This window comes from Diadema antillarum, unplaced genomic scaffold (genome assembly GCF_040938485.1).
Source record: "Diadema antillarum isolate AM-2024a unplaced genomic scaffold, OU_Dant_1.0 seq00002294_RagTag, whole genome shotgun sequence".
In the NCBI taxonomy this organism is placed as follows: Eukaryota; Metazoa; Echinodermata; class Echinoidea; order Diadematoida; family Diadematidae; genus Diadema; species Diadema antillarum.
This window is the reverse complement of record NW_027272916.1, coordinates 61,303-122,696: the sequence shown is the minus strand read 5'-3', so window position 1 is coordinate 122,696 and position 61,394 is coordinate 61,303. Positions and strand designations below refer to the sequence as shown.

Genomic DNA, 61,394 nt, shown 5'->3' with positions numbered 1-61,394 from the left:
CTTTACTGATTGGTTGCATATAAAGAGAAAAAGAGAATCATGGCGTACACAATCAGTCAGGGTGATTGTGAAATAACCGTTATACGGCGGATAAAGGTACCAAATCCGGAGAGATGATTCCTCAGGACCTACTCATAGACATTAGAGTAGAAGCACTTTGGAACTTTTTTATCGTATAAATGCTGAATTTCATATTCAGGAATTTTCTCGTGCATTATTTTTCTCCCAAATTTTGCGAGGAGCCAAGAGTCGCGAAAGTAAAATGCGCGTGATTCTACATTATGCATTGAATGCTAGTGGCAATTCGCGAGAGCTTCATGCCGCGAAAGTAATACTAGATCTATGTATCTTAGGAAGTATAATAACAGGAAAGTGATTCAGATGGAAAACATAAACTCAATCTTGAATTCCATGGTCAACAAAGCATTTTATCTTAAAACATGGAGGTGGTTGAATTAATTACCGAATGTCTGGGTTTAAAAAAAAAATGGCTAGGTTACAAAAAGCAAACGACATCCTGTCCTTTACCCTTGATCAATTTGATTTATATCGCTTCTACAGAAGGCTTTCAAGTACACCGCAATGAATGGGTGTTGTCTGGGGATACGGACATCTTTAATCACACAAAAATAATAATGTTTCAGTACTTATGGTAAACGTATTTCAAATGCTAATACATGTACATAAAACAAAATAACTGACACTAACAAGGGCAAAAGACGAATTAGATAATACATTGAGTAAGATTATTATGGCAAAATACCTTACCTTTAATCGTGGGGCCAATAAAGCCATCATTGTAAAGAAGTCATCATCCAGTCTGGCATCTTCCAAGTACAATGATGTGAGGTTGGAGAGTAAGCTAATGCCTCGACCAGGAGCTTGACTGACAGATTCGAGGCTACCATCCATGCTTGTCACACGAGAGTGATCTGAACGCTGTGCTGCCTTTGAATGGAAGCAAGACAGCAGAATGCATTATAATTCTCCCAGATATATTTGCGTATAATAATGTGTTCAGTATCAAGCTATCAAACATGACGCCAAAAGGTCAAATTTCGAGGTAAAGCAGGAAATCAGAGCATCAGGGTATTAAAAGTTGTACAGTTTTTGTTAACATTACTATAGGTATGCCATTTGAATGCCATAACTATGGATCTCCTGATGATATCCAAATTCACCTAGACACACAGCGACGTAGGGCGGCCTCTTTCTGGAAATGTGCAATATCGTGTAATAATAGAAATTGTGGTCAAAATATGAAGAAGTACTACCTAAATACTGCATACCTAGCGCATCAGCAATGCATCGGTAATGCTCATAGAAAAGAACAAAAATCTATGAAATGACCTGTAGGAGAGGACGGGTAATTACCAGGTAGTCACATGCCTTATACACGAAGATCCATCCACGACCTGTGTGTCCCCTAGCAATACGTAGCTTCGACACTTGATTCAGGATAGGAATCATAGGCTCCAGAGCATCCTTTTCGTGGCATTCAAATGCGACATCAATGAGGAAAGCATTATAATCATCATCATCATCATCATCATCAACATATTGGATAATATCTGGATCATACATCTGGCACAAGGATATGATGACATCCGTTCCGACTTCCTTATTTTGTGCAACGGTGAAGTAAAGCAGATATTCAAACGATAAATAGTCCTTCATCACCACGCTATTTATTCTGTTGAACTCTTCCCTGTTGCTTCCATACAGCCATGCCAGATGCTCCCCTGCCAGAAACTCCAGGAATAACTTGTGGGGAATTTGATATTCGACTACAATCTCCGTCCTTCTCCTGTTGTTTTCTCTTCTGCGAACAAGCCGCTCCTCTCTTGTAAGCACTCCAATTTCACAGACGGTTTTTAGGTCATTTGGGCGTGTCGTTAAGTCCTCCTCCCCAAACACAAGCTTGTTCTTAAGGAGGCAATACAACGCATCTTTGCCGAACTGCTGTAAACTGTCTTTGCCTTGCTTCCACTTTTCTGCCTTCTTCTTCTGGCTTTTCTCCTTCCCAGCATAATGATCATTCAGATGCTGAATTAATTCTTTGAAGAGTTGAGCGAATGTTTCGAGTCCTTGAATTACACTGCGGCTCCCTTCATTCTGCCAAATGAAACAAAGCATGCTACAGAAGATTGGATAAGGAGCCATATTCTCTGCCACAAGACTGTCTTTGTCTGTCATTAACCTGATGAGACCGTCTTTAGCTTCCTTGTTGTCGGGGAAGAATTTAGCAATGTAAGAATTCACATCTTTTTCCTTGAAGCCCTCAATTTCAACAAATTTATATCGCTTTTCCAATTCGGTATTGGATTCAATTTCCTTAGCTCTCCACGGTCGAGTGGTGACAACAACTGGGGAGCATTTGTACTTGTTGCCTCTTAGAACAGCAATAACATCATCTTTTAAGGCATCTTCTTCCATGTCCTTGCTGTATTCGTCAAGACCATCACAGAGAATCAACACTTTTCTTTGGTTCTTTCGAATGTGTTCTTCTACTCTTGGTCCATCAAATTCCACTTCATCAGATATCTTGCCCATGATGATGTCACCAAAGGATGTGTTTTCCTCGATTTCCCTCAGAGGAATTAGGAAAAGGAGATCAATTGCCTCCAGGCATTTCCCCAATGCCCAGTCCAAAGTAAGTTTAGCAAGAAAAGTTGTTTTGCCAACGCCAGCCTCTCCAAACAGTACAATACGGTTTTTCGACTCTTTATTAGCGCAAATGTTCTCCAAGTGTTTCATAAAATCACCGTACTTCATGTCTGTTTTTTCATCCTTCATACCTTTAGAGAACATCGCCAGATTCGTATAAATGTCGTCTAGACTCATTGATGATTCGGAATAAAGTGGAGAAGTGCGCACGGCGCTACACATGCGCTGATAATACCTTAGCAGTTCTTTTTTCAATTGCAGAACTTCGTCAGGTGTAAGGCATGTGGATTTTCCCTCTGAAACACTGGCTAATGCAATATCAGAAACAAACAAACAAACAAACAAACAAACAAATAAATAAACACGAAATTATATAAAATGCGTCCATGGAAACTGACTTGGAAATGCATTTTCCTAATCGATATCATCGCTTTTTAACCACACGAAGGGCTTGATTGTCTTATATTCAATGTTAAACTATCACTGAATGTGATTAATAACCCTTTAAAACTAAGGGAGTTGGCGTAATCCAAAGGAATCATTTTTGCATACTTTAATAGACAAAAATGTTCTCATCACGGAAATATATATTGTTCCCGTTGACGACGGAAAGGTTTTGCTCATTTTGGCCATTTTGGTCACATATGCCATCTTTCAAGTCAAATTCTCAAAACGTAAGAAAGCTTCCGATTCCTAATATCCCTTAATAGTCCGGCAGCCAAAAGCCATTTTTTGGCCGAAGTACTTTTTCTCTGATATAGTTTTTTTCTCTGTTGATTATTTATCTTTGGGGTCTCTACAATGATATTCCGGTGGGTGTGGAGCTCTCACCCTTGGGCAATTTTAATTATTCAAAATGGCGTCCAACATGGCCGCCACGCAGCCCTCAAACTAGGAAATGTATGTAATCATGTGTTTTAAATGCTACTATACCAATGTTTGGATTGGAGTAATTGTCCAAAGGTCCAACAACTTGGATAAGATATTTTTGACAATTGTTTCAAGACAGTTGCTATGGTAACCATTAAATAATTAGCTTAAAATCCCTAAAATGCACAAGATAAGTACAAAATGATATAAATTTTGGTTTGTGTGTGCGATTGTTGCATGAGGGATATGTTGACCTGAATGATTAGAAGAAAATCATAGAAACTATTTTACTTAAAGGACCAGATGGTTGCCACGGATACTTGATCTTTGGCTGGTTGCAGACAAGATATTTAACATATGAATGTATAGTCCTGGGATGTCTTAGAATGTATATGAGTAACCTGTGTATATAGGAATCTTATCAATTTGCAAAAGAAGCTAAGTACATGGTTGCCATGGGAACTTGCCTTTTTCTTGGTTTAATGCATGTTACCATGAGAGTATCATCTGAAGAGATAATTGCCCCTGGATATCTCGAAATATCATAAAATTCTATACGTTTACTGGTAATTAAGAACATAAAGAAAATCCTACGAAATCAAGTAGGGGAGATGCAGGAGATTTGAGCCACTATTTCTACTTTTGGAAATGTTTCCTAATCAACCTTAGCTTACAACAAGCGTTTGTTGCCAAATTGAAGTACAATTATAAACCTGTCTTGTACCAATGAAATTTGATTGTAGGTCATTGCCTAATTTAAAAAAAAAAAGAGATGTTCTTAGAAAAATAAATATCAAGTGGCTCAACACTCCTGCAGTGTATATAAGGAGAGTTGAGTCATGTCTTGAGGAGAGTTGAGCCACCTTTGGAAGACATGTGCCACTTGTTTGAGAGTTAAACCACGATATAAACCCATACAGATTAGACTAAAGGATCGGCGTACAAGTAGCTATAAATAAATCTTAGCTGACAAAATTGGTTTTATCTTAAATTCAAGCATAGAACCATCTGAAAATTTAAGAAGTTCAAACACTCATAACATGCACTTTATTCTTAAATATCCCTTATATTAACCACTCATTCAGGGCTGGCGCTATGTTTTAAAAGTGAGGCGACCCAGTTTATATTTCTGGTGCCACTTCTGGTTTAATTAGCTGACAAGCAAAAAACAAAACAAAAGGGGGTGCTTAACTATAATTTCCTGATGCTACTTTCGGGGTTTACCGGCTGAATGAGCTAGCAAGGAAAAGAAGTAAGTCATATAACAAACACATATTTTCCTTTTCAGAGTGTTTGTACCTTCTACACTTGTATCATATCAACCTCTGTTTGATTAATATGCATGACCCATGAATAAAAATTACAGGCAAGTACTGTAAGATAATTAACAAAAATCATGAACTTTGCAAGGATGAAATGTACTCATTCTGGCTAGTAAAGTAGGACCTATATGTGAACCATTTTCTCATGCCATTTCACCAGTTATGTCAAAGAATAATGAGTGTAGATACACTGTTTATATCCGTATATGTTGAAAGCAAAGATCACCAAAGGTAAAATACATGATGATTCATGCTATCAGGAATTTGCTGATATTTCCTTGGGAGACATTTTTATTTACAACCTCTTAATGGACAGTTCCACAGTCGAAACAAAACGTTCACATCATGCCACTTAAACCTCTAGGCGTGATGCAGCATGTGTTTGTGGATGAAAATTAACTTCTATAAAGTTAGTTGCTCTACTTTTTAATATGTATTTGATCGAAATTGGAATAAGAGTATAATTCCGTATTTTCACAGTCACGTGTCCTACTGCTTTGACTAGGCAAGGTATTGACGTTGAATGGGAGTTTCAATAAAATTACTTTGTGTACATTTATTTACATTTCTGCTTTTATTTGGTTGTTTTTAATGGGGTAGATTATCTGTTAAGCTCCCTTGTAGAGTTTTCGTTCATAGTTTTGTGGCATGGTGCTCTGAAATGGAATATAAAATCGCAAAAATGGTTACCTCAATGCTTATAAACTTGAGCCCTACAGTCAAAGGAGAGTTTTCCTCTGACTGTATGGCTCAACTCTCATCAAGGTGGCTATTCATAAATTTCCCTAAATGTACCATAATCAGCAAATCAAACATCCATCAAATTTATCAAAATGAAAATCTACGATGGGAACTACAACACACATAAATCACTGAATAAAGAATTGCTGGCATGTGATAGTAATAGACAGGGAGATACCTGAAATTCAGAAATTGACTCTTTGCTGTCTTTTGATGTTTTCCATGTCTTGTGTTTTTGTCTTTCTGTACCACCTCTGCTTGCTTGTGCTAAAGTGAGAGAGATGTTAAACACTATACTGTACCAACAGAGGACACAAGTGATTGCACCTGATGTGAACTCTAAATACAAGTTTGAGGGGGTGGCTCAACCCTCCTTATTTCTCAAGTCTCCTGCATCTCCCCTACTCCGAGTTGCCATGGAAATCAATTTTTCATACTTACAATGACTAATATTCAAGATGAAAATGTCAGGGTCATTTGGAAATTTTAAGTTATTATCATGAAAATGTGATTTTTAAACAAATGTAGCAACGTACTTAATTATGAATGTATAAAATTGCACCGTACAGTCCATAATGTAAAGATAACACACAAGAATCGGTATTTGAAAACATCCAAACAATCCAAAAAGCTTCCTCTTTGCTCTTGAGCAACAATAGATAGTGTCAGTTTTGGTCCACAATTCAGCTTTTGCTTTAAAGTGTACCCAGCGCCTGAATCAAGGTAACTTCTTTCACCTAGAAGCAGCAGATAAGTTAGCGTTCATTATGTAGTTCTGATCCCTGAAGGTTCATGTTTGGATAAGGACAATTTTGAATCACATAATTTCTCAAAATGATTATGTTGTTTTATAATCTAGTTATTATGTTTTCTAGCTCTACCAAGTTTTCAAGAACCAAGAACAAAATTTTATTCATTCTTTACCCAGGCTTCGTCAACTAATTTTGGTTGCAGTTACCACTATGTGTTATAAGAAATAGATTATCACTCATTTCATATCAGCAATAGATCAAATTATTCCAGCAGATTTTAGTGATCAAAGTCAACAACAGTAAATGAATATATTTATACTGTCTGCAACCAAATGAATACATTTATACTGTATGCAACCATTTCCACATTAAAGAATAAAAATACCATTCAGAAATAGTAGATGTGGTACATTGTTTTTATATTGATCATCGCAATTAATGTGGTATAATAATCATCTGAATATATAGAAATAAATCCTCAGCATAACGGTCTCTGCAACTGCGAGTAAGACGTTTAGTCACGCATGTTTACCACCAACTGGATTATTTCATTCTCAAGGACTGTAGTTTATTATGAACAATGTATGTATTGATGTCAATGTCATGAATATACCTATATACCACATAGGAAGTTTCATTTTGAAATGTTGTTTCCACATAATACGTAATGAACGATTTTAGGATATTTACGCAGATTGTGATATTGCAATGTATGTTCCCATATTCTGACAAAACCATGACATTATTTCACTTTGTATGATGATATTATTACAACAGTCAGTTTTCTAACAGTCAGATAATCCACCAAAATTATTACACAGAGGTGTTACTCTTGTGCCACCTAAACTTTTTGTCAAACATTTTTTTCAATGTATATGTATGCAAGTTATGGGATTGTCCTTGAAAGTAACATTGAGCAGTTACCATGGCAACCAGGAAATATCAACTTCATACTTGTATATCAGAGGGAGGTACAGGTACATGTGCAACCCATTAGGCATATGTGGAGTACATGTAAAGACCTGAAATATGACACGTCACATTTTCACATCATTGCTATACTACAGTTCAATCCTTAGGCACTTATTCACTGTTTAATTCAAGTCTAGGTTGCTATGGCAACTATAAATAAGATAGGATAGATTATTGGTTATTTTATTAAGACTTTCTTTGTAAGGGGTTTGCAGGTAATTGATATTTTGTGCACGTCGCACAAATAAAGAACATTTTTGTGTATTTTGCACAATTTTCTAACCTGTTAGGAGGTTTGTTCCAATTATTTGATGGTTACCATGGCAACTAGAATCTGCTCATCAACTGAAGATATTATACTAATATTACTGGTCTTTTAGATAAGTGTTCCAATTAAAATACTAGTGTTTCAGTGACAACTTGCAATGAGATATATCAATTTTGCTGGCCTTTAGTCTTCATGGCGGCCATTTTGGACGCCATTTTGAATACTTAAAATTGCCCAAGGGTGAGAGCTCCACACCCACCTGAATATCATTGCAGAGACCCCAAAGATGAATAATCAACAAAGAAAAAAACTATATCAGAGAAAAAGTACTTAGCCCCCTCGGCTGCCAGACTATAATGATGATCAACTAAAACTACTATTTCATGGCGACATTTTATTAGACAGTGACGAAAGATCAAATTTGCATATTAATTAGATTATACTACAGCTGTCACAAGTGCCGAAATTCAAGTCAAATGTTCAAAACTGGGGGAGTTAACTAAATCGGAAAATCGTTTGTATGCTTTTTTTTTTTGAAAAAAAAATGTGACCCTGGACCACAAAACAAACAAAAAATCGTCAGACATGGATTTTTGATCAAGGGCAGATCATAAAAGAGCAGACTCTAAGCTTTAAAATGATGTATTTCAATTCAAATGGACTCCCCTAACCTATCTAAATACTGGAAAGAAAGCACACACTCTGGAAAAGTGTGAACTGAGAAAAGAGGCTCTGAAGTACACGGTCAATTCAAACGCTTAATCTTTATCAAGCCGTGCTAACTGTGCCATGAAAGGGGCAAAACACAGGATGTAAACCACTGCAGCAACAACAATGAGGGGATTATTAGATTAAGTTGAAATTGAGCATATTCTATTAGCACATTCTGCTCATGATTAATGCTAACTTTCAAAGCAGTAGCATTATCCCTTCAAAAGTTATTAGACTTGAAAGTGAAGAGTGTGCAAAGGACTTCAAGACATGAAAAGCGGCTACTAAGTCACACCTGATCATTCTACTCTTCCCCAAAAAAGGGTTGTAGAAAAACTGCTAACAAAAAACTTTCCCATTCATGTTAACATACTAAGCTGAAGAGTAATGTAGAAGAAAGATAGCTCTCTCAAAAAATATGAGAAACTCAAGATTGACTTGGTTGAATCATTTAACTTTTTTTTTTAGTCCTCGCTTAAAATCAAGGGATGCAACTTTTTGTTTGTTTTGTGGTGCACGGTTACAAATGCTTTTTGCCATGAAAAAGTGTTGTTCAACATTGACAAAAGATGTGCTTTTGCACAATTACAGTCATATTACTGAATGTGCTCCATCTCAAGTCAAATGTTTATAAAATGAGAGAGTTAGCTAAATCCATAAAAGTTTTGCATGATTTTCATAATAAAATGCTGCTACCATGGTAACACATTATTCAATGGAATTGAACATTGAATTGCTTTGAAATTGTGAGAGCAGTACTACTCGATTGCAACTGATTGACAAATTGCCCTACATCGAAGTAAATATGCACTGAATTGATCAGTGCTTTAGTAGTAGCCATGATAAAGAATTATGGGCGTACATACTCGAGCAGGATTTGAACCTACGAACCCCTGATCACCGAACAGGCGTCATCTCAACTAGTTCGCCCGACAGCAAGTGTTGGTTCTAATCCTTATAGCGAGCAGTGGGTACTGCGTAATTATTCAAATTCATGAAATTCTTCCGTCGAGATGTTTTCACTAGGCGTTTTCACATCAGCCCGATGTTTCGAAATAGCGCGCTATTTTCTGACTTGGGAAAATAAAAATATCTCGAGCTTGGATTTTTATCGGGCTGATGTGAAAACGCCTTGTGAAAACGACTCGAGATTTGTGTTCACATTATCAAATAGCGCGCTATTTCGTGTTCGGGTTAATTTCCCAAGTCAGAAAATAGCGCGCTATTTGGAAACATCGGGCTGATGTGAAAACGACTATTGCAACTGATTGACATATTGCCCTACATCGACGTAAATAAGCAATGAATTGATCAGTGTTTTAGTAGTAGCTATCATATGATGAAAGATTATGGGCGTACATACTCGACCAGGATTTGAACCTCCGACCTCCTGATGAATCCTAAAACACTGATCAATTCAGTGCTTATTTACGTCGATGTAGGTCAATTTGTCAATCAGTTGCAATGAAAATATCTCGACGGAAGAATTTCATAAATTTGAGTATTATTCGATACTGATAAAAAAGGTGTCTTGCTCAGCCTATTATAATGGTCACACATGCCAAATTCTAGGTCAATCACTCAAACAAAAGGAGAAAAAAATAAACAGGGAGTAAAACTGTTCGATCTACAAATTATGCAACAGAGTGCAAGACCGACCTTCCGACCATCCGACCTCAGAGTGATTCCATGATACCCCCACCCCATAGACACTTTGCGTGTGTGTGGGTGGGGGGGGGGGGAGAGGAATAATAAGAATTTTGGTTATCTATCAAATACCTTGATGTGAATCATTTGTCCATGGTATTCTTTTTGTGCTCCTCAGACGCAAAACAATTAAAGGTCCCAATTATATCGGCAGAGTTCTGATATCTTTGCTATAAGACAATCCGTAGTTAGCTCATGTGCACGTTTGTACAAATGACCTTTCAATTTTCTTAGTTGGTTAGGCACTTCACTCATATAAGCAACATAATGCGTACCGGTAAGATTGCCCGGCGTAACAATTTATGGAATTCGTGTTAAGGGCAATTGCACGATAAAGTGGACATGACCATCACATTCTCAAAATAGTCAAATCTCATTCATTTTGGTATCAAATGAAAGCTTAAGGACTGATTTTTTTCATATTTGACCGTCTTGTTAAGAAATTACATCATTAAATTTGCTAAATATGCGCATAAAATCAGCGTAATCAAATTTGACATAAATATCTAAAAAATATAATGACGTTAAATGAATGTAGCATGGGAAAATGAAAAAGGAAGTAAAAACTTTGCCTTTGTTTTCAGAGTTTAAAGGTTGAACATCATTACCAAATCATCAAAGTGAAAGATCTTCTATGTGTTAAGCTTCAGCGAACATCGCAAATACGATCATCAATAATGTCACAGTGTTACGGTAAAAACGGATGTTTAGTATTGTTTGAAAAGTACAAACACAAAAGGGTGTATTTTGATAGCCCAAATCATGACCACATGTAGCTACCATATACAAGTACTAAAATGATGGTATCTCATTTTGCTAATTAATTAAAGCTGATTAAAATGTGTCACGGTGTTACAGTAACTGTAACACCGTGACTATAACACTGTGACTTGCAGTTTTAACCCTTTCTGTGCAAAAAATCAAGAACTGTACGTGTTTACAATGCAATGGGGTTTGATATGCCAATCAACACTCAGAACACATGGTAGGTTAAAATAGAAGTTGTTATCCACTCCCACTGTGCCACCTACCAGATTCATAACTATCCAGAGCAAACATTTCTGAAGGTTTTGAACTTTTGATTACGGTAAAGGCAACAGTTTCAGTTGAGTTACCCTTTGTTTAATATTCTTATCATAATTGACCATTTTATCACATGGTTTGACTCTTCTTTTGGAGACTCAAATGTGTTCCTAACATGATAAACAGTCTGAAGTCTTGCTGCAGCTTCCCTGGTATCCTAAAGAATTACTTAGGGCATACTGAAGCTAGATCGATGTGTCCACCAAAAGTTAATCTCACTGAAATACTGCTTTCCTGTGCATGGTGCTGTGCACAATCTTACAAGTTTCACCATAGAAAGAGCCAGACTCACTAGGATTTATGTGTATAAATGAGAATTTGCATTGTAATCAGTTTTATGTACATGTTCATTTTCCAGTACATCTTTGAAAAAGAATAATAATTATGGTGCGTATTGTACCACACAAATTGCTTGAATGATTCTTTTTATTGCTACTGAAATTGCTAAGTGGGTTCACCTGGCTTTGTGACCAAAGGTATTAAAATCAAAGTTTCAAATTTGTATGTCATCTTTAAATAAACAAATTGGACTTTTAAAGAGTAGTTGTAAATCCTAAAAGTTCGCTCAGAAATATTTAACACGCTTTCAATGATGACAGAGTGAATTATGTCTCAAAACATAAAGTATATTTTACTGAAAGAACAGTGTTCCTGACTGTAACGTGCGCAAACGTACATGTCACGGCGTTACAGTGCAAAGCTTTTCTTTACTTTTTAATTTTTGTTAATCTGTTATGATTTCAATAATTTTCTGTTTTATCTGGAAGTGTTATACTGTGATGTCAAACATTCATCATGAATCATCATTTCATTCTACCTAATGGAGAAACACTATGAGCTGAAAGTAAGACAACATGATTCTCCATAGGTTTTCTACACACATTTCAGAGACCACGGTGTTACAGTCACGGTGTTACGGTGCACTTATTTAAAATCTATGTCATAGTTTTCCTGTCAATTGATTCTTTAATCAAATTTTGCTTCATTATTATCATTGAGTCTCTAGTACATCCAATGAGCAGATTAACTTATCAAAATGTTCATTAACTTCACAGAGTTTTATCTGTAAACAAAGTGCACAAAAACCCATGTCCATTTTGGGTCACGGTGCCACAGTGCTAATTAATCGTGCACAACTCATTTACCACAGCAGTTTTTCTTCCTTTCTTTTGTTTTCAAAATTGCTTATGACGATATGCATAGATAAACAATAAAAGATTTTTTCTCAAGTGTTACATTTTGATTATTATTTGCATTTGATGAGTGAAATTATACTCACAATTGTCACGGTGTTATCGTGGAATTGCCCTTAAACAAACAAAAAAATGATCCTGCACAGCGAGACCAGATGACCAGAATGGTCCGTCAAACAACCCTCGGGGGAAGCGTCCATTTCTTTGTTTTTGTATTGAATGCATTAAAACATGTTGATATAAGTAATGCCAAATACCAGTTTTGTAGTCAGATGGATGTAATGGCAAGTATCATGTACAAGGATTGCATGAATAATCATTATATGACAGATGCTTATCTCCGTGAATTAAAAAAAAAAAAAAAACATCATGCGCTTTAGTACCAATAACCTTTTCCTACTCATGCGCAAAGTGTAACTACGAACTAGCTTATTCTGACTAGTCTGCTTATAGTGTAAAGAAATTAGGTATTACAGAATATGATTCCTGCATCTCTTCTCATTAGTGGCGAGTTCTTTATTGAAACTGAAACAGATCTGTAGGGAAAGGAAAGCCGAAAGAAATGTACTTTGGCTGCAGAAGGTAGGATATTGGTGAATTTACCCTGTTACCGCATTAAAATGTAATAGTATATATTTAATGACAAATGCCTAAAAGTTCAAGTCCGATACAGAAAATGACATGAATGTTGATACAGTCACACTCTAAAGACTGGCAGAGTGTCATATATCTGAGTAGAGAGCTGATATTTCTTTTATTTTTGTTATTTGACTATCTTCTATAATTTGTCCAATGGATGTGCTGTTCTTGAATTCCACAAACCATGAAGATTTACGCTAAACGCAATATGATACATTTTTATAGGTATTACATAATTTTGTTTTACGTGCTGGAAAGTATTCTAATTCATTAGTGCTGCTGCAATCGGTTTTATCTATGACTACTGTTAAATCGAATATGGTTAATCACACACACATACACACAAAATTCTGACACTTTGTGCCATCAATATTTTACATTTTATGGTCATGTATTTTAAGAAAAAAAATACAGAAAGTAACAGGTGGTAAAATGCAGCATTCACATTACACACAATGCAATCTTTCTTTCATATCTGCAATGAATTGCACATGTAAATATCCTTTTTTATCTTTTGAATTCCTATCATCAATACATTACACTGACAATAATCTGTTTTGTAGCGAGTTTTTTTTTTTAATTTTCGTTTATATTCCTCACTCAACGGGCCATAATACATTATACTAAGTGTTACAAAAAACATTTCCCACTTTTGAGTTAGCTCAAGAAATATACATCAGATAACACTAACCTTGATATGAGCAGGGAGGTGTTAGAAAAGGAGAGTAACTCTTCGTAATTCATGCAAACATATGTTTTGGTTCAAAACGTTACAATGAGATGTCTAGCATTCCACTATACGCTTTGAAGTCATGCTCTGCACCGAAGGCGAAGTTCGGAGACGAAGAACGCATTTCACTTTTCGTTGAATTACAAGCTTTATTTCCCCGTAAAATTTGAAATGAAATGCTAAAATTTATTAAGAGTAGTTTAGGAAAGAATTCAATATTATAAACATGTATTTCTAGTTTCTTCGTAATGCGCAAATTGAAATGAAATGAAAATTAGGCCATCTTAAAAAAATAATATTTTTCTATAATCCGCACATTTTCGCATGTTAGTTTTCTATACTTTAATCTGGGATATTTTGATCTTTCAAATAAAGTACTCCGCTAGAGCGTGCACCAGCGTGCTTTTAAACTATTTGCTGTTAAAATTGTCAGTTTTCACGCATTTTGATTCGCTGCTCCAATTCAAGGTACACAAATTCATTGTTGCCATCACATTGAAAGAGAGAGAGAGACAGCAAAATGCAGTAGGGGCAAGTATTTCTAGATGTGAGAGCGTTAGTCCCTATTATTGATGCTCTCTTTTGTCAAAGCACCTGATTTCCACCTGTAGTTATGCGCATAACTTCTCAGCGGTGCCGCGCATGACTTCAAAGGAGAGCAGGAGTTGTCTCTCCTCTTCTAACACCTCCCTGGCCAAACCTTCATCTGTTGTTTGTTGGATAATTGACATAATTTCACTTCAAGGCAAGCTCGCGGATTGACGGAATCTACACTGTTTCCGTACGTCATGTTTCTGAGATATTGTGTGTAACAAGTTGAACCATGTCACTGACACTTGAAGTGAATCCTCGGCTATCTTGTTATAGGTTCAGTGAGGAGATCCTCATTTTGTCAATTAGCGCATAAATTTGCATTATATTTCCTTTGGAGATTATTGGGGAGAAAGGTGAAACTGCCCACTTATGATTACGATAGTAACAGACCAGAAACTGCATCATCCAGACAAACATACCTATAAAATTTGAGCTCTTTAATTTTGTGATTTGTAAATAGGACTATCATCGCAGCTTCTTATTTGCGTGTGTGAATAATATTGATGATCCACGATTACACATCTCCTGAAGGTTTTTATTTTAATATTTTAAAGCAATCAAAGTGAAACAAGGGAAGTCTATTTATTTTTTCTTTAACAAGGCGAATTAGTCAGCAAAGTGAAAATAACAAAGGCTTACGACAGTGTGCACAATCAGCTGCTGAATTTTAGTTTCACTTTTAAAATTAATTACGATAAGATGCCACATAACCAATAAGCCATTTCGTAATTAGCTCATGTGTACGTTCGTACAAATGACCTTTCTACTTTCTTACTGGGTTAGGCACTATACTCATATTTAAAGCAACATAATGCGTACCGGGAAGTTTGCCCGGCGTTTTACAATTTATGGAATTTGTGTTCAACGAAAAATGATCATGCATAGCGAGACCAGGGGGTGTTTCATCAACGTTTGTCGGCGCTGACAACTTAAATCACCATCGTAACAGTCAGTGACCAGAGCATCTCAGCCATTCAAAACCAAGGATTTTGCTGAAATTGGTCAGCGCCGACAGTTGTCGGCGCTGACAAGCGTTGGTGAGACACCCCTGGTGACCAGAATGGTCCGTCAAACAACCCTCGGGGGAAGCATCCATCTCTTTGTTTTGTATTGAATGCATTAAGGCATGTTTATATTCGTAATGCCAATTACCAAGTTTTCAGTCAGTGGATGTAATGGCAAGTATCATGTTTCAGGATTGTATGAATAATCATTATTTCACAGAACATGCTTGTCTCCCTGAATTTAAAAACCATCATGCGTTTTGGTACAATGACCTTTTTCTGCTCATGAGCAAAGTAAAACTACGAACTGACTTATTATTAACAAGGTTGAATAAAGCATTTCTTCTCCAACGGCCGAAAGGCAACTATACTTAGGACTATTGCCTTGATGATATGATGCCTGTCTTCTGAGTCGCTCTTTCCAGAAAGATCACCTGACATCTCATTTCCTAACGATATCCTGCAGATGTATACTTTTATCTTTTCTAGTCTTTTAATTGGTAAAACAGTGTGATGACTCACCGGATTGCAGATGTGCCCTAGCAGTCCGTTGTTCCTCGGCTCTCTTCAGAGCTTCTTTCAGGTCCGATCGAAGTGACGACTGACTCACTCTCTCACTCCACTTGCGAAGCATGCAGAAAGTACCATAGCTTGTTATTTCATGGTCACGGTAATTAGTTCGTATGAAATTCTGGATATCTCCCCTTGAGAACTGCAGTTCTCTCCCGAGATCCTCGATGACTTCATTGTCAGTGATATTACCGGCAACAGCTCTCAGATAAGAGTCGATATCACTTGACTGTTCCGCAGCCCTCCTGCAATAAATTGTGCAATGACATGTATGTTTTTTTTTTTAGATCAATTGAAGCTCTCTGTACATTGGACAATGTATCACTTTTGTACCATCACAACTGCTGATCAACATATTTAGCAAACATGTGGGGGGGGGGGGAGATTGGGATTAGAACTTGTCAGCTAACTTTTCGGCAGCGACTCTCCCATCAGGTTATTCCTGGTTGCCGACGATTAACTTGGAACATCAAGGCTCTGACATTCGGATAAATGGTCAGAGGTATAAAAGGATTATTGAACGAAAGCAATACTACTAATGCAGGTGGGTGAAGGTGCGCTATGACAGATTTTTTTTTGTCTCGCCCACCAGAGGTGAAGGCGAGAGTCAGACTAAGGGATCCAAATGGCGTCCGTCCGTCATCCGTCCGTCGTCCGTCCGTCGTCCGTCACAAATGTTAAAGTTTACCTGCAAGACTCTCTTATGATGCATAACTTGGCAACTGTTGAAGCAATGGCAGCCACACTTGGGTGATAGAAGCACTAGGGGTATCTTTATGTTAAATGGTGTTGTCGGAGGTCATGTGATGATGTCAAAGGTCATTTTGAGGTCATATATTAAAAGTACGTGCAAGACTCTCTTTTCCGATGTTAAAGTTTACCTGCAAGACTCTCTTTTGACAAATAACTTCACATACGATGCTTGGATTACAACCAAACTTGGTTCACAGATGCACCGGGGGTACCTTCATGATATGGTGCTGTTGAAGGTTCAGGATGAGGTCAAAGGTCATTTGAGGTCGTACGTTAAAGTTTACTTGCAAGAGTCTCTTATCACATGTAACTCGACGCATGTTGCTACAATGGCAATCAAACTTGGGTGATGGATGCACTGGGGGTACCTTCATGTTATGGTGCCGTAAGAGGCCACATGATAAGGTTAAAGGTCATTTGAGGTCATACGTGAAAGTTTACTTGCAAGACTGTCACAGACAGGGGTCAACATACTTTTAGGGCCAAACGTTAAGTTTTTGTGGCGCGTTTTGATTATGGCTCATAACTTTTGATCCCTTTGTCCCTTTGTGACCAAACGTGGATGGTAGATGTCCCTTGGGGACGTGAAGGTCACCATAAGGTCAAAGGCCATAGGCTGGTCAATGAACTTCTTGGAGTTAGAAAAATATTAATTTCTTGTACGCGAATGGGCGAGACACAATTTAGCACTTGCCTTGTTTCTTCTCATAAATCATTTTCCCCCTCTACACAAAATAATGTGTGACCGTGCATCACAAAAGTAACACGAAATCGCGAACCCTATTTTTTTTCCTTTGATTCTTTTTTATCTCGGACAGAGCAATTTGAACAAGCTTGCAGTCAGTTGCGTGCTGCAATTGATTTGCATTTGATTGCATCTTCCTCGCAACGGAATCGATTGCAATTTGCAATTATTTGCAATTGATTACACTTTATTTCCGACAACCCCTTGATGTCCCAGTTTCATTTCTCAGAGACCCTTTACACGTTCCAGCTGTATAACTATAAAACTTCTCTTCAAGCCACCCAAAATAGAAAAAAAGAACAAATGTTAACTTTGATATACATGTGTATCTTGGTACGAGAACATGCTTTTGCTTCTATCAGCTAAAAATAAGAAATTTTTCCGAATTTCATATTAAACAAATACCAAAAAATTGGTAGGGTGCTTCACCGTCAGCTCGCTCATTTGAATATTCATAAGGACTGGTCAAGAAATATTTTCCCCAAAAATGGGAAATGGGGAAAAAAGTCGTACCTTCCTTATTTCCTATCCATTTGTGTGTGTGTGTGTGTGTGTGTGTGTGTGTGTGTTATTTCTGTATCATTCTGTAGGGATTTCTTTTCTTTAGAATTTTATTGATTTTTGGGTGATTTCTTCTTTAACCTTTAAAGTGATGCATAACTTAATTCAAAAGGACTTCAATAACCTATTTATATAAAAGAAAACACATACTCTGGAAAAGTGGTCCCAAAGTAAAGGGTCTATTCGAGCGCTTTATTTTGCCAAGCCGTGCTAGCTGTGCAATGAATTAGTCCCACCAAAAAAAGAAAAGAAAATTGTGAAACTCTATTCAAAACCACTTTTATTGATTAAGTGAAGTGAAATAGTGAAGTTATTACTACCCAACTTAAAGGGGAAGGCTAGTAACTGATCAGTGGGAATCAGTGGAAATGCTGGGAGATGATTGTTCCAATCCTTATGGGATTCATTCAAGAGTTCATTGTATATCTATTGTTGTGTGAAAATGATTTGCTTCAGAACGGTCTTATATTCAAGTAATGTGCAGATTAATGTTTCGTCACTGACCAGGGACGCTAACCTGGAAGCATTAAACTGCACATTACTTGAATATGAGGCCATTCTGAAGCAAATCATTTTCACACAACAATAGATATACAATGAACTCTTGAATGAATCCCATAAGGATTGGAACAATCATCTCCCAGCATTTCCACTGATTCCCACTGATCAGTTACTAGCCTTCCCCTTTAACTTGATGTTACTTTAGCTATTCCTCATTTGTTATTCTTTAAGGACACTTCACTAAACTTTTATCCACTCCCGAGGCATTAACATTGAGAGTTATCATCATATGCATGTCACGATTTCCATAAGACGTTCCTATCTGAATGAAATATCCCGCTTTGGCAATTGCATGACTTACCTCTTCTCATCAGACTGGGGTTGAGGCTCGACATGCCTTGCAGCCTTGGCCGGCTGTTCTTCCCTCTCATGTGTCAGCGCACGTTTTTCAGACATGATTGCTTGTTATGTGCTGACAAAATGGGTCACGCAGATAATGATGCCCAGATTGCATGAAGACGAGACAGATGGAGGAGGTCCAGGGTTATGGGCAGTTCCACGTGGTGAGCCAAAATAGACCGGAAGTAGGGCGTGGCTAGGACCGGTTTATGGATGAACTGATCATCACACCTTACCGGACACTACTTCCCACACCGCACTAAGCTTTTAGTCTATGACCTGGAAAGACAAAAGACATAACTCTGTTTAATTTGTCATTGACTGGTTGAATTCATATTTGTGCGGGTATCTGTCTCCACAGTGTCAAAGAGGAGATATTCTTATCAAACGATTAGGCATTTGTTTTGTATCTGCATTTTAGTACCAATAACATAGATTAAAAAATAATAATAATGGTGATGAATAAGTCCTCTTTTGAGATTCGCTAACTGTCTTTATTCACGACGCTCTTTGTTTTTTTTTTCTCTTGTGTGTCTGGTGTGTGTTTTTTCTTTGTGTATAGGTGTGTGCATAGCAACAGATTTGTGCTTGAGTGATCATAACCTCTTTTTTTTCAACATCAGGTTTGATATCGTAACAAGAATAAGAAAAACCAAAGCAATGAAGCAAATAAAAATTTGATTTTTGAAGAAATTGATACAATAGCTATAAAAAAATAATAGATATGAGTAACGTTCTTTACTAATTGTTGATTGGTTCTACTGTTTCTCATTGGCTTTCACGCACACTTTCATATTGTTTAACAGTTTATCCATAGGGTATAAACGTGAAGGAAAAATATTCAAGATGATATGTGTGAAATAACGTGTATGTTGTTGCGCGTATGCGCGCAGTGTTGGTTGGATACGAACATGGCGGCTTATTTAAAGCAGACCATGACCATGACAACGTAACTCAGATATATACGCCCGAATTCACGAAGGTGGTACGGTTGTCTACGGTTTAAACCATGGACAAGATTGTACCACCTTCGTGAATTCAGACCATAATCATTATTGGTGGACTTCATTTAGGTGAACCACCTCGCAGAACAGGGTGGCTACTATAGTTATTGTCATCTCGATGAAAGAGGCATAGCTGTGATGATTTCGTCGATTTTTTTTTCATCGGTGGTTACCGGCGCATCTTCAGAAATTTGAGAGCCGTGCATGCATTGTTCATCTGACAACACCAGTTTTGTAAGATTTGTAAGATTTTATTGACTCTCTTGACCCCCAGCCTCTCAGGGTATGAGAGTACAAACATGTTTACAATTACAATTTACAATTATATGAATACAAAAATGTAAGTGATAATGTACATGTACATGTGAAAATAAGAGATATGAATAAACATGTTTACAAAACGAGGCTTAAAGGACGTTTAACTACTCTACCATTACGTGTACACACATTCACGTCTACTTATTTTTATTCTTATTTTTTTTTGCAAAACTACTGTCTTTCTTTGGTTTTGAGGAAAACTAAAGCATAATCATTCTGACAAATTTGGCTAGTTTTCAAATGGCAGGCATTAGTTGAATTGAATACTTTTGCCATATGTAATGCACCTGGTCTACTGGCCGTCAAACTACTAGGTAAAAACAATAGTCTCTCTTTGTGGAAAAAGGAACAAACAAAAATATAATGAAATTCGTCCCCTATATCAGCAAAAGAATAGTATAGTACAATGCAATTCATCTGTCAGGCTTGCATCAAACTTGCCCTTATTAGCAGGTAATCCATTGGATCGACACCTGAATTTACTAATCTTTCTTACACATGACCTGTAAATACTTCTGAAACATCAAACCAATTATCCTTAAACATTCTGTAATTTGTGATACAGATTCTATTTGACCATGTGGCTGCTCTCCACTGTTGACTAAACATATCTAAGAGTCTAACTTATGGAGTGTGTGAAATTCATGCATCACTAAATCCACCCCCTTGTGCTTACCACACATTCCCTAGCCCTGCAAAATCAGAAATATTTGTGATGTAAACAATAACCATTGTGATTTTGACGGAGTGTATGTCTTCTTGTAAATGCAGAAGACATTTCAAAATTGTACATGGGTGTTTGGTTTCTTTTCCCTTTACAATCTCAACCGGAAACCAATCATTCGACTTTTAATAATATGGTTTAAAAAATACCCCACGTTTAATTTCACCACAAACCATACAATCAGGAGTACATTTGTTCACAAGCAAAACTTTTCTTAAGAATTGTCTATGGAAAACTTCAATTTGGTCTATGCACTCATAACCCCAGACTCCACAACCATAGAGTAAAACAGGTAAAACAAAATGATCAAGTAAATGGCACTGTATGTCCACAGGGAGCTGTAACTTCTTTAATAGCCTTTACCAAAGTCATTTTCTAGCTCGTTTGACTTGTTTTGAAAGTGCCTTTTTAAAACTACCATTATAACCAAATTTTACTCCAAGGTACACAAAGTCATCTACAACCTCAAGTGGATCACCAGCATAAACACATTCACGAATTCTTCAACCTTCCCACGGAAGAAAATAACAATTTTAGTCTTGCTAGCATTAACAGTCAAGCGCCATGTCTGACAATAAATATCCACAGCATCAAGAGCTTTTTGCAACACCTTTGGAGTTTCTGCTAAAATTATTGTATCGTCTTCATGAAGTATTGAACAAGAAAGATTTAAAGCTTTCTTGACATCATAATCCAGGTGGTCAGAAATCTCACTTTCCAATACTATGTCAGTCCACCACATGATTTTCTAATGTACTCTTGAAAATCATTTAGTTTATGGCAAATAAAAGTGAGGATAAGTTTTCGCCCTGTCGTTCACCATTGTTACTATTACCCCCCCCCCCGACATCCCCCCTCCTGACCGCCACACTTGATTTAGAACTTTCATAAATGTTCTTAATGACAGTAAACAGTTTACCCGTAAGTACCATCTTCAACATTATTTTTTATACCATAAAGATGATATATCAATTAGATCAAATGCATCCTTGTAATCAATTCATGCACAGTATAAGCGTTTTTTTTTATTTTGCAGATAAACATAAATAAACATCTTCAAAACAAAAATATTACCAATTGTAGAATAATATGAACGAAAGCTAGCCTGTTCTTCACCCTACGTATTAGCAGCTTCGAAAAACTCTGAGATTCGACGATTAAAAATGGAAATAAAATTTTTTTCACGACAACTCAGAAGTTATTCTTTTATTATTATCACAATTTGTGTCTATACCCTTATTCTTAAAAAGAGAATGATAATCCCTATGTACCATTCAGTTGGAACAATACCACTGTCCAGTACCACATTAAAGAATTTTACCAACACATGAAGCAGCATCTCTACGGGACAATCCATGCTTAAGGAATTCATTTCTTATGATATCTTTTCCACAGGCTTTAGAATTTTTAAGTTTTTGTTTTTTTTTTTAATTAGTGCTCCTTTCCAAAGTGACGGGGGCATCCAAGGAACCATCTGACTAAAAAAAAGAAAGAAAAAAAAACTGAAGTAATATCTTCCAGGCCCGTGGACTGGTCATCTTTGATATTTAAACTAAGAGACTAAAATGATCAACAAAATCTCCTGATGAAACAGTTCCTATTTTCTTCACCTTGCGTTCATTATTACTGTTGAGTAATTGTCAATATTCTTGTGGATTGGATGCCCGCAACGAACAGAGTGATTCATTTGAATCTCTATGAAATGTCCTTCTTTTATGTCTTAAATGAGGCTTTCCTGTAGATTCATAATAATTCAATAGACAACTAGCTTCTGAATTGCCCAGAAATCTTAGCGTCCTCTTTAATCGATTTTTATCATTCAAATACTCCCACCAGGCAACTCTTTATTCCGCATCAAACCAGGTTTGATGTTTTTTTCTTTATTAACAGTCTCATTTGTGTTTATATTATTACGAGATTGTCTCACCTTACAAATGCCAACATCTTCTGCAATATGGACGGACATATCGCATAATTGTGAGTAACAAATATCAATAATATCTTGATTTGCATTCCCATCTAAAAAATTCCACATTTTCACACATTAGCTCAGCCGAGTCTTTGATTTTCTGTTTAAATATTGCATCGTCGTCACTCTTCCACTGGGATTATATATATATACATATATATATACATATGCATGTATATATATATATACATATGCATGTATATATATATGTATATACAGCGTATATATATACATATATAACGTTGACTTTCATTAGGTTGTGTATCTAAATCGGCATTTTTTGCTGCAGTGTTTTGACAAATATTTATCAAATACACTATACTGAAATTTGTAATGCTAGAAAGTTAATGGCGAGATATAGTAACATAATCAAAAGTGCTATACCCACCATTTTTGTTGAAGCATGTGTATTTTCCGACAGACTAATCTTCGCCTCTCCTTCCACTATGTAAACAATCCTGAGATCAAAGCTTTGGCTTATATCAATAACAGACTTTCCATTATTATTTACATTGACATCAGTATTATAACGAGAAGTTAGAATATCAAAGCCATCAGTAGTTACATGCATATCAGAAACATCATTACAAATGCCTAATCAAATCATTCTGATCTGTCAACATATCCTCTACATATAAAAAGTCATCAAGCAAACCCGTCCTGGCATTAAAATCCCCCAACAAAAGGGCGCATCATATCTGCTTTTAATATCGATAACATCCTGCACTAGGTTGTCAGAAATATCATTAGAATGATGAATTGATCTTTCACATGGCACGTACACTGCACTCTCAAAACCTAATGTTTTACTATCTACCTTGACGCATAGAATTGATTTAGAAACTGTTGCATGAATTCTTTCAGAAAAATTAAAAATATGATTCTCCATCAAAATACACATACTGAGAAACCCACCAATCTTATTAGTCTAGCAGCCAGAAAGGGTCCCCGTGCACCCCCCCCCCCCCCCAAAACAAAATTCTACGATATGTTCGAAGATCGTCAGAACCTGTATTTTCCGAATCCGGTTGTCGACAGCGGAAAAAAAAAAGGTTGCGCGCGCGTCTTATTTGCATATTTCTAAGATGGCCGCCGCCCGTTGCTAGGAGACGGATTATTTTTGAATAACTTTATTTAGGAATAACAAATTACCATAAAAATGGTATCATTTTGAAGAGAATTAAATTTCCTACAAGCTGATACCCCATTTGATGGGATAAATAGTTGTTGTCATGAAATATTAAGGAAGGAATTATGTTTTTTAGCATTTTTCTAAAAAGATACGGAATTTGGTTATAATATTCTTTTCCATACATCTAATATGCATTTACAAATAACATTTGAAATTTCCTAAAATTATCCCCCAAACATAGCTATTATCATGTGAAAACGGCTTTCCAATACACCAATTCCTTTAAAAGTTACACGACATTAAAGGGGATAAGGTTCAATAGGTTTTACAGCAATATTTAAGGGTTATAATGTCTCCGCGCGCAATTGCGTAGGTTCTGTATGTGGGGTTTGTTGTAGATCACTGCTATCTATTGATCAAATCTCATCGAAATCGGCGAAGAAAGAAAGAAAAATTACACTTTCTATTCCTTATATGAAATTTTTTTTTCTATTCTGTGTTACCAAACTCAATCCATTCAGCTTCCCATATGAACAGTTTCTTGTCTTTTTGGATTCCCTCCAAAATCACAACTTATCTGATATTAAAAAGTTAAAGAAAAAAATTTGACGTGACAGTTTCCTCTTATTGGAAGATTAAAGTGAAAAAAAAGAAGAATCTTATGCTAAAAGCCCTAAGAAATAAAGAACTTGTTAAATGGCCTTTCAGAGCTTAAAATGAAACATGGCTATCTTATTTTTTCATAACAAAATGAAGGGAAGTATCTGTGTAGTTCGTGTCGGCCCATACTGGGTTACTATTCTTCAGAAATGGTCCCCGTGCACCCCCCCCCCCCCAAAAAAAAAAATCTACGATGTGTTCGAAGATCGTCAGAACCTGTATTTTGCGAATCTGCTTGTCGCCAGCGGAAAAAAGGGTTGCGCGTGCGTCTAATTTGCATACTTCTAAGATGGCCGCCGCCCATTGCTAGGATACGGATTATTTTTGAATAACTTTAGTTAAGAATATCAAATTACCATAAAAATTGTATCATATTAAAGACAATTAGATTTCCTACAAGTTAATACCCCGTTTTATGTAATAAATAGTTGTTATGAAATACTAAGGAAGGACGGATTTTTTTTATACATTTTTCCCAAGAAATACAGATTTCAGTAATGTTTTTTCCATACATTTAATTTCTGTTTACAAATAACATCGGAATTTTCCTTAAGTTAAACCCCATAAATAAGTATTATTCTGTGAAAGCGGCTATTCAATACACCAATTTCTTAAAATGTTACACGACATTAAAGGGAAAAGGTTCAATACGGTTATACAGAAATTTAAGGGTAATGTCGACGGCCGCACTTGCGTAACGCGTGTAATACTATAATAATCATTGCAAGTATGAGACCCTATCACTTCTTACATCCAAATTATTGATTAAATATCATTAAATCTGGTGGAATATGAAAACAAATTAAATTTTTTATTCGCTATCACCTTTGATCTACTCAGCTTCACTTTTAGTTTACGTCTTTTTTCATCAAATAGAATGAAGGCCTTACGAGAGGTGTAATTTCATGACGGCCGAAACGGGCTTACCTGGATAGGGGGTTCCAACATATTGATATTAATCAAACTTCTCTTCATCAACTCTCATTCTTCTGATCATCTTCACACACATACTCACACCTCCAGTATCACACACAGGCATTCATGCAGGGGAAATGAGCTCAGTCATGAATTTCGTGAATTTATTCAATACGCCATTAATGCATTCATGGAACATCAAACTCGAATGCTTTATTTAGATTTCGAAATAAGAGTTACATGTATACCGCACAAGCGAAATATTTCTCACCATGCTCTAGCATGAAATCAATTTATTTTTTTAAGATAAGATCGCACATACGTGTTCTCATTCTTTGGTGGTTCGCCTGATGGTTTTTAAACATATTGCTCATACGTTTATTATTGCCAAGAAACTAACAGATAGATTACAAATACCAAGGAATGGCATTGATAAAAACGAATAGTTGCAAGTCAAATCCAGTCGCTTTCAAATTCTGTGTTTTTTTTTATATAAAAAATGATTTCATGCACTTAACTTTATTACATGGGTTGATTTAAATGCAATACAACGTAAACTTGGTTGTTAAATCCGTTAGGAGTGACTAATAATCAATATTATACAAAAATGAGAGAGAGAAAAAAAAATGTTATGGTTAAGTAGACCTTAATGCATGGATCTATAAAACATGAGGGAAATGTCTGAGGGAACATTAACTATGCATGCGTGTATGTATGTATGTGTGCATGTATATACTATAACTATGTATATATAATATATCTATATCTATATATAAATATATATATATATATATATATATATATCACGTTTATATTTATGCAGGTTTGTATACTTTTGTGTTGTGTGTGTTTGTGTTCAAGGATGTATGTGTATGACTAATGTGTTAAACATTAGACATATTCAGAGTGTAAATGTTTAACCACAACGAATACAATATTTTCATGTTTTCCACAGAAATTAGTTGCTAAAAAGATTTGAAGTGTATCTGCTATAGGCGCATCTGACGTGCAATCCACTTTTAGAGCGCATGTAAGTTCCGCTGGAATAACATTTTAACTCATGCATGAATTAAATACACCATCCAATGTTTTCAGATATCCATGCCCTACTCGTCCGCCGGTCCTTTTTAGATAGAGTAACTATAAATGTGCATTATCGATACCCAAAAGATTATTGACATTGCACGTTAAACACTTTCACTATAGGTTGCCATTGTCGCGAGTCTCGATATGCTAATACATGTATACTATCTACCACAAATCGATTCTTAGTCTACGAGTGACCGTGGTGATCTTATCATGGCTTATCACATCTTGAGGTCTATGGTGGTAATCGTGTTGATCGTAGAAGAATTATTGGACTGTTCGAAAAATTACTACGATCAACACAATGTCTTTGACTGACATCAAGATTTGATTATCTGATGATCAGCACGATTAGTCCCCGAGTAAGACCACGATTTCGGGCGAATCGAGAAAGTGGACCCAGCTTAGTGAATTCCACGAGAGTGGTAACGTACCATAAGGATAATCAACACGACAGTTTCAATACCGTACATATCAATATTTACATATCTTCAAAGATTACTTCACCTATGTAATCTAGATTCTTTTGTATGCCTCCGCCAAGAAGTGGTGCCGGAGGCATTATGTTTTCGGGTTGTCCGTCCTTCCGTCCGTCCTTCTCTCCGTCCGTAATGAATTTTGCGGACAGCGTAACAAAAAAAAAAAAAAAAAAACCCTGAAATTTGGCATGTATGTGTATTGGGGGTGAAATTCTGCCTATCAACTTTTGGGTGCACATGCTCAAGGTCAAAAGTCAAAAGGTCGAGGTCAAATGCTTAAAATTTCACTATTTCCCTCATATCTCTGCAATGCCTAAAGATATTTTCTTGAAACTTAGTGTATACAGGTATTACCCAATTAAAATTCACTGGTAAAAGTTTGGGGTGATAAGGTTAAGGTCAAATGTGAAAAGGTCAAGTGAAAATGTTAAAATTTTACTTTTTTTTTTCTCTGTATCTTGGATATTGTTCAAGGTATCTTCATGGAACATAGTATATTGATTGATTGATTGATTGATTTTATTTCCGCAAAATAAAAAAAATATGTACATCACTTCTTATTGAATAATACAAAGAAATTATCACAAAAGTACATGAAACTGCGGCTGGATAGCCCTACTCAGCTTCGCCCTCATGGTGGAGCTGTTCTACCGAGGGGTCCAGAAGAAAACACACTCGGTATATCTGAAATTAACATGCAAACTTGTATCAACAAAAACTACACTAAACAGAATTAAAATAACATCCTCTACTACCCTACAGTTATACGAACACTATTACCATGATGGCAATAAGCCAAATCAAGGAATTTAACAAATGTGTACATCTACGCTTCAATGAAATAGAAGAAAAAGAAAAAAAATACATCTACAAATATACTCAAATTAAAAATTTGATACTATTATATAAACACGATCCTATATAACTAAAAGACTTACGGCAGTATTGAGTTTTGGGTTTTGGAAGAACAAGAGTACCCACAGAACGAAGATTATATGGCGTATCGGAAAATCTAAACATCTCTTTTAAAAACAATGGAGAAATATTATTTATGGCCTTAAATGTCATGGAATACAAATGATCTTTGCGCCGGGATTCTAATGTTTGAAGGTTCATCAGTGTATGAATTTCTTGATTTGAGACATACTTATAAGGGTTCACTCGAAGAATTATTCTCAGTGCCCTATTTTGTAATTTTTGTAATCTATCTGTGTGTTTTACCGCCGATGATCCATAAATAATATCGGCATAATCAAATAATGGGAGAATGAAAATTGTATATATCGATTTCAAAGTTGAAGTATTTACATAACTGCGTAAACGGCCCAGAAATTTCACCATTTTAACGATATTCTTACACATTGTATCTATATGCATATCCCATTTCAGCTGTTGATCAATCATAACACCGAGGTATTTCACAACATCCTTCTGTTCTATTCTATTTCCAGAAATAAATAATTTTAATTTATTACATTTACTTAAATTATAACGAGAACCCAGTAACATACATACTGTTTTTTCACAATTTACACTAATCTTATTTAAACACATCCATTCATATATGTTCTGCAGGTCAGAATTCAATACACACTCTATTTCATTTACACTTTTCCCCGAACAATATAACACTGTGTCATCTGCATACAAATTTACTTTACATCGTTCAATATAGTCAACCAAATCATTGACATAAATGATAAACAGCAGTGGCCCGAGAATTGAACCCTGAGGCACACCGTGATCAACTTGTTGTAATCGTGATTTTGTCGAGTTTATCTGAGTGCAAATATGTCGTCTCTTCAAATAACTTTCGAACCATTTTAGACTTTCCTTCGACACCCCTATTTTACAAAGCTTCTGTATAAGCAAATCTGTGTCCACAGTGTCGAACGCTTTACGTAGGTCAATAAAGACTGCACCGACATAGCAACCGTCATCTATGGCCCGATACCAGTCATCCGTGACCTTTAACAATGATGTGACAGTTGAGCGTCTTGACCGAAATCCAGATTGTTCCTGGTTCAATATGCTATTATGTTTTAAGTAGAGAGACAGCTGTGACTGGACGATCTTTTCCAGAACGTTTGAGAGAGGTGAAAGAATTGAAATCGGCCTATAATTGTTAGGCAGGGATTTGTCTCCAGATTTAAAAACTGGTATTATTTTTGCACATTTCCACCGATGAGGAACGATGCCCTCTAACAGTGACCGATTAATAAGGTAAGTAAGTGAATGCACTATGCCAGATGCAGATGATTGTACAATTTTAACTGAGAAACCATCTAGACCAGTTGACTTTTTCGCTTTGAGTCCTTTGATGACCTTAAGTACCTCTTCCTCATTTACTACATGCAGAGTCAAACTTGATTGTGTTGAAACTTCATTTACAATGCATCGTTGTACATGAGGAATTTGTGATGCCAGATTTACACCAATGTTTGCAAAATAATCATTAAAATCATTAACTCGTGCAATATCATCATCGACTGAATCAGGCGACTTAGGTCTACTGCCTGATGAGGTTAATTCCCTCAACACATCCTATGGTTGATTTGGCCTAGATTTTTCTGTCAGCCTCTTCCTATAGTGATTCTTTTTCGATTTCCTAATCAGAGAAGTAACTTTGTTTCTTATCATCTTGTATTCTTCCCATAATTCATCATAATTAGCTTCTAAAATATGTTTATGATTTTCATCATTTCCATCCAAAATACGCATATGTACCTTTTTAGCTTTTCCTTTTAACTTATCTCGTTTTCTCATTAATACAATAATCTCCTTAGTCATCCAGGGTGAGTATTTATTCCTGACATGTGTCTTTCTCACTGGCATGTGTTTATTCACTACCTCAAGGAAAAGCTCTTCCCACACTTTAACAGCATCATCAAGGTTTGAAGTATCTTCTACAATACTCCAGTTTTGGTTTCTTAAATCATCGAAATACAATTCAGTATCTATATTTGTCATTTTCCTGTATATTATCGTACGCGGGTTACATTTAGTAGTTTTGCATCTCCATAACAAATAAGACATCGAGTGGTCGCTCAGACCATTATGAATGACACCATACGTACTAACCATCTCTGGATTGTTTGTAAGGATATGATCTATCAAACTCATTGAGTTAGGCGTGATTCGTGTAGGTTCCGTAACATTAATTTCATGTAATGCAAAAATATCATGAATTTGTTTTAACATTCTAGTTTGTATTGACGGTGGCGTTTTTAATAGATCACAGTTTAAATCGCCCGTGATAACAATATCAGTATTAAAAGAATCAACAAAAGTCAGGAATTGTTCATACAAATCAAATGTATCATTTCCAATGTTTGGCGGTCTATACCATGTAACAAATGTAATTGCCTTTTCATAATCAAACCTTATGTGGATTGGTATTACTTCAAGGTTTGTTATGTATGGATGATTTAACAATTCATATTTCATATCGTCTCGTATATACACTGCAACGCCACCTCCATTTCTATTTCGGTCTTTGCGAATAAGATTATAGCCTTCAACTTTGAGCTCATTATCCGAGACAGAATCATCTAACCATGTTTCATTTAGAGCTAAAACTTGCACATCATTTTCGAGTAATATACACCTTATCTCACATAAATTTCGTAGTAAGCTACGGATATTCAACTGTAAAATCTTGACACCTTTGCCCTTCAGTTCTGCAAAATGTAATGAATTTTTTTTACTGGAGAATGAATTATTCCATTTTCATCATTATCAGATAGTTCATCATTATCAGATAGTTCATCATTGATACTCTGTTCTTCTACTGAAGTGTTCAACGGAAGGTAGGTAAATTGACACTTTGAACATTTCCAGTTCCAGAACTCAACATTTGGATTATCATAATCTTTAACACATATACCAGCACATTTTATGTGTAGCCGCTGAGAGCATCGTGTACACTGAATTCCCTTTTGATTACTTCGAACAGATTTTTGACAACCAACACACGGATACTTGGGTCCCATAAAAATAACAAAGGGGGCTTCCTTTCTTTTACTGCTATAAAACTGCTTTACAGAAAAAAAAGGGGGGGGGGTCTTAGAGTCTATTTAGGTCTTCCTTGTCATGAACTTGTCGTATCATTGTTCCACCGTTCGTAGTTGGGACCAGCACTAGGATGCGACCGTCTGACGACCATGCGGCTTTGACTTGTGGTACCCTTTTCGCAGATTGGAGAAGTTCGGAGTTTTGCTTCGTGAGGTTTTCGTCGATTCCGATCCCTGTCCCTTTCAAACGTCGTCGCTGTTACATGACCTCGCTACGTGTCCGGTACGTTGTGAATTTCACGATGATCGGTCTCGTAGGTGTTTTGCGACGATTGTTGCCTCCGCTTTTTTCCAGCCCTTGTCGCGGTTGGATACGATGCGACCTGTCGATGTCATCAGCCTTCAATTGGATGCCCAGGTGTCGGGAAAATATGCCGCGGACTACCTCTGTTGTGTTCTCCGACTTTGATTCCGGTACTCCAAATACCATCAGGCAATTAATTGCGTCCGGAGTATTGTTCCAAGGTGTTCAGATTGTCCTGCAGTTTCTTGACGACAGAAGCCTGTGTTTCAAGATTCTTTGTGAGAGAAGACACCTCCTTTGTCCTCTGATCGAGCTTGGACTCCAAATCTATTATCTGCCCCTCGGTCTTTTCAAGTCGATCAACGAACTCTCCAAGCTTCTTTTCAATGGCCTTACAAACCGCTGACTCAATCGCCTCTACGAAAGCCTTGCTCTGAAAAGATTCTTTGACTATGTCACGAGCAATCTGCTCTATTTGTTCGACCGTAGGCTTCGATGTCTTAGACATTGTTCGGTTTCAAGACAAGATGGCGTCGAAAAAAAGCACACAATGTCAAAGCATATATCTCTGTGGCATATGAAACACTCAACCAAAACACTATATGTATTCCATACCGACAAGAACCACAAAACAAGAGTTGAAGTGTAAAATGCCACATGAAGTATATAGTAGACTTGATCGTAGCGGTATGTATCAAACCATTCTAAAGTCGGGGCTCAACATTCTTGTCGCAAACTTCAATCAAGTGGCGAAGTCGAAAGATCGCAACATGTGGGACTACACATTCAGATATGTGACGCTGGACTTACTCAGTTTGTCAGCAAAACTTGCTATTTCAGGCGCAGAACATGTCTCTCGATATCCAGCTTGTGGTAGATTTGTTCACATTTTTATCCCACAGGAGCACAACGACCGTCCAGGTTGAAATGTTATAGAATAGGAGAGATTTAGATGAAAATATCACCACTTATGTGTCATCAAGTCTCACCACGTCTCACCACGTCATTAATTGATGAATGTATGGTAATATGTAGAGCAGTCACGTAGAAAAGTAGATGTATAATTTATGTACATGTACGATGTATGTGTTCGCGTGTAAATAATGCGCTGTTATAAACGATCTGCTTAAATTACTCCTCTGTAGCCGTAATACAATAATCTTGTAGTGGCCTCCGTTCGTTAAGAACATTTGTGACACAAAGATGATGATTATCGGAAAGGGACTGAATGGGTTAAAGAACGCGTAAGCACGGAGCCCATCAGCCCGCTCTAAATCAAGTTCGAATGAGGATATTAAAGAGGTGGTGAAACACATTATCAAATGCAATCTTCTTCCACCACCCACTGCATGTACTGACTGGAAGTGATTATCTAGGGAATTTGGGGTTCATGGGGTCAAAGGTCAAGGGCAACACTTCAAAATTTTACTATTTCCCTCATATTTATGCAATGCCAGCAGGAATTTTTTTAAAACTTGGTGTATGCATGTATAACCCAAAATAGAGATTCTCTGGCAATTTCTTTTTTTTTTTTTTGCCAAAAAGGTCAAAGATCAAAGATCAAGAGAAAGTGCTGAACTTGCTTCTTCCTCCATGTCTCGGAAGTGGCTCATGGCATCTTGAAACTTAGTACATATTTATGCATGTTCTGCCTGACGGTGATTCTCTTATGAATTTTAGGGTCAAAGGCCAGATGAAAATGGTAACAATTTTCTACACAATACAAAAATTGCACTTTTTCTCCATACCTTGAAAATTACTTAATGCATAAACTTATGAAAGGGCCAAAGTCAAGTTAAAGTCCTAAAATCCCCAAATACATGCTCTCCTATTCATCCAATTAGACCTAGGTCAAGGAAGGTGACCATTTTGAATTTTGAATGGAAACAATGTCATTATCGTTTTCAAATTCCCAGTAACAGGGCATTTAATCTTGTTGCTTTCGCGTGGCCTTTCTTTCTATAATATACAAGAAGTAAATTTGTTATTGCTTTCAGCAATAACAAATTTGGGCCCGTTTATCTATATCATGACGAACCTCCGGAATAACGAACCTTTGGGGAAAAAAAATGAACCTTCGGAATAATAAACTGTAACCAATATTGTTATATTGTACAAGCTTTAACGCCGACATCTATTAACCTACTATGTTACTACTTTCACTCTTTGAAAGGAAACACGCCAACAACCAACGACACAACAGGAATGGAAACAATGTCATTATCGTTTTCAAATTCCCAGTAACAGGGCATTTAATCTTGTTACTTTCGCGTGGCCTTTCTTTCTATAATATACAAGAAGTAAATTTGTTATTGCTTTCAGCAATAACTAATTTGGGCCCGTTTATCTATATCATGACGAACCTCCGGAATAACGAACCTTTGGGGAAAAAAATGAACCTTCGGAATAATAAACTGTGACCAATATTGTTATATTGTACAAGCTTTAACGCCGACATCTATTAACCTACTACTACTTTCACTCTTTGAAAGGAAACACGCCAACAACCAACGACACAACAGGAATGGAAACAATGTCATTATTGTTGTCAAATTCCCAGTAACAGAGCATTAATCTTGTTACTTTCGCGTGGCCATTCTTTCTATAATATACAAGAAGTAAATTTGTTATTGCTTTCAGCCGGCAGCATAGCTTTCGATGGTTTGTGATATCATTAGAATTAAAACATTGAGCTCTCCATAGCTGACAATTGTAAAGTAGTAGCCCGCCAAAGTTGGATTACCTTTTTTTTGATACGCACTGTATAACCTGAAAAAAAAACAGATTTATTGGGTTTTTATCAATTGTACATTATAGCTACTCATATAATGATGTATTGTTTGAGTTAGTCTTCGTACACCACTTAATTACCAACTGCTAATAATAGTCGTAATCTTCGTTATAATATTAAACTAGAAATGTCGCTATGACGACTGGTATGCCTCCGCCATAATGCATGATTCTCCTAATAGGTCTATAGTACATGTGGACAATGTGTGATTACATTTTCACAAAATTGGCAAAATATTATAATGGCATGTTTGTCACAAATGTGTTGAATGGTCACCTTCCTTGACCTAGGTTTAATTGGATGAATAGGAGAGCATGTATTTCACTTGATCTTTGACCTTTGACCTATCGTAGATTTTTTTGTTTTTTTTTTTGGGGGGGGGGGTGCACGGGGACCATTTCTGAAGAATTTATGATGTAACCCAGTATGGGCCGACATGAACTACACAGATAATTCCCTTCATTTTGTTATGAAAAAATAAGATAGCCATGTTTCATTTTAAACTCTGAAAGGCCATTTAACAACTTTTTTATTTCTTAGGGCTTTTAGCATAAGATTCTTCTTTTTTTCACTTTAATCTTCCAATAAGAGGAAACTGTCAGGTAAATGTTTTTTCTTTAACTTTTTAATATCAGATAAGTTGTGATTAATTTCACGTTCTTGGAGGGAATCCAAAAAGACAAGAAACTGTTCATATGGGAAGCTGAATGGATTGAGTTTGGCAACACAGAATAGAAAAAAACATTTTTATTTCATATAAGGAATAGAAAGTGTAATTTTTCTTTCTTTCTTCGCCGATTTCGATGAGATTTGATCAATAGATAACAGTGATCTACAACAAACCCCACATACAGAACCTACGCAATTGCGCGCGGAGACATTATAACCCTTAGATATTGCTGTAAAACCTATTGAACCATATCCCCTTTAATGTCGTGTAACTTTTAAAGGAATTGATGTATTGGAAAGCCGTTTTCACATGATAATAGCTATGTTTGGGGGATAATTATAGGAAAATTCAAATGTTATTTGTAAATGCATATTAAATGTATGGAAAAGAACATTATAACCAAATTCCGTATCTTTTTAGAAAAATGCTAAAAAAATAATTCCTTCCTTAATATTTCATGACAACATCTATTTATCCCATCAAATGGGGTATCAGCTTGTAGGAAATTTAATTCTCTTCAAAATGATACCATTTTTATGGTAATTTGTTATTCCTTACTAAAGTTATTCAAAAATAATCCGTCTCCTAGCAACGGGCGGCGGCCATCTTAGAAATATGCAAATAAGACGCGCGCGCAACCTTTTTTTCCGCTGGCGACAACCGGATTCGGAAAATACAGGTTCTGACGATCGGGGACCCTTTCTGGCTGCTAGACTATATGTTTATTGTAATATTTTGCCATCCTATAACACTGAAAATCGCAAATATGAGATTGAGACAGATCTGGTGTGTCTGTTTGTTTTTGGTTTTTTTTTTTGTCTCTAACGTTTTATGCTAGCAAATGTAAGTCCAAAATTCCAATATCTAATCTACTTTGCAAACCGTTCACATTCAATTCGTTCACAGTACGACATGCAAACCGTTCACATTCCAGTAAGTGGGACAGTGAAGAAAAAACACGTGATGTAGAGATAACAACAGCTGTTTTGTACACAAAATATTTCCTTTAAATGGCAGTCCAGAGACGAGACTAGAGGTCAAGAAGCAAGAATTTGGATATAATCCTGAGATAATTTAGAACAGTAAAGTCATCTTTTATGATTTCGACCAATACACATCCAAACGTGAGAGCTGCAATCCTCACAAGCACATGCCGTATCACTGTACATTAGGGAGTTTTCGGTACACGACGAGAAGACCCGAGAGTGCGCGGAAGCAATCAGCTGTGACTGTCCCCGCACTCGGATTCCCGTCCCCATATCTAAAGGCCGTGTCACACTTTTTCGGGCAAGCATTGCCTGCGATTTGTGCAGAACAGTTTTTTACTACCCGGAGTTCCCCGCATATCACCCGCAAATGACAGTTTTTAGCACGTATGTCACTCGTATTCGCTGGGAGGTACGCACGCAAATCTTTTTACCCGCAAGCATGTTTAGGTCCTGTCACACCTTTCTGGGCATGCTACGCGGGCTTGTTTTATGTACGGATTTTCCAGCATACCGGACAATTTCTGAGGGCAGACAAGCATGCGTCTTACTTGCTGGACGCGCTCTACTTAAATTGTACTTGCGAGTATACTGTGTGACCTTTGTACCAGTCGCATAGATGCTGACAACTCAATGAAGGAAGTCTTCTGAAGGAATGGCAGAAGTCCCACAGAATGTCATTATCTTGGCTGCATACGGGGACTGCGAACTACCTGCGTAGGAGTTGCCTGCCGCTAACGGCATCGTACAGGCGTTTTGCGTGGACCTCTCTGGGCACTCCGCGACTCACCTGGAAAATGTTTTAGCCATGCTCAAAACTTGGCTGCGGTAAATGGGACTTGCGTGAGCATTTCCGGGCAACTTCAGGTCAGATACGCGCTAGGTACTGTCAGGCGCGGAGCAAGCGCGGAGCAACTGCGGAGAGCTCCGGGTAGCAAATTTGTTTCCCGAAAATCAAGCCGCAAAACTTCCCCAGATACGGTATGACAAGGCCTTGAGCTTACTCGAAACTTGATCCGAATGAGTCGTGGGATTTCACTCGCAAAGGTACACGCAGAACACCAGGAGGAGACCCTTTCCTGCAGTACCTCGCAGGCAACTCCAACGCAGGTACGAACATGCGAAACTCGCTAACATTCTTGTCCTTCTGGGGAAACTCAGCTGCGTGCTGAAAAATCCCTCCTGAGTAGCTTACCCGGAAAGGTGTGACATGGCCTTAAGCAGCTTCGCTTTCCTGTTAGGACGGAGGCGTGCGGACATGATCGCTGATTGTCTGGCTGGCTGGCTCAATCCTGTCCAGTATCGGGATCGAACGCTATTTTGGGCTTGCAACGTACTCGTTTTCTCACGGGACGTTTGTAAAGGCCGCGTCGCACCTTTCCGGGCAATCCATGCGAAAGATTTGATCCACTGTAGTGCTATCATGCTATCAGTGAAAAGAACCACCTTCTCCATTTGCAGTCTCAACTCTTTACTCATAGTCTTGTACATCCTGGCTGCTAGACTGCTGCTTGTAGCTCTAGACGAGGAATCGTCAATGGTTTTAGTGGTGCTACCTTTGACTTCAATGCTAGAAACCGCATTTCATAGTCGTCATCACTTCTAATTCGCCATCTCCTATAAGCACAGGTACCGAATGATCTAGAGTGACCTCGTTTAGATTCTGCATTTCATCAAACAGATTTCTCCACTCCGCTTCGTCTTCTCCAGACAAAAGATCATCCCAATCATAGCCTCTATGCAAGAGTTTCTGCAAACCAACTTTTGCTCGGACTATGGTTGGTGCAGCATATCCAGTTGGGTCGAATATGTGAGCAATTTGACCAAATACCTTTCTCTTTGTCAACTTTGGCGTTTCTTGGTCATTATCGGCTGATGTCACATCTCCCGACAGCTACATCTTGTATGAAAACGTATCTCGGTTTTTTGTCCTAGAACACTCCAAGCACTTTCTCCTCTGCTATTTCCTCCAAAAGTTTCACCTTTCCATTTTGGACTTCTCCTCCAAGTTGACGATTTAATGACCAGCCCTTTCTTTTGAAGCCTCCATCAGCCAGTACCTGATCTACATCTGCCGTTTGCTTTAATCTCTGCCTGTGCCACGAACTCCACAGAATCGCAAATGTCATCCATATACACATTTTTTCTTCAATGTAACTGTTACCTCAGAATGAGTACCTTGTGCTTGTTCGGCAGATAACTTCGCAAAGCAAACTGTGCCATTGCTGGTGCAGGTTTGTCGCCGAATGTCACCATAATTGCATCTTGTAGACATCTGGTTCTCTCTTACAATCCACGTTTCTCCACAGGAACCTGTGTACGAGTTGGTCTCTCTCTGGGATGAGCACCCGATGATACATTTTGGAGATGTCTGCACAGACAGCAACCTAGTTTTCTCTGAACCTCAGTAGGACCCCAAACAAACTATTTAGGAGATCTGGGCCTTTCATCCAGTAGCTATTCAAACAGTGGCCGTGGTATGAAGCTGATGAGTTAAACACTATCCTGATAGGCGTGCTCTTCTTTTCTGGTCTCACTACTCCATGGTCGAGATGTAGTGAACCGTCCTTTATACTCTTTAATTTTCTGAACAAAAAGTTTCTTACAGAATCCCATCTGCTCCATCTCTCTTATCTGCTTATCATAAACTTCTGCATACTCTGAGTTTCTTTCAAGCCTTTTTTCTGTAGACTGGAGAACTTGCTCTGCTTGGATATTGTTGTCTGGCAGTAGTTTGGGGTCCTTATTCCATGGGTAAGCAATCTCCCACTGCTTCCCGACTTTGCGAGCAGACGATCTGCTCCTCTACAGCTTCCTTGTGAATCATACCTGTTTCCTTGCAGTAACAAGCCTCGATTTGGATACCCTCGGTTTCAACAGTTCAAAACTCCGTCAGATCTACAGGACCTGCAAGTTTTACATGTAGTACTGCATGACTGTCTACAGCATCATTTGGTGTGTTCCAAAGATGACCCATCCAACTGGAGATTTCCTAGCACTACAGCGTCCAGCCTCTCGTACTTCTCTGGTATGAAGCCTTGCATGATCTATCCCGACCAGTAAATCCACGGCTCCATTAGCTTTGTGTAGATCCCCAGGTTGTATGTCACACTTCCTGGCCAGATCTTCTATGTTAACTCCAGCAATATTTTCGCTGATGCATGGTATTCCGACTGCAGTTACCAGGAAAGGTGTACTGTTATTGTTCATCTCTCGGATGCTGATGGGCACTATGTACAATTTAGTGTACTTTTGTGTCTGAAGACTTTCCTCTTCTTCACCAATCTTGGTTATCGTGATTGTATAGTTGGCACCCCACTGAAAATCGTTCCCTGGGTCCATGCAATTCAATTGTCACAAGCGGAAGTAAAGCACTAGTTGGGCTCCCTGATGCTACTCCAACTCTGTTGTCATTGGTATTGCCTTGATTACCTGTAGCCTCATCTTCTGTGTGCAGGAGCGGATGATGGTAGAATTTGCATCTCTCCCCATTCTTGACTTCAAGACATTGTTTTCTGCGTTTACAAGTAGACATATTGTAGTCTTTACTTGCCCTTTCATGTACTTCCATCGATTTCGTGGCGTCTTCTCCGATAATTTCCTGAATTGGTCAACCCAGTGAGTTGAAATCTCGCAACTCCAACATTTGAGAGACTGTGGACAACTGTTCATCTGAGTTGATGTTTGGTCTGGCTATTTCTTGTCTAGGGAGCGTGCAACATGACCCACTGTTGACTGCGTGCGATGATCACTTTGAAGGGGGCTGTACATCTGATCCTGGTCTTCATTTCCACACTCATCCAATTAAGTAGCATTTGTAGTGATGCAGGATCCTTTTGGCTTTCTTGATACCGGAACCAGACTTTCCTGTCATCAATCCACATCTTGCTCTCGACTAAGGATGATATGTGATTATTGTTCGTTTCGTACTGTTGTCCAGTCTCCTTTAATGTGTTGTAGCTCCTTCTAAGTAGATGGACTAGTTCACAAAAGTGGCCATCTTCACTTTCTTTCAGCGGTTTGAATCTATTGATGTCATTTATGATAGCATCTGTTATGAATCTTGGATCCCCGTAGATTGCGTCTAACTGCTCCCAGGCAGCGTCGTAGTCCGATCCAATCCCTCGAATGATGTCTAACGGCTGACCCTGTAGGGTTGTACGAAGAATTGCGATGGCATCCCTCTCACTGTATCTTGACTCGACTAAGTGGGCAAAGTCTGGCCTTAAAACTCTGTAGTTTCTCACGTTGCCCGAAAACTTGGGTAGCTTGGGTTTCTGTATGGCGCATGCTGAGGGACCAGGTGTGGCAGGGGTTGGTGACACCTTTGGCGCGGACTCTACTATCTCGTCAGCACTGCTTCTAGTCGAGTCGGTCACGGTGTAATCGTTGACAGAAAGCTTGATCTTCAAGAAAATCTGTCTACATTCGATGATCAACTGCTCTTCTTTCTCGAACTCGTTATCATCTTCGACAGTTATGTTGTAAGCTTGTTGCTAGTCAGTATAAGCCTGCTCATATTTGTTGAATGCTGCTTCCAATTCTTTACGTGGTCTTTCCATGTCCATTATCGTTTTGACCTCTTGACCGAACTTGGTGAACCTGGTCTTAGCACCTCGTCGTTTCAACTTCAGTGCGTTACTGTCAGACATGGTAGTTACTCAGTAAGTTTCCCCCCAGAAAGTGATGATAGTTATTCAGCAATGCATCCTTCAGACGCTGAGTGGGGATTACTCAGCATAACTCCCCGTAGAACTTGAATGATTGTTGCTCAGCAGAGCATCCTTCAGACCATGTCATATCTGTGCAATGCTTGAAGATATTTTATTGGAACTTAGTGTACACGTGTACTGTCTCAAATTAAGATTTTTAGCTGATTAGATTAAAGGTCCAGTTTACCTTTGGGAACAATGATTTATTTTTTTTTCCAGATATGACATTTAATGCATATGTGTAGGTCTGTTGTACCACAAAACATCCTATCATATAAAATTTTCGCAATACAGCCTAAAACATAAGGACATATCTGTATTTTTCTCAATAGAACGTAACTGTACACGGTTTAGTCTGGAAACATTTTTATTATAACTATTGTTCACATTTTGTATATTTAACAATACTTAACATCGATTTTACCGATTCAAATTTTTACTGTGGTTGTTTTTATTCAAAACTCACATTTTGGAACTATTTTAAAGCACTAACGCTGGGTTTTTGTTTCATCTGCAAATGGTAAATTATGTCTTTAAAGGCCAAAGTTCAAAAGGTCAAGTAAACATGTTAAAATTTCACTTTTTCACTGGGGGTACAACATTTTCGAACATGTCGTGCTATGACAGAGAGCGTGTGAATTTAGCTCGCCGCAAATTATCCTGCAAGGGGTCTGTAGAGGTCTGTAAAAGAGAAGACTAATAGTCCTTACTCTTCAGGATAGTGAGCACACTTTGCGGAAATACAGTAAGTGTTTAAACGCATGTAAGTCGAAGCGGTTTAATCGGTTGCCATAGACTTTACACGTGAAAGCAAATCGCTTGGGTCTGAGCCAGATTCGCTTCCGTTTTATCCTGTATAGGGAATTCTGGCGTTATCCTTCACAGAGTATTTACCTGTTAAACATAATAGAACTTCTTGATTGGATAATTATAGACCATGATGTACTCTAGGTTTTCCAGGTCAAATGTCCACAAATATAAACCATCATTGCCAAATAGGTAGTTCAAATGTCCATACAGCTAAATAATGTTCACGACTGAATATGGTATCAAATTAGGCAACTCAAATGTCCACTTAGGTATGAAATGTCCGCATAGCATATATCAAATCTCAGACAAGAAACAATGCAGTTCAAATGTTGCGTAGCAAAATATTACAGAGAACAATGCTCCTAGAAACCAATGTAAAATAATGTTTTCAAATGTCCATTCCCTACTATACAGTGCTTTCTTGATTTAAAAAAAAAATCATTATTTCACATAGGTAATTGTATCGTTTAGCACATGTTTTACAAGTGAAATTTCCACTGGCTCAAACACATTGTTCAAATGTTCATGTGAATTGTAAGAGAGATGAATGTATGTCCCCAATACAATGCGGTTAGCAATAGCTAGTTCAATTGTCCGTGTATCACATGTCAAATATCAGACTAGGCAGTTTAAATATCGCATGGCCAAATAAGTATCCAAATGACTGGAGCAATATCCCATAAGGGAGATCAAATGTGACATTGTGATTTCAAATGTCTATAGTCTTGAAAACTGTTTATTTAAACCATATAAATCGTATAATCTTTAAATACATGCAGAAACGCATTCCTCAGTAATCAGTCTTGCATGTACTTGCTACATACACAAACGCAGGTCCTTACGGTGTCAAGATAAAAACATATTCTATTGAAACTTTTTTTTTAATGCATACACAAAAAAAATCAATAGAGCTAAACTGACATGAATCTCATGATAGCGGTGTGACTTCCTTACGTGCAATTCATTGTTTAAAGAATGAACATTTCTGGCATTAGACTATTCACTTTTATTATCTAAAACATACTGGAAGTCATTTTGTTCAGACTGTTCTTTTGTGATATTTTGCATCATCTCATACATAGAGTAGAATAGTTGACTATATATTTGTATATACAGAACGGCCAGAACTGTTAACCTGTCGTTTGATGTCAAATTCTCAAGTTTTAGTTTCAGTTTTCTAAAGAGCGTTCTCTCTCAGGCTTGTCGGACGGAATTTGAAAGTGGGATGGTTTCAGTCGGGGCTATAACCATTTACCCTTTATCACCATCCAAATTATCTTCTTTCTTTTGTTTTCTAACTCTTTTCTTCTCCCTCCATTCTCTCATTTCTCTTCCCAATATTTCTCCCTCCCCTTTTCTTTTTCGGCTAAAAAGTGGTATAAATGATACCTTGCAATTCACTTCGGAAGACCTTCTTTTGTATTTCTAGATTTTTTTTCCAGATAGGAAATAGAAAATCAACGAGAAACGAAGTTATTTCTGAAACCGTGTTGCATAATGTTGTCATAGTCTCCATACGCAACACTTATTACCGTATTTTCGAGTCAAAGGATATTTGAATTACCATGAATTCTTTATGACCGACACGATACTTTCATTGACCTAAGATGACGAAAGAATTTCTATTGTGTGGACATTTGACTTGACTGTGGACTGCTTATGTACCTATATGGACATTTGATTCCCTTAATGGCATTAGAATGACTATATTATACTTGTTTCGCTACAGAATTTGATTCAGAAATAAATCCTATATTGTTATGCGTGCAGAGCATCATACATCAAATGCCAGACTACGGTGGCAAGAAAATCTTTGCACACCTACACAGAATTACCGAAAAAAAAATATATGTGAATCTTATGATAGGAATTCCATCGAATATCACATAGTTTTTGACAATAGAACTTTCTAAGGTCGGACTATTAATTTCCTTTGGTCAGAAAAAAATACAGGAGGTCACTCTTCGTGATAATGATTCTTCACTCTTTTGCATCACCCCATGATAACGTGATACTTCTTTTGTTCATTTTCTTGCAGTTCATCAATGTTTTCCTGTCATTTTACTGCAAAATAAACAAATGCAAAATTGCGTCTCAAGTTTCCAATTTCTAAAATATGCTTCATCACTCTTTTGAAATCCCTGGTTAAAAAGAAAAACAGTGTTCTTCAGAAAAAGGAAAAAAATGAGTGAGACTCGCTTTGTTTTAATAAAGTCATGACAGATTGTCTGTGAATGAAAACGCAATTGTCTGCGCCTGATAATGTTCATCAATATTTCATATTCTTGAGAATGATAATTCTTTTTGCTGTGTTTTGGAGTCAACTGATATCTAAATTACTTACGTGCCATCTGAATCACCTATGAATGACATGAAATGCTCTTATTGACCTGAGGTGACGCGAAAATTTACATTTTGTGAATATTTGATATGATGGACATCTTACTTACCTTACAGGATATTGGTTTGCTAAGTGGACAGTTGATTTCCCTGTTGACATTCGAATTAGCTAATATGACGCTTGATCTGATATTGCGGATATTTGACCTGGAAAACCTACACAAATCGGTTGGTGTGGAATTAGACCGTTTTGCCAGGAAACCCTTCATATGGCTGCATAGAATAAACGTCATGTATTTTCATTCTATAATATGAATTGCATTATTTCTTTACGAAAATAATCCCAATGCAATCCCATCTCTCGAGTGGGTTTCGACCAAAATTTAACAGAATTTGGAAAGGCGATACTTTAATATTAAAAAACACGTATTTTGCTTAAAATTATGTTGCCAATTAAGATAGAAAATAATCCTCTCAGTGGAATTTTTTCCATAGAGAAGAACGATTGATCTTATGCTCGATTTATTGAGCGTAACTTGGTGAATCCAGTGTAAGTTCACAATTGCGCCTAAGTCATATTTCATAAAGACACACTTCATACCCACATGAAAAATCACGCATAAATTTCAATAGATAAAGCGTAACTTGCGATCAACTGCAAAGTTGTTTATGAAACGCAACTTGCGATTGATCGCAACTTATCCTCAATTTTTATCAAACAGGCGTCAGACATTCAAATTTGAAAGTTGGTCTCGATCAAAATTTCAACTACTGTGAAGCCCTGATATTAATATCCCAGATTTAGCGCGCCACATCATTATGTACTAGTGTAGGATCCTCGGCGAGAGAGTGAAGCTACCGAGCTTTGGGAGGGTGGATACCTCCTTCCCACGGTAGGGACTCTTTGTCAATAATTTAATATACTAGTACAGTATGAAATTAGCCAATATAGAGCATTTCTTTTACCTTTTGGGGAGCAAAATTTGGACGGGGCACATTTATGTGACAGTGTGAGATCCTCTGCGAGGGAGCGAAGAGAGCGAATGGAGTGAGGGTATGGGAGGGGTGACTATAAAGAAAATGTAGTATAAAAGTCGCATTTATAGCGAATTAAAGAATTCCTTTTAGCTTTTGGCGAGCAAAATCTGGCCGGGGAATATTGTGAGATCCTTGGCGAGAGAGCAAGGAGACTGAGCGGGGTAGGATGTTATACCCCAGAGGCATAACACTCTATGGACATTTTGTAAAAACATGTACCATAAAGTCGGGTTTAAAGAGCATTGCCAAACCATTATTTAGGGAATTATAGACATTTTGAAAAAATTACAGCACTATGAACATGAAACTAAAAAAACAATTAGCAGGATGAGGGAGAGAGAAAGAGAAAGGAAGAGAGCTTCTTAATAAAGTGAAAAAAAAACTAGTTATATCAGTTATGAAAGTGACAATTTTAGACAAGAAAAGTGTCTTGATTGCCCCTGAGTGAAAAAAAAACAACAACAAAACTCCAGGGTCATTCCTATCAAAAAAGATCAGGCTGCAGTCGCGTTTACCGTCATGCGTGGGCAGCCATGCAAACTTCAGCGTCGTAATGCTGAGTGGAGGCATACAAACAACGGGGATTCCCATTTCGTTACACAGAGTAGCCATTTTGAGAAAGGGTCTATCAGCCCACTCCCCTCCCATATGCAATGCAACCAATGAAAACATATAATATTGCATTTGATTAACAGTTCTCCTACAACCCTGGAAATAAAGCCATGCCAAGCTCTATAACCCCTTGGTGAAGAGTCCACATGTCTTCTGTAGAACAAAAGTAAAAGTATAGGTATCAAGTACATTTTGTTTTTCTAGTGATGGTTGTCTACTTACCAGTTATACTTTCGAAACACAGATGGCACGTAGTCCAGTTGTGAATACTATATATAGTCTCAGAATTGATGCAAGGAACGGCGATTTTCATCCATGGACGTGCATATTTTGCACACTACATGACCGCAAGAACCGGTGATTATAAATGAATGATTACATTGCATTAACACAATTAAAATAGCGAGTCACAATGCATTGATCGGAGAGTGAAAGTACAGGGTTGATGCGACGACAAGCATACTCAATTATGCAGAGGATACGGATGAAGTACAAAGGTAAAGTACAAAGTCCACATAGCGCATTCATGATAGGAATTCCCAGTGCGATACGTAACCAACGAGGTTGTATACTATACACGCGCGAGCACATTAACGTGGGGTTAATCCAACAACCTGCCGCCATTATCAAAGAGGTAAAAAAGGGATTACTAGAACGTACGGCGTGCGATTGTTTTCTACGAGGAGATTGTAAGGGAAGTATGGCTGACTTCTGTCAGTCAAATATTTGACCACTGATTTCAAACAGTAACGTCGGTAAAGACGGTAGTGCGTCACTCTGCGCCGATTGGTAACGACGCCTTAGGCCGTAAGTGAAATCAAACGAGCTGATGAAGCGTCCGGGATCGGACGTGATACTGTTCTCGTAATTAAAACAATAAGTCCAGATGAACTGATTTGATTTTGTACTTTTATTGATCACTACCTTGATGAATCAGAACTTATACCATTTGTCAAATATTGCTTGTTTTCATAGATAATATATGATTTTTTTTTCATGTAAATGCTACATTTTCACAGGACTGCTATCTCCATGGTTTTACGTTTAATTAAAAAAGGGACACATACAACTACGCGGTCAAATAAGATAAATGGATGCTCTCTCCAGTAGTTTGCGTTGCTTTTTCGAATGTATAGGCCTACTTTAAGGTCATTGATTACTCAATATTCTTCCACATCTAGCTCATTCGTTGTCTCTTACCATCACCCGCACCGTTTTCTTTCCGCATCCAGTACAAAAACAAACAATTTATAATTATTATTTATATCTTGGTTCTACTCCAGTCTCAGCTAAGTTCACTCAATCATAACGTATTCATAAAAGGAAGATATGAAATAACGCAGGTCAATTAGACTGTGTTAATGATATTAGTTATTATGAAAAAATAAAAGAAAACGAAATTGAGATTCTTGTAGGACAGAGTAGTCCCCGCGTATTACAAAGTCAATATTGCGCATGATTGTTATATGTTACAGAAATAAAAGCAATCGTAATTGACACAGCGGATGCAAGTCATCTCAACAAAACCCTCCTCTCTATTTACACACACACCACCACCACCACCACCATCGCCACCACCGCATTAAATCCCTATGGAGGAGGGGGGGGGGGGGGGGGGGGGGGAGGATCGTCAAAAGTCATCACATACAAGCCCGAGTACAAGCCCACGAAACGCACACGCGCGCGATATGCACTTCAGAAATGAAATGAAGTGAAATCAAGAAAATGGTAATGTACTTGTATATATATGTATGTATAATACATATACATATCTGGGCCCTGTTTTATCAAAAGATGAATTTAACGTTAAGTCAAAATAATCTATGATTAACCTCTCAAATCAACTCTAAGTCCACTTAATCTATGATTAACTTCCAAATCCACTTGAAGTCCGTCTTATCAAGACACCCAGAGTTGACATCAACTCCAACTTCCTAAAAAATCAACACATAAGTTTTCTCAACCGCTCCAAATCTATGATTAACTTAACAGGTAATAAATATCAACTTTAAGTAGAAACAGTCTAGGTAGACTCAATTGTAAGGCAATTTACAGAAGAAAGATGACTGTCACACTTTCCTAGTCTAGCTGGGGTCTTGTCACAAATGTTTGTCTGTTAACTGCTCACCTTTCTCTAACATTTAGTTGCGTTTCTTTCATGTAATTATGGTCTTTTCCTTGCATGAAATTCACGATCGGCACGCACTGCTTACGCGACTGCTCCACGCAAACACCCTCGACAGCAGTCGCAATCCCAGCCTGCGCGCCCGGCGCCTCGGCACGCCGTCCGCCCGCCAGTCAAGCTATCGCCAGCAAGCAAGTAACCGAGTACAATACTGGAACTGGAACCGCGTCTGTGTGTAATGCATATCTTGCCAAAGAACCCATATGCGAGGAAACCAGTGATTTCTGACGTGCGTAGGCCTACGTAGAGCTAGTTCGGCAATAGATACTAATTAAGAGTTTAGTAGGCATATGCAGAAAATAAAGAGTTTAATTCTATATAGCACCGAGTACGACAGTAACTTGAGATCCAGCTTAACGATAGGCCCAACTGGTTATAGATAACGTTCAGCGAGTCGTTTGTGCTTACCGTAACACGTAGTGGCGTACTGCTGATTAGAGCGTCTAAGTCATTCTAGAATTTCGACATGTTGATGATGTAGATTTGCGATCTATTCTTTACAAAGCCGATATGCGCCGTAGAGGTAAAAACAAGCTACTGTAATCACCACACTCTCACAAGCTTTCATAATCCTACACCAGTCAGTCCGCAGCGCGAGCGAAAACGCACGTACAGTATTTATTCAAGTCGTATGCACGGCTGAGCGGTGCTTGCATACGTAATGAGCAGATACATGGTCATGAATAAATCCGTGTAGAACGAGTATTTCTCGTCAGTTTTCGACACTTTTAGTATCGACTGAAAGAGAAAACATAAGCAAATATGCTCATGATCAAAATAAACAGAAAAGAGGAATATAGAATATCAAAATTCCTCTCGACGTTCGGTATTGTATTCAAAAATATTCCTTCACGTTTGACGCCAAAAAAATAACCTGAAATCTTTCATGCCCCTCTAAAATATGGTGACGAAGACTATGTCCGCTAAAGTATATAGTATCACAATAAAGGCACGTTTTCCCATCTTCATTTCAATACGGGTCAGGAACTAGCAAAATTCAGAGACATGTCTAGCGTCGAGTTTAAAAAGATTATCCTCGCATTCGCACCGGAATTCCGGGTCTGTGATTGGTCGAAATCTGTCGCAAGACGCGGCGTGTCGCATTGCGTAGTATCCACTAGCTGCTGACTCAATGCTGTGAGTTTTAAATGTTAGGTTCCAGATTGTGATCGAATTTTCACTCTCTATACAAAACTTGAACTTTACACAGGAACCAATGATGTGTATGTGAGTGTGCACTTACAATGACCCTGAACAATGGACCTGGCTGCCACCTGTCCCGAGCTCTGCTGCAAGGCACATGAATGCTTAATCAATTATTCATGTGGATTGCCCCGAGCACTGCTAGTCTGAATTCTTGACACAGGGTGAAATGCATGCACATGAAAGAAGTAAGCACATGTTTCCATGTGCTTGCACACACCACATTTCAGAATGAACAGAGACTAGCTGCGATAGTGGAATTCCTCGTGAAACATTCCAATCCTGGCCATTGTCCACGACCATTGTCTGGGTATCAACAACATACTCCACGCGCGTTCATTCACTACCCCACTTCCGGTAAGAAAACATAATTTGCCTTGTTTTCAACAGGAAAATTCACAACCTTAAGAATGGTGCCACTCTTCGTTTTTTAATTGATCATACTCACTCGAGTTTCATGATTGTGAAATCGAAGAAATTACGGAGATCTATTTTCAATACCAGTCAGGAACTAGCAAAACATCAAACTATGATCTAAAAGCTTCTTGAACATTGGCAAAATAATCGTTTACTTTGATGCTAAAATGGACTACTATATTGACATCAAAAATAGGGAAATTAGGTATCAAATTAATGTGCATAATCAGCTCTATAACTTACCTAACCATCCTGGATCAAACAATGCACTGCGAAAGCTATGAAAGCTGTTGTTGCGACCTCTGCAAAAACTCTCGCAAAGCATCGCGAAATCTCGTCAGTCTAAAGGGCACAAACTGCGTAAACGTGATTCTGAATAAAATTGTCGTTCGTGCCTCATTATCCCACACGCTGCGGACTGACTGACACGTAAACACAAAGGACTTCAGCCTGTACAATGTATGTGCGGAAACTTTACACGGTACACGCGTGAACGCAGATTTTCGTTGAGCTCGGGATGTGCCAGATCTATCGACCTACTTTTTTTCAAGAAAACGCAAAACGGCGTATTAGCTGCTGTATAGCGCTAATAATACTGCGTCGCACTAGCAGACTACGAATCCGTGGCCATGGCAAACAATCATGTTTGTGCTGTTTGTTTTGCTTCATGTATTGTTTCGTTTTCAAGCACACAGTACCGGAAACCAGCCTCGTCCCGTGTTTTTAGTTTTGACTAAATCACTAATTAAGTCATGGTGATGAGCTATAACTATAATCGACTATTAAGTCTCTTCGTAAAACGGAAACTTGCAGTTGATTTAAAGTTATAGCAGACTTCAAGTTGGATAAAGTTAGCGTTCATTTCACAATCAACGCTAACTTTATCTTGATAAAACAGGGCCCTGCATATATATATATATTATATATATATATATATATATATATATATATAAATATATATATATATATATATATATATATATATAATATATATATTCTTAATATTCTCCATAAGAAACTATGCATTTAATATATTTTCTTATTTCTATCGGATTGGTTAATTTTCTTGAATGCATTCCACTAATCATCTTAGCAGGGACGTCGAACCCTAATGGGGGGGGGGGGGGCAGAAGGGAGGGAAAGGGGCAAAACTTGGAAGGTTTGAGCAAGGGATCGGAGCGAGGGAGGGGCGGGGTGTAGAGCTCACTAATGTCAAAATCGGCCACTAATGTTATAACACGCCGACGACAAATGTCAAAATCGGATTGACCACGATGTCATAACACGTTGACGACAAATGTCAAAATTGGATTTAATGTCGCAACACGTCGACAATAATGTCAATATTTCCAAATTTACTACAAATGTCATAATGTGTCACAAGGGCGGACCCCTTCACACCAGAGGTGGAATGAGCCGGAATGCATTGGAATGACAATTCCTCCTGCATTTCTGCATATTCGAGGTGCATTCTAAAAATTCTGACGCCATCCTGAGTGCGTTCCAAGCATTCGGGCCCATTCTTGTGGCCAGCTTGAATGTTTTATCAACGCTTAAAACATTCAGGGAGCGTTCGAAGTGGAGAAATATCGATTTGCATTCGACGGATATTCTAATTGGACTCTGATTGCATTCTAAATATTCCTACGGCATTCTAACAGCATTTGAAACAATCTGACCTCAATTGAGGGAGGATTGTTACGGTGTTGCACCTCAAATTCTGCCAAAATATCTCAAATACTCATATGCTCAGAAAACGCTGCTGAGTGAAAAGTTTAGAGTAAAGATTAAAGTTAGGTTTATGTTTGGAGTAAGAGTTTGGGATAGGGTTATTAGGATTAGATTCAGGATTAGGAGTAGGTTTAGACTCACGGGAAGGGACTGGGGTAATTGCCCATGGGGTAATTGGCCTAGACCACTCTCTTTCAAGGAGGATTTGCTGGAGGACAGCAATCTATATCTAAGCAACATGGTCCAAGGATGATCGGGTTGAGACGAGTGAAAGCACCATTTTGTACGCTATCGGAGTCCATTCCGGCGGCATTTTGACACATATGGGACATCCGTGCTGAATTCTGAATACATTCAAAATGTATTCTAATTTTTCGTCTGCATTCTGTTTGATTTCGTGAATATTCAAAAGTATATTTGTGACCCTGCACCACAAAACACACAAAAAGTCGCCAGACGTGGATTTTTAGTTAAAGACAGATTCTAAAAGAGCAGACTCTAAGCTTTAAGGTGATGTATATTTCAATTCAAATGGATTCTTCTATCCCTATATAAATATTGGAAAGAAAACACACTTTTATATCTTTGTGGGAGGATGAAGTTGGATGCTTACGGACTCAGGAGAAGAATAATGGAGGCATGACTGCTTGGCTTTGGAGTCAAAATGCAAGTGTTTTTTTTTTTTATTTACTCTTCTCCAGTGTATTCAACACATTTACACTTGATACATCACTGTACATCATGTTTACAAAACATGTCCCGGTGTCTTTCCGATGTTGTTTAACATTTACATCGCTGATGTGGTGTGATGAGGTAAAGATAAATGACAGGGGAGCGAAAAGGAAGTGGGAACAAAAAGTGGCTATCGGCTTATTAGAAGATCATGATGAGAGAAAGAAACCAGAGAACGATAGGAACTTTTTTTAATGTTTTTATTGAACAATAGATAACATAATATTATATGTACAAAAATGGGTATGAACACACTTGAAGCAACAGAACAAAGCACTGAAAAATAAGACATAAGAAAGTAATAAAAGAGAGAAACTAGAGAGGGGCCGTCAAAGGCGGCAGACCCACGCCTTGTACAAAGTTGGGGTAAACATAATGTGCATTCGGTCATCTACCAGAATTCGGTCACTTAATTGCCAGCCAGCGAGTTCTACCAAAGATCGTACACTGAAGTGTACGATCTTTGGGTCTACAGTCACATCACACGCAAATCACATCATTTCACATATTTCACATACGGTAACACTCATTCACAACAGGAAAGTCCTTTAGTCTCCTCCAAAAATCCATCGAAAATCCCAAATACCACCGTCAAAAGTGCAGAATCAGAACTTTTCCAAGCGCGCGCGAATTAAGTCCAGTTTTAAGAGTATTGTCTACGCGACGGGTCGCCGAAAAAGCGCTAAAATTCGAGAAATACGCCGTTTTCTTGCGGGATATTTTGCTCATAGCAAGCCGAGAGTGTGATGATATCAAAGGTCGTATGAGTGTACGATCTTTGATGGTATCCACAAAAGCGCAAAAGAAAAACAAAATTTACGTACTCCCTAGGCAATTACCCCTAATAGTGCCCTATGATTAGTGTCTACGGAAATTATTCAATGCAAGGGTTGAATGCAAATGTCTACTGCACCCAGTATTCGGTAACCAACGAGCGCCGCAACGTCCCCGATGCAATTTTGCACCAACAGTGTAGAGCGCGATGCATTTTCAGCGGCCTTGCACACGCATTGACATTGAGCGCGCATATAGTGCGTGCAGTGTGACTGACCGAGCAAATGCTCCTCCAACGAAAAAAACAATCAATGTTAATTTGAAAAATCATCAAAATACGGGCCAGTTTGTGACGACGGAGAACGAACTTTCATAAATCTAGAAGGACATAGTCCCTCAAATAGGCCTAAACGTAAATTTCGGAATTCTTACGAACATTTGAGCAGCGAAGTCGGATCGTTTGGGAGTTTATGTGTTCGTATGGTAGCGGAAAATCGCAAAGTGAGAAACGGGAAATTTTCGGAGTGGTCACTATACCATGGGGTCAAAACTTCAAGGTCACACAGAATTTGCAAGGGTCAACCGATTATCACCAAAATCTAATCGATTCTTTCCTGCCATTATCCAAACATCCCCTGAACATTTCGTGCAAATCCGCCTTACCCGTTCTCTTGTTATCTTGTACACAAACAAACAAACAAACAAACAAACAAACAAACATACGGAACCCGTTACATAACCCCCTGCCGATTTTCATCGGCGTGGGTAAAAAAGAAAAAAGAAACAACTAGAGAGGGGCCGTCAAAGGCGGCAGACCCACGCCTTGTACAAAGTCGGGGTAAACATACTGTGCATTCGGTCATCTACCAGAATTCGGTCACTTAATTGCCAGTGTCCTTTATCACCAGCCATTGCGTTCTACCAAAGATCGTACACTGAAGTGTACGATCTTTGGTTCTACAGTCACATCACACGCAAATCACATCATTTCACATACGGACTACGGTAACACTCATTCACCACAGGAAAGTCCTTTAGTCTCATCCAAAAATCCATCGAAAATCCCAAATTCCACCGTCAAAAGTGCAGATTCGGAACTTTTCCAAGCGCACGCGAATTAAGTCCAGTTTTAAGTCTACGCGACGGGTCGCCGAAAAAGCGCTAAAAATCGAGAAATACGCCGTTTCTTGCGGGATATTTTGCTTATAGCAAGCCGAGAGTGTGATGATATCAAAGGTCGTATGAGTGTACGATCTTTGATGGTATCCACAAAAGCGCAAAAAAAGAAAAACAAAATTTACGTACCCCCTAGGCAATTACCCCTATGATTAGTGTCTACGGGAATTATTCAATGCAAGGGTTGAATGAAAATGTCCACTGCACCACTATTCGGTCACCAACGAGCGCCGCGACGTCCCCGATGCTATTTTGCACCAACAGGGTAGAGCGCGATGCATTTTCAGCGGCCTTGCACACGCATTGACATTGAGCGCGCATATCGTGCAGTGTGACTGCGACCGAGCAAATGCTCCTCCAACGAAAAAAACAATCAATTTCAATTTGAAAAATCATCAAAATACGGGCCAGTTTGTGACGACGGAGAACGAACTTTCATAAATCCAGAAGGACATAGTCCCTCAAATAGGCCTAAACGTAAATTTCGGAATTCTTACGAACATTTGAGCAGCGAAGTCGGATCGTTTCGGAGTTTATGTTTTCGTATGGTAGCGGAAAATCGCAAAGTGAGAAACGGGAAATTTTCGGAGTGGTCACTATACCATGGGGTCAAAACTTCAAGGTCACACAGAATTTGCAAGGGTCAACCGATTATCACCAAAATCTAATCGATTCTTTCCTGTCATTGTCCAGACATCCCCTGAACATTTCGTGCAAATCCGTTTACCCGTTCTCTTGTTATCTTGTACACAAACAAACAAACAAACAAACAAACAAACAAACTAGAGAGGGGCCGTCAAAGGCGGCAGACCCACGCCTAAGTACAAAGTCGGGGTAAACATAATGTGCATTCGGTCATCTACCAGAATTCGGCCACTTAATTGCCAGTGTGCTTTATCACCAGCCAGTGAGTTCTACCAAAGATCGTACACTGAAGTGTACGATCTTTGGTTCTACAGTCACATCACACGCAAATCACATCATTACACATACGGTATTAACACTCATTCACGTACAGGAAAGTCCTTAAGTCTCCTCCAAAAATCCATCGAAAATCCCAAATTCCACCGTCAAAAGTGCAGAATCGGAACTTTTCCAAGCGCGCGCGAATTAAGTCCAGTTTTAAGAGTATTGTCTACGCGACGGGTCGCGGAAAAAGCGCTAAAAATCGAGAAATACGCCGTTTTCTTGCGGGATATTTTGATTATAGCAAGCCGAGAGTGTGATGATATCAAAGGTCGTATGAGTGTACGATCTTTGATGGTATCCACAAAAGCAAAAAAGAAAAACAAAATTTACGTACCCCCTAGGCAATTACCCCTATGATTAGTGTCTACGGGAATTATTCAATGCAAGGGTTGAATGCAAATGTCTACTGCACCAGTATTCGGCCACCAACGAGCGCCGCAACGTCCCCGGTGCAATTTTGCACCAACAGTGTAGAGCGCGATGCATTTTCAGCGGCCTTGCACACGCATTGACATTGAGCACGCATATCGTGCAGTGTGACTGCGACCGAGCAAAATGCTCCTCCAACGAAAAAAACAATCAATGTTAATTTGAAAAATCATCAAATATCAAAGGTCGTATGAGTGTACGATCTTTGATGGTATCCACAAAAGCAAAAAAGAAAAACAAAATTTACGTACCCCCTAGGCAATTACCCCTATGAAATAGTGTCTACGGGAATTATTCAATGCAAGGGTTGAATGCAAATGTCTACTGCACCAGTATTCGGCCACCAACGAGCGCCGCAACGTCCCCGGTGCAATTTTGCACCAACAGTGTAGAGCGCGATGCATTTTCAGCGGCCTTGCACACGCATTGACATTGAGCACGCATATCGTGCAGTGTGACTGCGACCGAGCAAAACGCTCCTCCAACGAAAAAAACAATCAATGTTAATTTGAAAAATCATCAAATATCAAAGGTCGTATGAGTGTACGATCTTTGATGGTATCCACAAAAGCAAAAAAGAAAAACAAAATTTACGTACTCCCTAGGCAATTACCCCTGTGATTAGTGTCTACGGGAATTATTCAATGCAAGGGTTGAATGCAAATGTCTACTGCACCAGTATTCGGCCACCAACGAGCGCCGCAACGTCCCCGGTGCAATTTTGCACCAACAGTGTAGAGCGCGATGCATTTTCAGCGGCCTTGCACACGCATTGACATCGAGCACGCATATCGTGCAGTGTGACTGCGACCGAGCAAAATGCTCCTCCAACGAAAAAAACAATCAATGTTAATTTGAAAAATCATCAAAATACGGGCCAGTTTGTGATGACGGAGAACGAACTTTCATAAATCTAGAAGGACATAGTCCCTCAAATAGGCCTAAACGTAAATTTCGGAATTCTTACGAACATTTGAGCAGCGAAGTCGGATCGTTGGGGAGTTTATGTGTTCGTATGGTAGCGGAAAATCGCAAAGTGAGAAACGGGAAATTTTCGGAATGGTCACTATACCATGGGGTCAAAACTTCAAGGTCACACAGAATTTGCAAGGGTCAACCGATTATCACCAAAATCTAATCGATTCTTTCCTGTCATTATCCAAACATTCCCTGAACATTTCGTGCAAATCCGTTTACCCGTTCTCTTGTTATCTTGTACACAAACAAACAAACAAACAAACAAACAAACAAACAAACATACAAACAAACAAACAAACAAACAAACAAACAAAAAAAACAAAACAAACAAACAAACAAACAAACAAACAAACATACGGAACCCTTTACATAACCCCCTGCCGATTTTCATCGGCGTGGGTAACAAACAAACATACGGAACCCTTTACATAACCCCCTGCCGATGAAAATCGGCAGGGGGTTATGTAAAGGGTTCCGTATGTTTGTTTGGGTAAAAATGCAGTCACAGTTAAATAAAAATATATGCTGACCCGTGGGTATCCACTATGATGTATCGCATTAATTTCAGCGAACTACCAGTATTCGGGCCTCCCCCAGGATGACCCGCAACCCGACCACCGACAATAACCGACTGATTTACTGCTTGGACCGGGACGGCCGGGGCAGATTCCATTGTCTTGCGTTACGTATTTTAGAAGGTTATGTAATTATCCTGTAAATATATTACTTCATTTCAAACTGCCACTTACCAGGAAGGTCGGCCCTTATCTGGCAAAAGGGTGTATCTGCAAAATTTCGGATTTTTTTTTTTTCATTTTTAGGTTTTTGAGGTCAAAATTTTCATCTGGCCAACTCTCATTGGTGCTCGAGCTTTAGTTTTCGAGATACCAGAGGTTACCAAAATCAATTTTCATCATTTTACTGGTATTTAATCTGGCAAAAGGGTGTATCTGCACATACATCCTTAAAAAAATGGTGTTAATCTGGCAAAAGGATTTATCTGCTACATACATCCTTTAGCCAGATTAAATGATGGGGAAAATTATTTTCATTTGATCAGGCAGAAAGGTCTATCTACACATACATAATTTGCCAGATTAAATGATGGAGAAAATGTGTTAATTTAATCAGGCAAAAGGGTCTATCTGCACATACACCCTATTGCCAGATTGAACGAATGAGGGAATGTGTTCATTTCATCAGGCAGAAGGGTCTATCTGTAGATACACCATTTTGCCAGATTGCATAATGGGGGGGGGGGGGGAATGTGTTCATTAAATCAGGCAGAAGGGTCTATCTGCAAATACACCATTTTGCCAGATTAAATGATGGGGGTAATGTGTTCATTAAATGCTTCCCTATTGAAATTTATACACTACATTACATACACGCGCATGTAACTCAGCTGCAGCTGCGGTGCTGCAGCTAGCCAGGCTGTTGTCTCTTATTCCCAGGATTTACCTTTGTCCCATGCGAGTAACGTAAAAACCACTTTGCACGCATCTAGATCTATCTAGTTAGATCTAAATATGTGATCGGATTTAGGACCCGATCGGAATCAGTACCTTGTCCTTGGTATAACTGTGAAAAAGTGATGCCATGGCTCCACAAAAAAAAAAACAAGCAAACAAAACAAACTTCATAGGATTAGGAAGCCGAGGAATGCAGCTTGTTCGTCTGGCCCTGAAGGAACAAAAAAGTGAGTAGAAACCTAGGTCTTGACTTACATGTCTAATGCTGGAGAGACTTAGACATTACATCTAACTTTATATAAGTTATAACTATTTCTGTAACTTTTTACTTTTCATTGACTGCAACTCTAAGTCTAGAGTTTAATATGTCTAAGTCTAACTTAATGAAAACTTTAAAAGTTTAAAGCTTCTTATAAAATAAACACAACAAAAAAGTAAGTCCCCAGAGACTCCAACCCCAAGCACCTTCCTGATGTGGAGATTCTCCCGCCCGATTCTGGCCCTAGCAAACGGGAGACTCCAAGTTGATGTGTGTGAAGCGCGAAGTTCCTATAGGGTTCTAGGTGTTCTCTGGTGCTATCTAAGGCTTATTTTGTCAACATACAATAGCAATAAGTAAGAAATCCTTTCCACCGGGAGAAACAGAGCAAGGGTGGGAGAAATCAAATCTCAAGCGGGAGAACGGGAGATTTTGCAAAAATGGGCTTTCGGCGGGAGATCTCCCGTCGAAAACTGGAGAGTTGGAGTCTCTGAGTCCCCCTTTTAAAAATTAGCATAACTTTTTAATGGAGGGGTGTCCAGTAACGAAATTTGGCAGAAATGTTCCTCAACTATCTGGCTAACTCATGTATGAAAACCAATGTTCCAATGTGTTATGTCTGAGTGCGTACTCATAAAAGGGAAAAATGTCACTTTTCAAAAGTCAAAAGGGTCTTTTTCTGACATCTTCTACAAAGAATTTAATGAATTTTGTTTCTCGTGTACATTCAACGAGAATATTTGCTTTAATGCCAATCTTTAGACCCCCAGCCACATATCCGACATTTTTTATGGTTGAAGGGGCATAGATTTAAGGGGTACATCAATTTGTTTGACCCCTTTTCTGGCTTTGATCGTTATTTGAGGAAACGCTGTGAAGTGCAAATTTCCTTCGAAAATGAATTTCTTGAAAATGACCGTGAAAAATATCCAGATCCATGGGATAACGTCTGATCATTGAAAACATAACAAAAAAGAGCACTTGAAACATGCATTTGTAACTGAATTTGCCAATTTTCTGCTCGATTTTTACCGTAAAACAGGACTTTTGAAAAGTGACATTTGCCCCTTTAATGTGTGCTCATTCATGCATAACTCAGTGGATCATATTGCTTTTGTTTGTTTTTTTTTTTCACAGAAGTGAGCCTATTAATTGAGGAACATTACTGCCGAATTGCATGGCTGGAGACCCCCTTTTCAAAAAGTGTGTCACTTAAAAGGGGGACTTACTTTTTTTGTTGTGTTTAGCTTAGAGTCTAGGTCTAAATAAACTCGACTGTCGTACTCGTAGGTACCGGTAACTTAGAGTTAGACTTAGATCTAGTTAGACTAATTTAGAGTTGTCTCAACTGGTTGCATGTAAGTTGCAGTCTCGTGATGTCTAGCTTAGAACTGACACTTTAACGTTAGCCACTTTAGACTAAAGTTTAATAACAAGTATAGACTCTAGATCTATAGATCTAGCCTTGGTAGTAGGTCTTGAGTAAGTTAGAGTCTCTATTTTTTTTTTCTATAGGATCTAGATCTATTCTAACTCTACCGATCTAAAGTTAAATCGAGAATGCCTTTTAAGTTTTATTAGACCCGACAGATTTGGTAAAACTGTGCAACTTACAAATTCTAAACTATTTTGTAAAAAAATTCGTCACAATTGGAGCTTTTTTTTTTTTAATGGAGTGCAATTCTACAGTTTTGTCACAGATTTAGGTCTAGGCCTATTAAAGCCCTGACAAAAACAGAAGATCAAGATCTATTCTAGAGACTCTGGCCCAGTCTGGGTACCTAGAACTTAGAAAGACAATGTTGAATTGAATCGTGTAACATGCGGATTCAACTCTAACACTACAGTAACAGAGCCAGAAGTCTTTGTTTCTAAAACTAGGCCAAGGTCTCTAGAGTTTAAAAACAGTCTAAATAAAACGGGATGTCTAACTAAAAGTTAGATCTAGATCTAGACCTAGACTCATACTCAGAGATGATCTAGATCTAAATTCTAGATTTTGTCTAAACTAGACAAGTCCAGATTCTAGACTAAACGTGTTGGTTGTGGAATGAATTAATTCCAAATGAAGACTTTAACGTCTAACTTTGATATTTAATCTAGAGTATATAGTCTGGACTCCAGAGTCTAGCCTAGGCCTCAACCTGTCACTGTTAGTGTTCTACACCTTCAAAGTGGACTAGAATCTATCACCGTCGGGATTCCCTGTGATTCAAATTTAAGTAGAGAGTCTAGACTCTAGACAGATAGATCTAAGTAAGAGACTCATGCAGTCTCTAATAAAAAAGTAGGGGTCTAGAGGATCTTATAATATCAAAAGTCTAAAATAATGATCAAGTATTGAACGACTTCTTAATCTTGTCTTAAATCTTCTAATTTAAATGAAGGGAATTTAAGATTACCAAAGACTTAGTCTCGACCTAGATCTAACTTCTCAGATTTAATTTCAAATGATCTAGATTAGACCCTAGAGATCTAAATCAGAAAATGTCAATAGCCTCCACCTAACCTTTGTTTTTTTTTTAACGCAACTGAAAACAGTTTAACTTAGTAACTCATCTTTACTGTAGATGTTCAATACTATTCTAAAGTGCAGTTCTTCAAAGTTCAATTTTATTTTTAGTGCTGGGCTAGACGGATGGGATACGTCTTTTCTCATTTGGCTTCTTATCTCGTAGATTACAAACTTGTAGTTGTACCAATGTTAAATAAGAAGCCCAAAGGAGAAGATACAGATCCCATCGGTCTAGTGTTAGGCCGGCCAAGACAAGAACAAGAAGGCCTATCTGTTCGTGTTAGACCTGCTTTTTGTTTGCTTTAGAGTCTACATCTTTCAGCAGTCTTATTTTGTATAAATTAAAACATGAACTTCATGTTAAAATCGATTCTAAATCCAAGAACATTACTAGGCTATGTCTGCTAATATATCAAAGTGTTGTAGATCTAGCTCTTTTTAAAACAGATATTTACTATAGTACAAGAAGTTTAGAAGAATAGATGTACAATGTAGCCTATATAACTGAGTTATAACTTAAGTAGTCTTTATCTAAATCCAGTAGAGTCTACAGGTCTAGTCTCTGCTTTAGGTCTAGAGCTATCTAGATAGATCTAAACATCCTTACATTAATTGGGCTTGATATGCACATATTTATTGAACTTTAAAGGAATTATTTGACTATGATTTCTAGCATTATGGACTTATTTGTTTTAAATCATGTAGAAACAATTCTAAAAAAAAAAAATAGTTCTACAACTAAATGGCTGGGCTTATACAGTATTATGTACATCTATAATCATAGTAATGAAAGGCACTGCACTGAGATTCATTCCGTGCTACCTCATTTACAGAATCCTGCCTTGACAACACTCCTAGAAAGGACTCAAAGGAATCATACCTGCGTTTCTGTAGAGCACGAACAGCAAAATGGGTCTTGCAAAATTCTTAAAGTAAGTTTACAATCACAGCTACGAATAACTTTTATTTGGACATTTTTGATAGTTGGATTGGTGATATACAAACAAACCTACATGAATTTGTTAAATGGAGAAATATTGTCAGTGATAATTGTCGTAAAATGATAATTTGCTGCAAGTGAGAAAAGCATGCATTTTTTTTTTCAAGGCGAACGGTATTGTTAGATAAGACGAAAGAGCATGTTTGTAATACGCAATCTGTGGTAAGGATTGATGTCTACCCCTTCAATTTCTTCGCTTGCTTTTGCCT

General features: G+C 38.0%; 1 protein-coding gene across 2 annotated transcripts; it reads right to left on the bottom strand.

The window, feature by feature from the left end:
* Positions 1–648: 648 nt before the first annotated feature.
* On the bottom strand, positions 649–48,091 carry LOC139714489 (NLR family CARD domain-containing protein 4-like). Of its 2 annotated transcripts, none has more exons than XM_071626192.1 (5): positions 47,939–48,091; positions 18,745–19,061; positions 15,776–16,068; positions 1,375–2,975; positions 649–948 (listed from the first exon to the last, which is right to left on the bottom strand). In XM_071626192.1, exons 2-5 carry the CDS (start codon positions 18,837–18,839, stop codon positions 664–666), a joined length of 2,274 nt encoding a protein of 757 aa, XP_071482293.1. In that variant the 5' UTR covers positions 18,840–19,061; positions 47,939–48,091; the 3' UTR covers positions 649–663. The 2 variants fall into 2 exon arrangements, with proteins under 2 accessions (XP_071482293.1, XP_071482292.1); XM_071626191.1 differs by lacking the exon at positions 47,939–48,091 and adding an exon at positions 45,568–46,737.
* Between the last annotated feature and the right edge of the window lie 13,303 nt (positions 48,092–61,394).

Coding starts and splice junctions, on each gene's coding strand:
- LOC139714489 (XM_071626192.1), bottom strand. CDS start 18,839: ATGTCTGAAAAACGTGCGCTGACACATGAGAGGGAAGAACAGCCGGCC. Junction 16,069..18,744: donor CCCCAGTCTGATGAGAAGAG/GTAAGTCATGCA, acceptor AATTTATTGCAG/GAGGGCTGCGGAACAGTCAA. Junction 2,976..15,775: donor TAGGGCACATCTGCAATCCG/GTGAGTCATCAC, acceptor ATATTGCATTAG/CCAGTGTTTCAGAGGGAAAA.